This window comes from Acomys minous (assembly GCF_964271855.1).
Source record: "Acomys minous genome assembly, chromosome: 14".
Taxonomy (NCBI): domain Eukaryota; kingdom Metazoa; phylum Chordata; class Mammalia; order Rodentia; family Muridae; genus Acomys; species Acomys minous.
In genome coordinates, this window is record NC_140496.1 from 64,771,185 (window position 1) to 64,842,815 (window position 71,631).

Here is a 71,631-nt window from a genome sequence, read left to right on the forward strand (position 1 = left end):
ATTCGGCCAGAGAATGCACACTGCTGCGTGATTAGTTTTCACATTGAGAAAACTTTCCTTGACAGAGAGGGACTGTTTTGCGTACACCGGCCCCCAAGTCTTTTGATACTGTCAGTAGCAGTTTTCAGTTCATTGATCTTCTTGCCTAGGAGAGGGAGGGAGGGAGGGAGAGAGAGATAGAGAGAGGCGGGGGTGGGGGGAGAGAATGGTTAGATGTTACACCTATTGTCTTCAAGTCTTCCAAGTAGAGTGTCTCAATTTTCAAGTTCCAGTGCCAACAGCTCAGTCCCTTCCTTTCTGGTGTTCTCTGAATCATACACCACAAGAAAGAGACCCTGGCAGCCTCTGGCAACATGATGCTGATGAGTTGGAGTGAAAAATCTGCAACTGGAGCAGCTTTGTCTCCAGGGATAGCTACTGATGTGTGGACTCCCAACATGGCTGCCCTGCCTTCCATGGAGACTGCTCAGCAAGGTGTGTATTACATTTGAGGCTTAGGGAAAATGTCTAACACACCTGCTTGGCAGACTGTTGTAAGGGGCGGGGTCCTAGAATTACAGATTGGTTAGGGACAAAGTAACTTTTGAAACCACCATAAGCATGCAGTCACAACTGTGAGACGTCAGAGTTCTCTTGGGGAACATGGGGACGTCAATGGAGAAGTGACCAATGAGAACGTGTTAGACAGTGACACGTGGTTTGTTGTAGTGACCAGTGAGAACGTGTTAGACAGTGACACATGGTTTGTTGTAGTGACCAATGAGAATGTGTTAGACACTGACACGTGGTTTGTTATAGTGACCAATGAGAACGTGTTAGACACTGACACGTGGTTTGTTGTAGTGACCAATGAGAACGTGTTAGACAGTGCACGTGGTTTGTTGTAGTGACCAATGAGAATGTGTTAGACAGTGACACGTGGTTTGTTGTAGTGACCAATGAGAATGTGTTAGACACTGACACGTGGTTTGTTGTAGTGACCAATGAGAATGTGTTAGACAGTGCACGTGGTTTGTTGTAGTGACCAATGAGAATATGTTAGACACTGACACGTGGTTTGTTGTAGTGACCAATGAGAATGTGTTAGACGGTGACACGTGGTTTGTTGTAGTGACCAATGAGAACGTGTTAGACACTGACACGTGGTTTGTTGTAGTGACCAATGAGAACGTGTTAGACGGTGATGGTTTGTTGTAGTGACCAATGAGAACATGTTAGACGGTGACATGTGGTTTGTTGTAGTGACCAATGAGAACGTGTTAGACGGTGACACGTGGTTTGTTGTAGTGACCAAGGAGAACAAGTTAGACAATGACACGGGGTTTACTGTAGGAAGAGAAGTGACTAAACAAAAACTGAAGAGGAACTAGTGTCTTGGAGGTGGAAAGAGAACCATGGCGGTGTGAAGGCCGGAAACCAGGGGCTAACATTTAAGAAGGAAAGGTTGAGCAACAGTCAGCTGCCCCAGAAAGGCAGAGCTCTGAGAAGTGACTACTGGGGTTGGAAAAAAGGATGTCAGCAGTAGCCCAAAGAGGAACATTAGCTCACTTCTTGGGTTCACTCCCTCCAGTATCACTCTACGGGTCCTCTGTGATCAGGTCCTCTTTTCTTCCCCACTCCCATCACATTCTACAACTGGAAGACTGGTTTCTGACTTGGGCGCATGGTCAATAGCCCATCTGGAGAAAGTCCACTCTATCCACTCTATGTGGACTAGGCCACAGCTCATCTGTCTAGTCTTCAGAACCTAGAACTACGTACTGATATGGGTGAGGTTCCCATCGTGGTAGGGTAGAGATCCAATGGGAGTGTCTGACATTTTCTGTAGTTCTATTCTGTCCTTTGTCAGCTAAGGGATGGTCCCTTATCCTGAGACTGCACTAGTCTCTGTATTCTCTTTTCAAAATATTTTTGTTAAATTAATTTAGTGTGTGTGTGTGTGTGTGTGTGTGTGTGTGTGTGTGTGTGTGTGTGTAGAGGTCAGAGGACAACTTGTAGGAGCTTGTTTTCTCCATCTACCATATGGGTTCTGGAGATTGAACTCATGTTGTCAAGCTTGGCAGCAAGTGTCCTTGCACACTGAGCCATCTCACTGGCCCTGGGTACCCTCCACTACCATCTGCTCTTCTGTATAGAGTTTGCCTCCTGTCTCACCCTCCTACGAGCCTCAGAGCCTAACTTCAAAAGAAGCCACAGTTTCCCTAGTTTTCCACCATTCCAGAAATAAAAAATAACAATATGCCTTATTCACATCTCTTTTAGGAAAACCAACAAAGACCAAAACAAACAACAAGCCCACCTTGGTGGGGACCTGACAAGGGCTGCAGCTGTGCCTAGCTCCTTGTCTGTGTTCCTATCCTCTCGCTGGGAGCCTCATAGCCTTTGGCTTTTGGGTCTTTGGTAAGATCTCCTTCTTTTCTTCATATTAAGCCAACCACGGAGGTCCCTTTCAAGTGTTCCCATCATTTGTGGGTAATCTGTGCCCCGGAGCTCTCAGGCTAGGAGGTCTCCAACCCATATAGCTCCATACTTACTCAAAGAGGGTCCACCAGGGGATACTTTCTCTTGGCGGGACATACCAATCTCTTATAATTGTGTTTGATGAATATCACTTTTTAGATCATAACACTGCCATCCTCAAAAACTTTTGGTGACTTCCTGTACCTGGAAGCTAGGCAAGAAATGATCCTTCATCAGGCTTTATTCCCTCAGTTCAGGTCCTGGAGAAAGTGAGAGTAGGTCTTTTATGTCTGCCCCAAAGTCTCTATGAACTTGGGCGTGCTTCCCTCTCTAAAATCCCCACTCACCACCCCACAGGCCTCTCATCCACAAAGCCTGGCAATCTGGGCAAGGAAGAGAGGGGCTCTGAAGATTTTCCTGTGACCTTAGCCCCTGTGTGACCAGACCCATACCACTCAGAAGCCTTTGTCAACAGCAGCTTCCAAATGCCTGGCCCCAAGCAAAGGGCAGGAGGCTTGAATCCAACGCCACTGCCATTGGCCTCCATGGACCTTGGGCAAGGACATCTCCCTCTAGACTTAACGCTCTCAAAGTGAAAATGATGGAATTAGATCCTATGGCCCATTCTCAGTTGGTCTTTTCTTTTATCTCCTCCAAAACACAAATCTGCTCCAGCCTGATCCATTTTCTTATGCCTTCTCAAGACTCTAGAGAGGAGGGCAAGCCAACTTTCTCCCACTGCTAGCTTTAACCGGTCTGCAATGGTCACGTTGAGGGGCCCACATCCTGAGTTAGTGGGAAAAGGTGCTACAGTCAGTTAGAATGTCTGCTGTGGGAAAGAGACCAGAGTCATGGCATGTGACAAGAGGCATGGCATGTGTGCCTTACAGGGGCTTACACTCTTTTCAGCCTTCCACATTTGACTGAAGCAATTTCCTCTTTCTGAAGTTCTGTCTTTCTTTCTTTCTTTTTTTTTTTTCTTCACTTATCCCAATTCTTCTGAGGTCCAGATTCTTGAAGAAGTTGGAATACGTTTCCAATGCACAAAAACTCCTGCTTCATAACATTGTACTGTTACGGAGGATATTAAAGCCATTCTTGTTACAGGGCGGAGGGCTGGGCAGTACCTGCATGAGCTGATCCATATATCAGTTACTTTCCTTGTTTCTGTTTTTAGAAATCATGACTATAGCTGCCACTGACGAAAAGGTAACTAGACTAAACCTAAACGTGAAAAGTAATCACTCCCGTGCTCCTTTGACACTGACTGGAGGCTGTCTGCTGAGGTTAGATTCATCCTGGCGGGCATGTATCTGCTCTTCCTAATGAAGCAGTAAGGATGGAGCAGTAAGGCCTGAAGTTTTTGTTTTTTGTTTTTTGTTTTCTCACTTGTGGCTGGGATAAAATGCCCTGACAAAAAGCAAGGCTGGAGAAGAAGGGTTTAATTTAGTGTGCAATCCCAGATTACAGTATGCCATTTAAGGGAAGTCAAGGCAGGGACTTGAACCACAGTCAAGAGAGCAGAGTGAAGTGAACATGTGCATACTTCATGCTCAGCTAGCTTTCTCTGCCCTTTTTTTTTTTTTTTGAGACAAGGTTTCTCTGTGTAGCCTTGGCTGTCCTGCACTCACTTTGTAGATCAGGCTGGCCTCGAACTCACAGCGATCCACCTGCCTCTGCCTCTGCCTCCTGAGTGCTGGGATTAAAGGCGTGTGCCACCACGCCTGGCACTTTCTCTACTCTTATGTAGTCCAGGGCCCCAAACCAGGCAATGAGGTCCCTACTTTCAGCCTGAGTGTCCTGGTTGGTTTCCCCCACCCACCCTTTTGTTTTTGTTGTTGTTTTGTTTTATTGTCAATTTGACACACCCTAGAAGAACCTCTAGTTTGAGATTTTCTCAACTGAGAAAACGCCTCAATCAGATTGCCTATAGGCAAGTCTATGGGGGCATTTGCCTGACTAATAAATTGACGTGGGAGGACCCAGATCACCATGGGTGGTGCCACCCCTGGGTGAGTGGTCCAGGGTTGTATAGAAAGCAGCTTGAGCAAGCCGCGGGGAGCAAGCCAGTCATCAGCACTGCTATATGGCTTCTACTTCAGTTCCTGTCTCCCTAAGTGATGGAATGTGACCTGAGAGATATAAGCCCTTTCTTCCCCAAGTCGCTTTTGGTCACTGCATTCTTATCACAGCAGTAGCAACCCTGAGACACTGGGTCTTCCCACATCAATTAAAGCAGTCAAGACAGTCTCCCACAGACACGCCCACGGGCCAACAATCCCTCAAGGAGACTCTTTGCGGAGTGAGTCCCAGCGGGGATTATTTACTTTTCTTGCAGCAGTGACAAAAGTCCTCAAAGAAGCATCTTAAGAGAAGAAGATTTTTATTTTGGCTCTGTAGGGAGGCAGACCATACGGTGGGGAAGACATGGCAACAATAGAGCTAACCGTTACACCACGCCATCTCCTCATGGTGTATCGCAGAGGTAAGTCTGGTATGGCTACTCAGAAGCGGCTGCTGAATGTAAAAGCTTTACTGAACGTAAGAACAGACGAGAGAGTGAGATGCTGCTGGTGCAGATGGATCGTTGGGCCGCCCACACCATACATCTTCAGGCAGGTCAGTTAGGCTTTAGTCAAAGAGAAAGAGAGAGACCCAGAACCGGTTCCTTAGCATCTGGTTTCAAAACAAGGGCGGGGCTTCTGGAGAGAGGAGGTGGGGGAAGTTCCAGCTGTTAGGAAAGTGTGAAGGTTCAGAAGTGAGGACCCAAGAATCTGTTCTAGAAAATGTCACTGGCAGCAGCCCGGATCCTCTCTGCTCCTCCGGCGCAGGCACGAGACTGTCTCTCGTCGCCAGCTCACACTGTCTTTTCCCATCCGTGTGCCATCTTCCCTGAAACCATGCATATTGACGGCCCCTGAGAATTATTAGCCTGTCAAGTTACAGCCTAATGTCGCTGTTGTCCCGGAGCTGATGTCAGCAGTGTGAGTGTCCCAGGGCAGAGTGAATTCCCTGAAAGTAGTGTAAATCCAGGACTGTCCTTGAGATGCCTCAGAGGCTTTGCAGGCTGCTGATTGGCTAAGTGGGGCTGCAGGCTTGTGACCCCTGCTCTCCACTGGACTCTGTGGGGTGGGGGATGGTCTCAGGAAAGGCAGGATGCTTAGCCCATTGAATGACTGTCCCCTCCCTTGCGATTGTGTTTGGTCACCCATGCACTCAGTCTCAGCTGCAGTCTGAACGGCATGCCTCCTGTTTTATAGACATTTTGAAGGCTGACTCTTGATTCCTGTTTCCAGGGTCTGCCTCCTGTGCTCAGCACCAGATTCCTCAAACCTCAGGGGCTTAGGGGAAGCTGGATACAGTGGGGTGACTGCGCTGATTAAGTGGCTGGATGGAGAGAAGGAGGGGGAAATTAATTCTACTTTTTCTTTTCTTTTTGTTTTTTGTTTGTTTGTTTGTTTGTTTGTTTTTGGGGTTTTTTGTTTTTGTTTTTGTTTTTGTTTTTGTTTTTGTTTTTTGAGACAGGGTTTCTGTGTAGCCTTGGCTGTCCTGGACTCATTTGTAGACCAACCAGCCTGGCCTCAAACTCACAGCGATCCACCTGCCTCTGCCTCCCAAGTGCATAAATTAATTCTAGATAAAGAACATCCCAGGAAAGCCCTAGTCGCCTTTCTAAAAGCCAACAACCAATCTCGGGCACCCATTATCTCTTTGGCCTGGTCCTTCCACTACCAGCTCTAGCCTGGGCCATGGAAGCCTCTGGAGAGCATGGTTGGCCCTGTGAACAGAGCCTGAGAGCCTGATCCAAGACCAATGTGAGTGATTTGGCCACCTCCCTGTTTTATAAGTCCTGTTCCTGAGCCGGGTCCTACAAACATCCCCTTGCCTCTCTGTCTCCAGAAGCAAAACATCTGGCCTATCCTCAAGGCCTTCATGAATCTCCTCTTGCACTGAGCAGGGGGCTTGGGGAGCCCCCAACTCTGGGCACAGATGAGGTGGTGCACTGAGTAGCAGTTTGAGAAAAGCGTGAGAGGCCTCTTGTTCTCCTGTAGCTCCGAGCCCATTGGGGTGACCAGAGCACAAGGCTTATTGCGAAACCCTCCGAGGCAATGCTTGCGTGATAAGCACCACATGTGTGGAGCTCAGCCCAGCCCTGTCTGGGTTTGCCTGGGTGGGCTGGGGTCTGGGAGGGACCCACATAAGGAAGAAGAGGAGGGCTGAGCTCGAGGCTTAGTGGTAGAGTGCTTGGCTAGTGTGCACAAGGCCCTAGCTTCAAAGCCAACCCCAGGCGCTCTCTCTCTCTCTCTCTCTCTCTCTCTCTCTCTCTCTCTGTGTGTGTGTGTGTGTGTGTGTGTTAGAGAGAATGAGAGAGAGAAAGAGGAGAGAGAGAGAGAGAGAGAGAGAGAGAGAGAGAGAGAAAGAGAGAGAGAGAGAGAACGAACAACAGAGAGAAAGAGACAGAAAGAGGGAGGGGGTGAAGAACATGGCAAACTAGTTGAGCTGGTCACAGTGATTTTATGCAAGTCATCGACTCTGTCTCTGGGGCTTCTCCGAAGGCCTGAGATTCTAGGCAGACATGACACAGAGGTGTAGCCAGCCCTGTAGGAGTGCTCTGAGCGGTTTCTTGCCTTGTAGCCGAGGCCCAGGCCAGTGAGCCAGGCAGGGGCCTGTAGCATATCTTCTTCCTATGACCTTTGGCTTGGAGAGTGAGACCTGAAAGGCCATGAGCCAGAACTGTATCCCGAAGGCTGGAGACGAGGTGCCTTAAGCCTGGCCTTCGGCTCACCCAGCCACCCCTTTTACTCAGTTCCAAGGCTATAATGACAAAGGAAAGGACTGTAGCTAGGAAAGGGGGGTTGGTGTGGGGGCAAAGAAGCCACATGAGCAGCAGCCAGGACAGACAAAGCTGTGCTGTTTCCCTAGCTTATGGCATTTGTTTGCACACAGCAGTGTTTTCCTGGGACACTGTGCTTGTGTCTTCTAGACTAACAGAGGCTGTCTGTGCCCCAGCCCCCACCTCCTCATCACAGGCTCCATCTCTGGCCTCCACAGGGCTCTATGCCTGCACATGCCCCTTGACCTCCGCACTGGCTCTCCACCCTTGCAGTCTCCTCAGACTTAGCACTAAGACAGCACTAAGAGAAGGCGGCATGACTTGAGAGGGGGGTGTAGGGGGGGGATGCACTGCAGCTTTGGGGACACCCAGCAGTATGGCAGACAGGAAGTATGTGCCTGTCAAAACCTCAGAAACCTGCCTGCCTCTGCCTGGCTCCACGGCTCCATAGCTCCACCTGCATCTCAAATCCGGGCTCTGTCAGCACTGGGTAGTCCAGACAGGCCCAACCTCTCTGAGCCACTCTGAACTTGTTTTGTCTGGACCTGATAGCAATGAAGATCGAAGCATGTGATGGTGTGAGGACGCCTAGCATGGAGAAGTGCTGGGAAGGGAACAGGGCTATGTCCCCAACTCCGCTGCACATCTGGCTAGGAACAGTTCACTAATCTAGTCTCGTTACTAAGTCACTTCTTAGCAGCCTGGTACCAAGCATTGAGCCTCGGGTCTCACTCTAGCTGGACAGAGAGCTACCTTAACCTTCTTTTCCACTCTTCAAAGGGGGTTTGGGACATCTTTGGGTTGGAGCTATAGTCCTCAACCCCTGAAGTCACACTGTGCTTCTGGATGCCACTGCCACTACCACCACCGCCGCCACCACCACCACCGCCACCACACACACACACAAGCACTGCACCCCTACCTCAATTAGACCAGTTTCAAAGTCGTGTGCTTTGCCTACAAGTAGGATTTGGTGGTGTAGAAGGGGAAAGCGATCCTGAGGACTGGGCAGCAGTGGCTCCAGCTTGCTGCCATTGGAGAAGCCAGTTTCAGAGTCGGCAATACTCATACTAAGGCCATTAAAACTGGACAGCTGCTGAGCCTCCTGCGTCTTCTCCCACCTGTCCCTGCTGACTCACGGCTCATCCATCTGCTCAGGGCCTTTGGTCCTGATTACTCCTCTACTCATTTTCAGATATGCACGAATAGGCTGAGAGAAGTCCCAGTACACATAGGGAGACGTGGGGCCTTGGGAAAATCCTGTGGCTTGAGGTAAATTGATGATAGGGGAGGGCAGGGTGTGGAGTGTCGTATGCTGGGGCTATGCAAAATCAAAGTCCAGGCCCAGTTCTAGGAGGCAAAGGAAGCAGAGTCTGGACCCTTGAAGTCAGATGTGCACATCTGTTTCATGGGGTCAAACCCACCCAGGGCATCTGAGCTCCATACTCGTATACGAGTGGCCATAGTCTGTAGTGAGAGTTTCGGTTTCTTTTAAAACCCAGTTATGTTATGTGAATATGTTTTTGTTTTAATCCCAGGCATGGGATACAGGGCTGCTTCAGATTGTCCACAGCCGTTAACTATGATTGCCTCATGCACCAGCAGGGGCTTGATCATCACCAGCTGCAGATAGTTTCATTTTGGGGATTCTGAGAGGGTATAAATGCCAGAGAGGCATGGAGGTACTCTGATGAAGAGAGGGTGGCTGATGTTCCCACCTGCTGCTCCTGGTTGCCGTGGATGCAGTTTGATGAGAAGTTGGCAATATCCTGACTATGATGATTGGGGCTTGCCCCAAGGAGCCCAGTAAGCCTAACCAGAAGGAAGTAGTCTAAAGAGACCTATATCCCCCCTTCCCCCTTCCCTCTAACTTTCTATCTCTCTTCCTTGTGTTGGTGTGTTGAAAAAGATTGGGGCAGAGAAGGGAGGTAGCTTTAAGAACCCAAATAAAGTAGCGCCAACAATGCCAACAACAGTCAGCTTGTTGTCTGCTCTGGCTTGAGGGGAACGATTCCTGCCTCCTGGGGTTGTGAGGACTGAAGGAAATCAGAGTGCAGAGCCACTGCCTGGGGACCTGCCCCATGCGTTGGTAGCTAAGTGTGTATCTGGCTCCCAGCTGAGAAGACCTTGAAGAAGGGGCCATGGAGGAATAGAACAACCATTGTTCATTGCCTCCTCAACCCTGGGCTGCATACCTGCTGAGATCACGCCTTTTCTGTAGAAAACCTGGGGATTTTGCCATTGGGAGAAGTAGATTGCCTAAGCCACTTCCCAGGCTTCTTGTGAGGTTACTTCACTCACACACTGGATCCTTGTGAGATCTGGGAGATACACCAGACAACAATACAGAGACTATATCAGGAATTTCCGTGCTGTGACAAAGCAGGATGAGGGGATGAGGGGATGAGGGGTTTCCATGTTGAGGCAGACAGCAGCAGTAACTGCAGTGGCAAAGGCCAATTGGGTAGGGAAGGGGACACTGGATCAAGTTGACATTGGGGGGCATGTACCTCATGCCAAGGAGACCTGTCCTGAGTGTTAAGGAAGAGAAAATGGCACCAAGAGTGGGAGAGAGGAGGTGGGCGAGTGTCATGGAGAGACGCAGCGGGCAAATTATGAGCTGTCTTCCCAGGTGCTCACAGGCTTTCAAGAAGGAACTAGGGAGCCACAGAGGCCTGGATTCCCCTGGGTTCTATATTGAGAAAGGACTGACAGGCAACGGAAAATACTCTGGGAAGCCTCTATGACAGCTCAGCCCTGCCTAGGAGAGTAACAGCAAGCAGCGAGAAGAGGAAGGGTTCTGGAGATGGAAATGGAGCAGAGTTTTTTTTTTTCTAAGACAGATTTTTCTCTCTGCAACTCTGACTGTCCTGTAACTTGCTCTGTAGACCAGGCTGACCTCAAACTCAGAGATCCATCTGCCGCTGCCTCCCAAGTGCTGGGATTCAAGGCGTGCGGCACCACGGCCCAGCTGAAGCATAGGTTTCTGATGATGATCTCAGAGCTTACACACTGTCTTATTTCCGGTGCCTTTTGAGGAGGCTTAGCCAAGCTCTCTATTCTGGTTTACTGTCCCTCTTTCCACAAGCCTCCGTCTTCCACCTGATGCCTGTCTCCCACCTTCTCTTTCTGCCCCTGGTACGAGGAACCGTACATCTGAAGGCCACCTCTTTGGGACAATAGTTTTGTTTATGGAAATAGCTCTTTTAGCCTTGATGCATGGACAGAATAATGGATGTCGTGGGCTTCAAAGCTTTCAAGTGTTGCTCAAACCTAAGATAAGTGGGAGGCTGTACAATTGGGATCAGGGCCTGTCCAGAGCCAGCAGCATAGCAAAGAAACCCAAACTGGAGGGCCAAAGGGGTGGGTCACATGACCAGTATGTGCAAAGCTCACTTTTACCAGGGACTTGCAATCTGACCGAAGTGGATCCAAGATCTGCACTTTATATACCAGATAACGCTATGATATATATATATATATATATATATATAGAGAGAGAGAGAGAGAGAGAGAGAGAGAGAGAGAGAGAGAGCTCGCCACAGATAGCAGTGCCCCCTGCTGCTTCCCCGGCGCAATGCGCCCCATATGCGCATACGCAATGCGCCCTTGAGCGAGCCCCTTATGCGCATGCCTAAAGGCATAGCGTGAGGTGGCATGATCCGAACGCACCAACCAAGAGCGACAACGTGGCAGTCTCTGATAGGACCAGGCATACTATAAAGGTTCTGTGGGAGCTTTTCCCAGGGTCACTCTGGTAGTCAAAGTTCCTGAATAAACTGCTGCAAGAAGAGTTCCTGGTGTTAGTGTCTTTCCTGCTGGTCGGGGGCGGCATCGACATATATATATATTTTCTCTTCAAAAGGAGCTCCGGCAAAGTTTTATTAAAGGAAAACTTTCCTGGTTTACTTTTCACCAGTCTGTTCTGGCATGCTTCTAATAATATCAGAATCCCCTGGGTCAATGATAGACAGTGTGCATACTCTGTAGTATTTTCCACACGCTGTACCCAGTTCAATATTATTGCCACTGTAGTGATGGACACCAGTTTTAGCCAACATGGCATAGTACTCTATTTCAGATTTCCTCAAAGCTGGGCAGTTGTTAGCGAGGCTAACCAATTTCGCTTTGCCTTGTCTGATCATCTTCAGAGTCTGTTTGTATCCCAGGACATACTTTCCACTTTTCATAACAAGCTGGAGCCTAGAGTTGATCAACTCCAGAGACTTTTTTGTCTTCTTTGCGGCCACCATCTTCCCACCTTAGGTGCGGGACAATCCCCAACCAAGATCAGCTGCCAAGATGGCTGGGGAGCGAGAAAGGAAGCCGCTATGATAGTTTTTAAGATTCATTTTTACTTATGTATATGTATCTATGTGTCTTCTGTGTGAATGGGGTGGGGTGGCGGGGAGAGACAGAGACAGACAGACAGACAGCGAGCATCACATGCACCCTATAGAAGAGAGTGTCAGGTCCCCTGGAACTGGTGGTACAGGAGTTTGTGAACCACTTGATGTAGATGCTCGCAATCAACTTGAGTCCTTTGGAAGAGCAGCGTAACTCCTAACTGTTTGGGCCGTCTCTCCAGCCCTGGCTCTATGATCCATACACTGTCTGTGTTAAACATTGACTCATTGGTCTTTCACTTACCAGGCTGTAAAGGAAGCCGGAATGCTGACTGAAAGCAAGGCGCCCAAAGAGGAAAACATATTTAGCAAAGTCACAGCCAGTTGTTAATAAGAAGGCAATACTAAGGAGGGCACCACAGGGACACACATCAGCAGAACTTGGTTAAGTGGAGGGCCATCACAAAGGGCTTCTCTGAGGAGGTGCATTTGAGCACCTCTAGGCACTTAAGCTATAACTCGTGTTGTGGCTACTTACAAGGCATTGATTAATTCTAAAAATCCCCAGATGCCAAGTGGGTTCCCCAGATGAAGTACCAAGGAAACTGGACAGTGTGGCCTGGAGTTCCTAGGTTACATAGGGCTACAAGTGAGGAGCAGGCAGGCATGAGTGTGGGATGTCCTGAGAGTGAAGCCTAGGCTGCGGCTCTAGAAATCTGAGGGCTGCTCTTTAACCCTCCTGACCCTACCCATCCCCCAGCACCCCCCTGAACACACCGAGCCACTGGGGCAGGACAGCAAGGTTCTGGCAGCTCAGCCACCCGTAGATGCGGAGGGGCAGGGCCCCATGACCTCATCGTCCTGATGTCCTACAGCCCTGCCAGCAGGAGAAAAATATAAACAGGGAAAAGTCCCCCAGTACACTCCACAGGCTTGCTGAGGAAGGCCAGGGGTTTGCAGATTCCTGCAGACAGTGTGCCTGCTCAGGAGGCCTGAATGGGACTCGGAATTCGAAAGTACTTGTTTCTCAGCAGAAAAAATTCCAAAGATTGCTCAACATTCCTTTGACTCCAGGAGCAGAGTTTGGCAGCAGCCTATGAAAGCCTGAAGGAATGGGAGCCTGTGGGTGTGTCTTGCAGTGTGGCCAGCACAGTCCCAGGGTGGGGGGTGGGGTGGAAGTGGGGGGGTGGGATGGAAGTGAGGGGGGAGGTTGGGGGGAGTGGAAGGATAGGCCCTCTGCTGCTTACTCCCTTGAGGATGAGGGAGAAGGTAGAGGTTTGAAGTTCTTGCCCTCCCAATGGGGAAGCTGCCATGTTTCTAAGCCAGGAAGAAACTGGGAACTCAGACTCTCTGGCTCTGTGCAAAGCCCTGTTTTCACAGGAGGGGTGTGAGTACCTCACTCCCTTCTGGCCTTCTGTGGTTGCCAAGGAGATGAGCTCCCTCTGCCCAGGTCTCTACTTAATACTGCCTAACATACCTCCTCAACCAGGAAGCCTACTCCCTGCCTGGGTTGAAATGTACCTGTCAGCACCTCTAGGCACTTAAGCTATAACTCGTGTTGTGGCTGTTTCTAGAAAAGTCTAGCCTCTGTCAGACAAGAAGGGAAAGTAGGGTCCTTTTTGGTCCGTGTCTGAAGAATCTAGCAGGGTCCAGCTGGCAAGAGATCTGACTACCAAGATGTTCACTGTAGCATTGTTTAAAACAGAGGAAAATGGCAAATTATATACACGTTAAAGAACAAGAATATATTAAATAAGTTAGAGTTCACCCCCATGGTCTACATGCCAGAATGCTAAGGAGCTACTGGCAGTTTCATTTTCAAAAGTACTAAAAGACAGAAAATATTCAAATGAGCAAATTCCTACTAACCACTGTTACTGTTTGGGTGTTTGCTTATTTTCTGTGTAGATTTGAAATATAGTAAGATCCTCCAACATGTGATATGTGTGGAGGTAACTATTAAACTGGATTAAGTGTGGGGGTTATATCATGGGAGAAGAGAACACAGCCTTTGGAGTGTAGGTACAAGGCAGTATTATCATAAAAAGTACAATACAGAGACACTGAAACTTTCACAGAGGTTATATGGCTTGAAAACGAAATGTTTCCCAGAGGTTGATCTGGTGACTGCTTTGTCTGTTGTATTCTGGGAGGTTCCAAGCACTGTAGGAGGAGGGCTAACAGGCAAAGGCAGGCTTCTGGGGAAACAGACATGCCTTAGCTTGGTCCCCACTCCAGCCTTCCCTCTTTGCTTTGATTAATTACCTCCCACGCCTACGAGGGCTCCCACCACGACAATGGTGGAGTCTAACCACAAGCTCAGAACCGACAGGACCAAAGACTGTGGGCTGAAGACCACGAAACTGTGAGCTACGACAAATCTTTCCTCTTAAGTTGTTGACATCAGGGGTTTTGGTGCAGATGCGGAGAGTCTGATGACACTTAGAACTCTTTACTAAGGGAGCAGATGTCCCCAAATGACTGCAGAGCTTGTCCCTTCCTAACCTCACCCACTGGGTTCTCAGACCGCGAGAGTCCTGGCTGCTTTGAAAAGGAAGGCAGGGGGATGCGTGCATCTGGCTTTACACACTCAGAATAGTTTGCACATACTTTTTATGAACTTAGATATTGTATGCAGGCCTTTTCTTCTTTAACACTATCTTAAGTAACTCTCCATCCTATTAATCACTTTTTTTTTAGTATAATGGGAACATCATTATTTTTTTCACTTAATTTTTAAAATTTTATTTATTTAATTAATTTATTCAGATTACATCTCAATTGTTATCCCATCCCTTGTATATTCCCATTCCTCCCTCCCTCCCGCTCTATATGGTCATAGGCTATCAAGTCTTACCTTGGTAGCCTGCTATCCTTCCTCTGAGTGTCACCAGGCCTCCTCATCAAGGGGATGTGGTCAAATATGGGGCACCAGAGTTCTTGTGAGAGTCATTCCCAGCTTTTCACTCTTTTGCCACTGTGTTTCCGTGTGGGACACGTTCCCCCATGCAGGCTAGTGTGGAGGCAGAGGGTGATGGCAGGTGTCTTCCAAAGTTGCTTCTCCATATTATTATGAGACAGAGTCTCTCAATGGACCTGAAGCTCCTCCTTTTGGCTAGTCTGGCTCTCCAGGGAACCCCAAGGTATTCCTGTGTCTACTTTCTGGTTCTGGGGTTAACAGGGCATTCACCACCACGCCTGGCTTCTTATATGAGTCTGGGGATTTGAAATCAGGCCCTCATGCCTATACAGCAAGCACTTTTATCCACTGAGCCATTTCTTCAGCTCTAAATATTATTTTAAAGCATGTCATTATTGCAGACATTTTGTACTTTTGGTTGGTTGGTGGTGGTGGTGTGAGGTGGGAGAGGAAGAGGGAGAAAGAGAGAGAAGGGAGAAGGAGAGGGAGTGGGGGCAAGGGGGGAGGGGAGGGGGACGGAGAGGGAGGGGGAAAATTCCTTGACAGCAAAGGAAAGTGCAACTTTATGGGATGCTTAGCTGGGTGCCTCCTTCCCAGGTATCTCAGGTTCTGGAATTTCATAGTGTCCTCATGGGTGCAGATCTTCAGCATACAGAATGAATCAGACTTTTGCTATGTGGTCCACATAGCATCCTCTGGTGGCTACATCCCTAGGCTGGTCTTCTTGTCAATGTATGTATGTATGTATGTATGTATGTATGTATGTATGTATGTATGTATGTATAGATGTATATACCTACCTACCTACCTATCTGCTTATTTATTTGAGACAGAGTTTCACTGTATAGCCTAAGCTGACCTGAAATCCTTGAGCCCCAAGCTTTAGCCTCCTGTATTCTGAGATTCCAAGAGTGTATCACTAGGCCCAGCTTCATAACAGTGTTTTTTAAAAAAACAAAAAACAGTTGTTCTTATCCCTGATTTTCCTTCTCCTTTATCCAGAGAGTGCAATTGCTGTATCCACAGCAAAATGTGTGCGCGTGTGTGTTTTAAGATTATTGAAATATGTTTCCAAATTTATCTCCAGTGAAGTTGTTAAATTTATACCGCGCCGCTAATAAGAGAGTGTGTCCTGCAGCCCTGCAGTCAAGGGCTGGGGAGGCATTTCCTCCATGAAAACCAGTGACCGGGTCTGAACTTCAGCTGTCAGGCAGCGATAGGGTTAGGTGGCTGCATTGACTTGGGAAAATAAATCCCGAGAGGGCATGGCTGGTGATATTTAGGTCCTTTGCTTAGCTGTGTGTTAAGGTGGGGAAGTTTTAGCTCTTAGGAGAAAAGAGGGTTGAGATCAGGAGGCTAGAAACTGGGTTTGGAAATATTGCACATTCAAAGCCAACAAAATCCTGCATAAAACCCAGTGGATAAAAAGTTTAAAAAAAATTTTTTTTCCTCCAAAGAAAACCTGCAAATAGTTAAAGAATAACCAAATGTCAGTTTCAGCATTTCATTCATTCCACCAGAAGGAAATCATAGTATTCAAAATTTTTACAACTGTAAAGAGGAGACTTGGGAGTGAGTTGCATAAAGCCTGCGTGGACGGGGGTGTAGAGGAGTCTTCCCTGCTGACAGCCCGCTCGTCTCGGCTTGTCTTTTTTCCCCTCTATAATTCACATTATTCTGTGGAATTGTCATATGATAGAAAACAGATGTTTTAATAGTTTACGACACACTCACCTCTCCAGTGTCTTAGTTGGGTTTCTATTGCTCCCCATGGCTTACTCAACTTGCTTTCTTACAGCGTCCAGGACCACCAGCCCAGGAGTGCCACCACCCACAGAGAGCTGGGCTCTCTCACGTTAAGCATCAATCAAGAAAATGTACCACAGGTTTTCCCACAGGCCAACCTGGTGGGAGTGCCTTCTAAAACTACCATGGCTTTTGTCTAGTTGATGTAAAACTAGCCAGCACGGCTTCTAAAATTGATTTCTGTACTCAAGGTCAGAAATCTCAGGGAAGGGCTCTGAGTGACCCCTGCCTGAGGGTGACCTGTGAAGGGTGCTCACTGTGTGGGTCAAGTGTGGCTTGTTTTTAGCCAATATTAATATAAAGGCTCTGGGGACAAAACTGAGGAGAGTAGAGCCTGTATGGAAATCATGTGAGTAGAGCTTCATCGTTATTTTTAACCTCTTGGGCTGTATTCTGGGAAAATTCCTCAGTTCTACTTTCCAAAGCATGAATGATTTGTTCAACTGCGTTCTGTCCCGAGCCATTTCCATCCACTCAGCTCCTGCAGTCCGGTCCTCACTTCCGGGGCATCTGTATATTTCTCCTTTTGTTCTCACAGGCTTCTAGATTCCTTTGCTGAGCTCTTGGATGTTTTATAACCACTTTCAAGTTGCTCTACAACGTTCCTTTCATCTGGAGGGAACTGGCTTGCTGCTTTTGTTGGCAAGTTACATTTTCCTGTTTCTTTTCCATAGAGATGTTTGTTTCTTTTGAAGTGAAGTGTGGCGGTGTAATCCTTTTGTCTTTCATGAGGGGAATGGCTTGGAGTGATGGTTGGAGCTCAGGTTCCAGAGCTACAACACCCCACCCCCACCCCGTGTGTGTGTGTGTGTGTGTGTGTGTGTGTGTGTGTGTGTGTGTGTGTGTATGTGTGTGACAGAGTCTCACTACTTAGGCCAGGCTGGCCTGCAATTTGCTAAGTAGCTCTGCCTGGCTTTGAACTTGAGATCTTCCTGCCCATCTCAGCCTCTTGAGTACTGAGATGACAGGTGTGCAGCATCATGCCTATCTCTTGGCAGTTTTCTTCATCTCTTTGAGCCTTGGTTTCCTCATCCAAACACATACTGGATATATTTCTGTTAGGGGAAGAGTACTGACTGAGTGAATGGAAGAAAAGAGTGCATTTTGGTGTGTGTGGAAGTAGAGCTTGCAGCATGCACATGGAGCATGCACATTGGAGGGTCATTTGGTGACAAGTCCATGGCCCGGATGCCTGGGTCTGTTTCTTCCTCTGGGTCAAGTCTTTATATTGACTTCTCATGACTTGACTTCACTAATTATAAGATGATCACAACCACCAACTGCCTCTGACCCACTGGTACAATGTTGGTGAGAGACAGGACAGTCGCCAGGCACGCTAGCCTTTACAACTCATGAGAAGAAAACTGTCATTGGCTCCTGGTTCAACCTTTAGGCACACCCAGCTGGCTTGGGATATTGGTATTTGCCATAGTCTGAGCATTGCAGCATCTCAGGCAGTGACTGAGTCCTCCTGCCAGCCAGAGGGGCCCTTCAGGTGTCTCTTACTGAGATAATTTCCTTCGCCCATATCTATAAGACCTCTCATGAGTTTGACAGTGAAGATTCCCTGACTCAGAGCTGCTCTACCTCAGAAACCAAACCACTGCCTGTTGGCCTAGATACCTTTAAATTACCTCAGGGCAGAGTTTCCCAAATTTGCTTGATAATAGAAATCTCCTGGGGGAAATCTGATAACAATACAGGTTTCCGATCAAACTCTAGACCCACTGACTCTTCAAGGGAGTTGCCTTGGCATCTGCATTTTTTAATGGTGATCTGGGAAAGTTTAGAAAATAACTACCTCCATAGCTGAGCACCACACACATCAGTTTGGCAGGCTTGGGATTTTTTTTTTTAAGAACTAAACCCTTAAATCTTTCACTGTGTGATTGTGGTGGTGATGGGGCGATCTGCTGGCCAGTAACCAACTCCAGAAGTCATTGACCTGAGAGCCATATCTGCAGAGGCCAGTGACAGTAGCTCTAGGGCTTGCACCCATCCTCTGGGGATCAGCAGGAAACAGTGTCAAGGAAAGGCAGGGCTCTGTCCAGGACTGGGACTTTTTTGCTCACATTGGTGGGGTGGGAACAGGATGGGAATTCCCTGATGGAAAGGGAGGCTGCCGCGACATTACGTGCTTGTCTGGTTGCACTCTTTTTCCTAGGTGTCGTTAATCTGAGTTCCAGGATTCGGTGGCATCTTCACGGGTGCAGATTTTCAATGTATGGAGGGAATTGGAATTTTGTTATTCAATAGGAAACATGGCTATAAACAAATGGCAGGACTTAGCCATTTATGGTTGCTGGCTGCTAACAAAAAGGCCTCTCTTAATGCTATATCTGTCCAGAGGATAACGGACTCTTGCTTCTTTGGTCTCTCTCTCCCCCTCATATTTTCATACCAGATCTTCAAAGCACATAATTTAGGATCTGGGGATGCTCGTGGCCAGCCCCTTTTTCCTATCATGACGCAGCCATGTGGGCCTCATCCATTTCTACACTCCAGGACACGCTCCTATTTCTGTCTCAAGACTATATTAGTATGAGGGTAGTGGGCTGGAGAGGCAGATCGGAGATTAGGAGCCCTTGCTGCTCTTACAGAGGACCCAAGTCTAGTTCCCCGCACCCATGGTGGGTGGGCCCCAACTGCCTGTAATTCCAGTTCCAGAGGGTTGGACCCCTCTAGTGTCAACATGCCTCTCTCTCTCTGTCTCTCTGTCTGACTGTCTCTGTCTCTATCTCTGTCTCTGTCTCTCTGTCTCTCTCTCACACACACAAATAAATAAATTAATTAATTAATCTATCTTTCCTTTTATAAACAGTGTATTTGGGGAACAAGGGGTGTGGTTCAGCAGATGGCGTGCTTGCTCATCCGGGTCCATGAAGCCTTCCCTTTCCCTTCCCTTTCATCTTCAGCACTGTATGAACTGCCCATGATGGTGCGCACCTGTAATCCCAGCCCTTGGAATGTGGAAGCAGGAGGATCAAACGTCTAAGGTCATTCTCAGCCACACATGGAATTCCAGGCCAATCTAGGCTCCAGGAAATAGCCAAAAACCAAAGAACAGAAGCCTCTTCGTGGTAAGCGACGGAAACAAAACTGAAATGTCTTTGGCAAAAGATGTCCAGTGAAAGGGTCACAGCCAGAAAAGCCACGTCCCCCACCTCCGTCCTTGCGTCCCTCTGTTCTTCCCACCCAGTTCTTGGCCAGGCTTGGTTCAGAGAGCAGAAATGTGACCCTTCTGGAAGGTGCACTGACTCACCTCTTCCCTGTGCACTGACAGAGCTACAGAAGTGGGGACTTTCTCTCCTCTGGTTGCAGAATTTTAAGTGACAAAGTGATGCTTCTGTTTGGCTCAGCTTGGATCCTTATTCAGCTTTCTTTTGTCCACATGTTTGGAAGAAGCATTTCCTAGGAGGAGATACTTCCTAAGTAGACAAACAATAAATGCACTCTATCCCTAATTAAAACTACACCTTAAAATGGCAATAGATACTGTTGGAATGAAATGGAATAAAAACTCACAACGCTGGTGCACTACCCTCTGTTGCTGTGGTAACGAGTTATCACCAATTTACTGGTTTCAAGCAACAGGAATTTAATGGCTTCCGCTCTGGGGCCAGAAATGCAACAGAGGTCTCATTGCACCCAGGTGCTTTTCTGGAGGCTCCCGGGCAGAATCCACTTCCTTCTCTTCTCCAGCTTTTGAAGCTTCTCCAAAATCCCTTGGCTCCTGGCCCTTCCCTCTCTCTATCTGTAAAACCAGCTACCCAGCTGGAGGAGTTCTCTCACCTCTATCTTAATAGGTCTTTCTGTACTCCCTCTTCTCCTGTGATAGACCACTGTGAGCTCTGTGGGCCCATCTGGACAACCCAGGGTAACCTGCCCGCCTCAGAACCTGCGGATAAGCTAGCTCATCATTTGCCTTCACAGAGGATTTACGTAGTTCTTATATGTTGTTCTGGCTTCTTATCTCACTATTGGTTTCTACAAACTTCCACCATGTTATTGATCATGGTGTGACCCAGTCAAAGGGACAAATCAATGTAGTCACCCAGTGTTGGATTCTAGACTGTAAAACTGTTAGCTAAATAAACTTCTTTCTTTAAAAAAAAAAAAAAGTAGCTGTGAGTATTTTGTTACAGTCACGGAAGATTTACTGACACAATGTCTTTGGGGGGTGGGTAGGAACAGGGAGCAAGTGTTTTCTCTACCACAGTTCATAGGAGCATATTGCATAGAGCCTCTCAAGTTTTGGGGGAGGATGTAAATTTCATGAAGCTTCTAGAAAGCAAATCGGTGGTTTGGGAAATCAGCTGTAAAATGTATTTGTTCAGCCAATATTTCCAATATTCTGTTCTCAAGAAGTGATGCTAAGTGTGTGCCTGTGGATGTGGGTGGGTTTGTGGCAAGCTGCACTGAAACACTCACCCTGCTTTATTCATTACCAACCCCCAAGCTGGAAATAACCTTACTGTCCAGCTGCGGGAAGGCTGAGTAAACCACATCGTACACACATAAGGGAATGCTGATGGTAAAAATCACATTCATGAAACTTTTGTTTTGTTTTGTTTTTCAAGGCGGGGTTTCTCTGTGTAGCCTTGGCTGTCCTACACTCGCTTTTGTAGAGTCCTGGACTCACTTTGTAGACCAGGCTGGCATTGAACTCACAGAGGTCGGCCTGCCTCTGCCTCCCAAGTGCTGGATTAAGGCGTGCGCCACCACCGCCCGGCTTTCATGAAACTTTTTTATGAAATGAAAATATGCATATATCCCAATGTTAAGTATAACTTAATTTTGTTGCGTATAGACACAGAAAATAAAATGGACTTCATGAAAAACAAAACAAAAGGATAGAAAATAATCATAGACTCAGTATGAGTTCAACTATATAAAAATAGATTACAAGAAAAGTGATTAGCCATGGAGGTTAGCTACGACTGCTGGGATTATTTGTGGGTGATTTTTTTTTTTTTTGTCTCTACATACCTTTTGCACAGTTGTAATTATTTTCAAATTGTGTTTGTCATAATCCCGGTATCATGATGCAGCCTCAGCCCAGGTGTGGCCATGCACATTTATCTTTTAGTTACTTTGCTAGGAATTTTTGATCATGGAAAAAGTTCCTCACTCCCTAAACGCATCCCTGGCCGTATGGTCAACTCCTGTTCTAACAGCTCTCTGAGTTCAAGATAAAACCATGAGCGCAATGTCCTCCATCTCTGCTTTCCTTCCTGAATAGATCCATTGTGTGTATCAGGAGAATACATAACGCACACCTTGTAAACGCCTCTCATGTGCCCCAGGAGGGAATGGCACTAGGAAAGGGTTTTTCACTGTTAGACTGAAGGAATTCTTCTAGACTCAAATGGGGGGGGGGGGATGTTGGTATCATAGTGATTGGCACACAAAAAAAGAAACCCTCAGTATATCTATATTAGCTGGGCTTTGTTTTCCTAATTACTGTGACAAAACAAAAATCGACTTAAGTTAGAAGGGTTTATTTTGGATTACAGTTTGCAGGCCCAGTCCACCATGGCGGCAAAGGCATGACTTACGGGAATTCGAGGCAGCTGCTTGCACTGACTCAGGAAGCAGGGAGAGGGGGCGATAGCCCACAGCTGGCTTCCCCCTCTCTCCCCTTCTTATTCAGCTCATGGACCAGTGCCATGCGCCTATGTGGGCCTCCAGGCCCGGCTAAACCTCTCTGGAAAACACCTTCAGAGACACGCCCAGAAATGTCTCACCTAGTTGGTTCCAAATCCGGCCGAGCTGACACCAAAGATTAATTATCACACCAGCTGTACTTATTTTGATATTATCCACAGTTGGTTCCCAAAATGCCTTGGTGAAGGGGAAGGACGTGGTGCTGGCCTGCCTGTGGTCCTTCTGTCTAAGGATGCTGCAGCATCTTCCTTGGAGAACTCAGTGGTCCTTCCTGGAGTCGAGAGAAGAAAGTCAGGGCTTCTAGCACAAGCTTCATCTAGGTCCTAAGAATTCTAGGAATTCCAGGTTGACTTTTGTGTCTGTGTGTTTGCTTTCTTATCTCTGAAACACTAGGTAAACATTTCACTAGGAGAGAGAGCACTTGCCAGAAAGGTGTTAGGGCCTGAAGTTCATGTCAAGTTGGACATGGATTTGTCTTTTTGTTTCTTGATTTATTTTTGGTTTGGGGGGGGGCTTTGTTTGTTTGGCTTGGTTTTGGTTTTTTGAGAGACAGAGTTTCTTTCTTCTTTCTTTCTTTTTTCTTTTCTTTTATTGGTCTTTCAAGACAGGGTTTCTCTGTGTAGCCTTGGCTGTCCTGAACTCACTTTGTAGATCAGGCTGGCCTTGAACTCACAGCAGTCTGCCTGCCTCTGCCTCCTGAATGCTGGCATTAAAGGCATGTGCCACCATGACTGGCCAAGACAGGGTTTCCCTATACAGCTCTGGCTGTCTTGGAGCTTGCTCTGTAGGCCAGTCTGGCCTCAACCCCACCTGCCTCTGCCCATGTGCCATCACCACCCAGGTTGGTAGTGAGGATTTATAACCACAGTGCTCCTGTGGTGAGGTGCGGGAGGTAGACACAGACTCTCTAGAAGCTTGCAAACCATCCAGTCTGTGCACACAGCAACAGACCTGGTTCAAACAGGCTCGAAAATGAGACTGACACCTGAGGTTGTCTTCTGACCTCCATGTACACGGAGAAGCATATGTACATCTGCATTCACACATACAAACATGCACACACATGTATACATGCAGACACACACTCACACACCAGCAGCAGCAGCAGCAGCAGCAGCAGCAGCAGCAGCAGCAGTAGCAGAACTCAGCTATCTGGTTCTGGACCAGCCTTCTTTCTGAGGACTCCTGCCAAAATTCATTTGAGGAATTGTACAAAAGTGCAGAGGCCTAGGGTCTGCTCACCCTGGGAAGATCCCAGAAGGCCGTGTCAGGCAAGTTAAAACATCCCCCTGGAGACACTACAAGCACTCCTCATTCAGAATCACAGTGTCAGATGTCTGGCCAAGGCCCGTCTCCCTCTTGGCTTTCTCCAGATTCTTTTAGCATGCCCGTGTCAGGAACCAAGTGTTCCTGTCTTGCTTTATCATGCGCCGCAGCAGGTTGGCAACCCACCCCGACCCCCTTACTGATAGGAAAATAGTCAGATGCCCTCGAGGCTGCTGGCATCGGCTGGATTTCAGCAACCTCTGCAGCTACTTTAGATCTTGTCCTTCCCTCAGTCTCTCTCTCTCTCTCTCTCTCTCTCTCTCTCTCTCTCTCTCTATCTATCTATCTCTATCTCTATCTCTATCTCTATCTCTATCTCTATCTCTATCTCCATCCCTCCAAATCCTACTTCAGATGGGCCTGCAGGCCAGCTTTGCTCACTTCCTCTGCCTTCCCCTTTGCAATTAGCCACTGGGTTGTGCATAATCTATCTGAGTATGCAGACTATCTCCCTCCATTTTTGAGACCCAATAGATTAAAAAAAGTTTTCTCCTTAGAACCAATTAGGAAAATCTTAAAGAGAGACTATAGTTAAGAGATAATCAGCATAAAGGCCAAGAGCCAGGATTCCAGAGTGAGAGTTGAAATCCTGGCTGAGTGAACCCGGACACGTCATGTTATCTCTGTGCCTCCTTGTTTGTCTGTGAGGATGAGCATCAGCGTACTCTCTCCTTGGGTTCTCAGAGCTAATGGTATACCCAGAACACTGCCTGGGCCAGATCCACGGGCTCAGCCAACTTTGGATTGAAAATATCTGTACGTATGCATGAGGTAAGTACGTATGGCTTCACGTGGGTGTGCGCATGCAGGAGCCTGAGGGAGTGTTGAGTCTCTTCTGTAATTGTCCACCTTATCTTTTGAGCCATGGTTTTGCCTAACTGGCTAGCCAATGCACTCCAGGGATCTGCCTGCCTCTGCCCTCCCTCTCAGTGCTGAGGTTACAGATGTGCATGCTGACACCTGCCTTTTTGGTTTTGATTTGAACTCAGATCCTCGTGCTTTCACGGAGACACTTTCCCCATGGAGCCATCTCTTGGCTCATCATGAATACTTTTTTTTGTTGTTGTTGTAGTGAAGCTACCTTCCACACTGATACACAGACCTTTCTTCTGTTCACTAAGCAATGCAGGAAAACAACTAGACCCAGCACTTATATTGAATTAGGTATCTAGTTAGTTACTTTGTTGTTGCTTTGATAAAATACCCCAGCAAAAGGCAACGTGATGGAGAAGAGCATCACCTGTGCTCACAGATCCGGGTATGCTCCATCCTGGTGCAGCAGCTCACTCAGGCTCAGCTAATGAAGCTGCATCCACAGTAAGAAGCAGAGGATGCTGGTGTTCAGCCAGCTTTCTCCTTTATTCAGTGCAGGACCTGAGCTTAGGGAATGGTGCTGCCCATATTTGAGGTGAGTCTCTCCACCTCAATTAAACTAATCATGATAACGCTCCCCTCGCCAAAGACTTGCTCAGAGATTTGTTTCCATGACAATTGTAGGTCTCGTCAAGTTACAATATTAACAACCACAGGTATCCTAATATGTCACAGGAGCCTTTACATGGGTTATATTCTCTGGGTAACATGATCTCTCCTCTTTAGTATAAAGGACGTGCACATACATGGATTTTTAGCACAGGAGTAGGAACCAACTCCTGCCTGGTACACAGAGCTATGACTATGTGGTAAGTTCCTATGTGCAGTTCCTCATCCTGCAGACGTCACAAAAATGCTTAATTTGCTTTACAAATATGCTTCTAGTGACTAGCGTTCTTTGTAGTTCAGAAAAGACCTGCTGCTTTTGCTGGAGTCAAAAACTGAAAAAAAAAAATGACTAAAAAGGGATAGAAATCTCCAAAACAGAGACAATTTGCTGCCTGAACAGTCACCAAAAAAAAAAAAATTCTCTATAACATTGGAGCATCATCTTCAGCCTTCTGGCCCAGTACATCTGACAGGGCAGGAATTATTGAGAACTTGCTTACCCTGTCTTGTCGTTAACTCTGCCTGCATCTAAGCTTGTTCATTTTAAAGCAGAATTCTGTCTGTGGCCGAAATGAAGACATTTTGCCCAGTGGCTGGTTTGCCACATTTGAAGTCATCTCCATAAGGAGGTTTTTTGATGGTCATCATCTTCTTTGAGGCAGGTTGGGTGTTGCTAGGAGTTAACCTGTCATTAACTTGTCAATGAATCTTTAAAATAATAAAAACGTCTTTAAATGCAATATTCTGTAGGTCTCTGAGGTTTTTGAAAACCTGATCTAACTGTTTTACCTTATCTATCCATAGCATCATATCTATCTGTTAAACCTTGGATTGTATTCTTGTAATATAAATAGACTAGTAGTTGACATAACCATGATTTGATTAACTAATAATTAACTTGTATAACTTATTTATCCTAAACAGCCTGCAATAGCATTTTCAAAGTATTGGAAGTAAACCTTGTATTCTATTTGAATATATATATATATAATGTATGTGAAGAATACTCTTAAACTGTCATTTTTTTTTTTTCACTTTGGAAGCTACTAACCTGCACTTCCTGTTTACTCAGGTAATTAATTTTATTCCTTTTCAAGTCTCCGATGGCTTTTTCAAGCCCAGATAGTTTAGTTTTACAATTAAGCTTAGTTGTTTAGGGGTTAAAATGTTTTTAGGTCTAGATAGATGTCTTAAGTTGATAAAGATGAGACATGATAGATATTGATTCACATTCAGAATTTTAGACTTACACCAAGATAGGAAAGATGTTTTCTTCAAGGCTGCCAAATACAAATAGCCAAAACACTAGGAATGTAACATTCATATAATTCCTGATTATTGTAGTTCTTCTGGCTGTATGTAGTTTAGTGTGTGTCTCTGTGTGTGTGTGTCTGTGTGTGTGTGTGTCTGTGTGTGTGTGTGTGCGTGTGTCTGTGTATGTGTGTCTGTGTGTAATAATATAAATGTATATGTAAAAAAATTTAATTTAATTTAAAAAATCTCCAAAACATGAGATTCTCATTGGACAACCACAGATTCACTAAGGAAACAGTCTTGGCTCCTTCCTCCTCGTTTCCTTCAAATTCTGTCCTAGTAAACACTGGATTTATCAGATCCCTTCCTCCCATTCCTGCAACACCCTCCCCCATTCAGGGTACCTTTGCTTTCCCTCTGAGCAGCTCCTCAGCGTGCTCTCATGTCCTGTCTGGCCCCCTTCAGAATCCAGTGTATTTTCCACTCTCCACACAGTAGGCAGAATCCTACATGTAGGCCAGTGAGATGGCTCAGCAGACAAAGGTATTTGTCACCAAGTGTGATGACGTGAGTTCAGTCCATGTGTCCCACATGACAGAAGTACAGAAACAACTCCCACAGTGTTTCCTAATCACCACACATGTGTTGGTGGTTCGTACATGCCCCACCCACAATAAATCAGTAAGTGTTACTCTTTTGAAATACAAATCTACTTGTATTATCTATCGCCATAGCCTTAAAACTACTCAGCAGACCAACCTCCAACACAGGGGATTCGGGAAACTTTCAGGATAAAATAGAAGTCTTAACATCCCACCAGACCCCGCTGAGTCTGGGCCACACTTGTCTCTCCATCCCCAGCAAGCCCCATCTTTCTCTGTTTGACTCATGGTGCATTCCTTCAGTCCTGCGAGATGACAAACCTTCCCCAGGCCAGAGGGCCTCTGCATGTATTAGTCTCTTTCTGCACCTCTTCTTCTTTCGTCCAATCAAAGAAAGTTAATAGCTTTGTTTTAAAGAGCAGTTTCAGGTTCATACATACAAGGGACAAAGAGTCTGTGCACATCATCTTCTCACCAAACCTCCACCAACACTGAGCGACACTGCAGTTTGGTGCACTCAGTGAGCCTGCACTGACATGCTGCTTACCACCTAAACACCACAACTTAATATAAATCAATGCTAATTGTATTTACACTCTGTAGGTTTAAGCAACTGGGCTAAGGCAGGTACCCCATAGCAGTGGTTCTCAACCTACCTAATGCTTTGACTCTTAATACAGTTCCTCACGTTGTGGTGACCCCTGACCCCCCAGCTATACGATTATTTTTGCTGCTACTTCATAACAGTAAGTTTGCTACTATTATGACTCATGGTGCAAATATCTGATATGCAGATGGTCTTAGGCAACCCCACCAAAGGGCTTGCAACCCACGGCTTGAGAATCCTGGCCCTGTAGCATTATGCAGAATCTCTCATTGTCCTAATGCTTCCTTGTTCTCCACATGTGAACTATTCCTTCTCCTCAGACCCCTGATGAGTACGGATCTTTTTTTTACTACCTCCAAAGTTTTTGTTTTTTTCTAGAATATTCCACCTTTGGAATACTACACTATATAGCTTTCCAGATTGGCCTCTTTCACTTAGCAGTATGCTTTTTAAAATTTCTTCTTATCTCAAAGTAACTCATTCTTTTGTCATCTGAATAATAGTTGATGCATTTGTTTATCTTTTCTCCTATTGAAGGACATCTTGGTTGCTTTCAGGTCTTGGCTATTATAAACACAGCTGCTATAAACATCTGCATGTAGATTTTTGTACGGATGTCAGTTTTCAACTCCCTTGAGCAAATGCCAAGGAGCAAAGCCTGCTGGGTCATTTGGCAAGAGTGTGTTTGGTTTTGTAAGAGACCAAACTGTCTTCCTGAGTGGCTGTGCCATTTTTCATTCTCACCAACAGACAGTCAGTCTCGCTGCTGCACTTCTTCTCGGGCATTTGCCATTGTCGGTGTTTTGGGTTTTAGCCATTTTATTTGGTGTATAACATTTGTGTCTAGGAATAGAACCTTGCATGCTAGGCAAGTTCTCTGTTACTGGACCACAGCCTCACCATTACTGTTTTAATTAGCGATTTCCTAAGCATTTCACATAAACACCCTTTCACTCATATTGGCCATCAGTGCATCTTCTTTGATGTGTGTTCTGTTGACATCCTTTACTCATTTTTTTAAACTGGGTTGCTTTCCTCTCTTTTTATGGCTTCTGTAAATGCTCCATTCATCTCTTAGATCCCAGTTATCTTCCCTCCACCTTTAACTTGATTAAAGAAAAAAAAAAAGCTTTTTATCAGTTCTTAGAGTGATAAATGCATCTGCACGAGGCTGGAACTGTGATCTTATGCATATTCATACACTTATTTGAATAACGACTGTTGTTTGTAAGAGCAGGCAGCACATCCAGCCTTGTTCCTTGGATTAACTGCTGAGGACACTCATGCTGGTCCTACCACAGAGCAGGAACACCGTTCATGGAAGGAAGGTGCCTAATAACCTCACCTAGGGTGAAGCTGGGATGAGGGGGAAGAGGTCCTCTTGTACAAAGCACCTCCAGTATGGGCAGCAGAGCACAAGATTCCAAAACAGTGGGAGGGGCACGGGGCCAAAAGTGATTCCCAAAGCGGTACACCCAAACCCACAAGACCAGTGTTAGGAATACTAATGTGTAAGCTGAGCTGGGACATAAAAGCTTTTTTTTTTTTTTTTTTTTTTTTTTAATTATTTGAAGCAAGAAAACAGTCAGGGGCAGCCAGGCCCCACACATATTGGTGGAGACTGCATTTTTTTTTTTATCAGCTTGTTCTCCCTCAAGAGGAGTAATTCTCCACCCGGAGACAATAAAGGCAATTCCAGAGGGAGGCTGTCAGACCGAAGGTCAGCGTGCCCAGGCCAGGGAGGTATCTGGTCACACTGATTACGTTCTGGCTTCACATGAATCTCGTTAGAACTTGGGAACACGACTGCAGAGCCATTACCCATAATTTCTGAGAAACTTGGGCAAGAGGCCCAATACCCAGGATGTGTGAAATGTTTGTCAGCTTTCAAAAAAGCAAGAATGTGCAAATGGAGTAAATCTAATGACCTCTGACTTCCAAACTTGAAATTAATTAATGCTACGAATCTGGACTACATTTGTGACAGAGTGCCTAGAAAGTGGAATTTAAATTTTTTTTTTCTGCCTCAAGAAGCTTCCATTTGAAAGTGGCCAACAAACAAGATGAAGACAGGCAGTTTCCTTGGAGGAAGTCCATCCCCAGAACAACGGCATGAACAGTCTTCCTCAGCCCAGTGAACGTGGGCAACTGCACCACTATCTTGAGGGTGAAACTTGGCATTTCCTCCCAACGCATAGCTTGATGGAAGCTGCTATCTGTAGTTCTTGGTGTGAGGTGCTGATTGCTGGAAACAACTTCATGAGCAGAATTACCGAGGAGCAAGATGCCTTCTGGGAGAGAAGAAATCAGAACTAATTTTCATGAAGTCTTATCAGATCTGTCCTAGGTTGAGGTAGACATACCTGAATTATGCATGGCTTCGTCCAGAAACCTCTGTGGGCTCTCTTTTTGTGAGAGTTTGGGGTGGACGGCCTGACTGCAGGAATCCTGATGGAGCCATGTTTCAAGATATTTGATCACATTGTAACCCTCAAGATTGTAAACTGATAAAACCTGTTGTTGATTGTGGTATGGCTCAGCCTTCGATCCTAGAGCTCTCTGTTTCCTGTAAATAAATCCCTGTGGTGTGGCTCAGCCCTAGCATACACCTTTAATCTAAGAGCTAAATAAAGTCAACAATAGGTCAAGAGGTGGAATAAGCAGCCAGCTGATAGGGAATAAACAGAAAGGGGGGACATTGAGTTGAGAGTATTTAAGATATCATGGATAAGGAGAAAAGGTTTTTGCCTTTGGGACATGAGCTGGGTATGAAGGTCAGCTGGGTGCTTTCTCTGCCTCTCTGAGCTAGCAGGTTTTCACCCCAATATCTGGCTCCTGAGTCTTCATTGGTAAAAATCAAACGATTAGAATATTTTTGTTTTTAAAACAGCAGAGCCACTTGTCTTAATATGCCAATTGAAGGCGAGTAAAGATGATAAAGAAAGGAAATTTAATTAATGTGCACATTGGGAAGAGGAGCAGATAAAGCTGTTCAGTGACACTTCCCGAAGTCCATTTTCTGGGGACCGACATGAGGGTTAGGTTTGCACTGAGGAAGAATTGCGGCAGTGGGTAAGAGGCTTGCAGAAGGAAGCCGACTTGGTCAAGGTTTGGTCTGGTTGCCTGAGATCTGGTTGTCCAAGGTAGATCCGAAAGGTCTTTATTTTTTTTTAGCTTCTCCTAAGGTGGTTTCCTCTGCTGAGCGCTGCCTCCTCTTCATAGATAATTGTCATCATTTGAGGGGTGGCCTTGAGGCTCAGGCTCACCAATGCTTAGGGCAGGGGAACAGTCCTTTGTCACAGATAGTTATCAATCTTCCCTGTTGTTCCTGGAACCCAAAGTAGTTGTAGACTTAAGACAATGACAGGAGCACATTGTGAGGATACTGAAGTGACCTACTGTTAAAACTAACAGTAATATGGCTTTAAGGTGTGTGTGTGTGTGCAAAATGAAACAATAATATGGCTTTAAAGTATGTGTGAGCAAAAGGAAACAGTAATATGGCTTTAAGGTGTGTGTGTGCAAAATGAAAACAGAAATGCCAGCATTTGCCCCTGCTTTCAGTGGGTCCAAGCAAGGAATTAATGCTTTCTAACCAAGTCTCTAAATACCTATTGTACTCCTAAGAGAGTAGCCAGGCAACTGGGAGGAAGAAATGGGAAATGGCAGCTTGGTCATCCTCTTGCTCCTGTGACTAAGGCTGAACTATCCTCCCAGCCCATCTTCTCCAGGAGCCCAAGCAAGCGCGCAACGCTCTTGCCTCAGACTAACACTGGGGATGCTGACTTCAGCCCTTTGAGGGAGCTAGAGCATTAACATCCACTTAGTAACAGTAGATGAACCCTTTAGGTTCCAACAGAAACACAGCTGGCAGCAATCCGGGAGAGAGATCGGGGTCCTTTGGCGAGAACCAACCATACAAGCAAAGCCAAGCAGAGGGGAGGGTTAGTGCAACTGCTACCCTTTGTAAGAGGAGGAAACTCAAGTCTCAAGAGGAAGACCTGTTGAGCAGAGGCAGAAACATCGATCGTGAGAGGTTACAGGCCAAGGAGTGCCAAGGGCTGCCAGCAACCCAGAGCAAGGCAGGAGCTGAAGACCGATGTGGCTTGAAGCCTCCAGAAAGAAGTTTCCTGCCTACACCCAGCTCCCAGAGCTTCGGGAGACCGTGTTCATGGTTTCTGTTTTCTAATCAAGTTTGTGATATTTTGTAAAGCAGTTCAAGCAACTACTTGGTTTAAGAGATTAATCTGGGAAATTAATTCCGTGGTTCTTATCTGAATCCTAAACTTGTAAGGCAAGTCATACTGGCTAGGTTCACTCCACAGGTGTCTGGTTGCTTGTGATGAGTCAGGAAAATGTTAAACTGGTGGGAGCTTCTGTGGCTCCAGCTGATAAACGTGACTTTGTCTACAGTTAAAGTATGAGGTCTCCAGATAGCTTTACGTCTAGTCAGATTGACAGGCCAGTGCTGGCTTGGGGGAAAGCCATGTGACTCTGTCCTTCACACCAATCTGAATTAGGCATTGGACATTTCCAACCCCCCACCCCACCCCACTCCCGGAATGTACAAATGACACCGAGTGGGTGGAGACAACTAGTCTGTTAGGAATCAACTCCCACATTCAAGGTCATTGGGACAGTTGCCGTGACGAACCGGAAGCCCAAAGATGAAATATTAGGGAGAGGAATGTAAAGTTCAAGTTTTCAGCTACAAAACACTATCATAAGAATGAACTGGGCTTGAGAGCAAGTCACATGGGGAAAGGTTGGGAGCTTTGTCGCCGATGCCAACTCCAATAGTTTGTGGTGACTCAAAAAGGTAACCATGGTAACTGTTGACAAAGACGTGTTAGTAACACAGCTCACTAACCAACTTTCCTACCACAGAAAAAGTTCAGGCCACTGGAGTATTTAATGGGGAAAAAATCATATGATGAGCACTAAGTGACATGCAGGGGGGGTGCAGAATACACTGAGAGAAGTTTTTGGGAAAATGCCTAAGTCATATTAAATATGGAATGCGAGTCTCCAGTTTCCAAACTGTTCTTTCCCAGGAGTGCTTTTCTCACAGAAAGAGAGAAAGAGAGAGAGAGAGAGAGAGAGAGAGAGAGAGAGAGAGAGAGAGAGACAGAGACAGAGACAGAGAGACAGAGAGACAGAGAGACAGAGAGAGACAGAGACAGAGACAGACAGAGACAGAGACAGAGACAGAGAGAGCGCGCACTAAGTATGCACCATCCGGGGAATTGGAGAGACAGAAACGGATCAGTAGGTGCAGTGGCCATGGCCTCTGCTTCAAGGTGAACCAGCTTCAACAGTGCCTGGTGCCTACCCCACCACACAGCACTATGCTTTTACCTCCAAGATATCATATATATATATATATATATATATATATATATATATATATATATATATATATACAAGACAAAATTTATGTATCCATGGTTGTCCTGCAACTTAATATGTAGACCAGGTTGGCCTTAAGCCTTAAACTCACAGAGATCCACCTGCGTCTCCCTCTCGTCGAGTGCTGGGATTAAAGTTGTGTTCTCTCTCCCTCTCTCTCTCTCTCTCTCTCTCTCTCTCTCTCTCTCTCTCTGTGTGTGTGTGTGTGTGTGTGTGTGTGTGTGTGTGTGTGTGTGTGCGCATCTGAGTGTAGGTATCTAGAGAAAAAAGAAGAAAGCTACAGATGCCTTGGAGCTGGAGTCACAGGTGGTGCGATGCCCTAGTAAAGGTGCTGGAAACTAAACTCAGGTCCCCTTCAAGAGCAGAACATGTTCTCAGCTGCTGAGCCATCTCTAGCTCCAATATCTTTCATTCTTTGGGTGTTTCATACGTTTATATCATACATATTGATCATAACCATCCATCACGACCCTCCCCCCAGCTCCTAGCACCACCATTCCATCCCTCTCCCAACTTCACATCTTCCTTTTATTACTTTTATTAGTGACCTCTTGAGTCCAGTCAGCCATTGGCAGCAGCCACTAATGAGGTTGTTCACAACCCAGTGGATGGCCATGGCCACCAGCTCATCCGATAAGGGTGGGCCCTCATTCCCACTGGAATGTTGAGTGGCTTGATCATGTGCAGGGGTTCCCTGGGGAGACCCAGCCCCTGTGAGTTGATGAGTGCAATAGCCATGTCATGTTCATAAGTCAGCATGTCACAGCTCTCCTCCCCCTATGCTGGCTCTTACATTCTCTCCGCCCCCTCTTCCTCAAAGGCCCCTGGTAGTGTTGATGGAGATGTTGATATGGATGATTCAACCGCAGGCAAGCACCTTAGTGTGTTTATACTTGGCAATTTGACCAGCCGTCAACTTCTGGATTAACCACTGCCCGATGCAAAAAGAAGTTTCTTTGCCCAAATTTGAGTGAACTGCAGATCTATAGATATAAGCATACGTGTTTAGAAGGCAGTTTGACAGAGTGAAAATTTAGCAAGAGAACAACATTGCGCGCCACTTCCCGCATGCAGGCCTATGATCTCACACAGCACCCGAAAGACTAGTTTTCAAAAACTTTTCATTGTGCTGGGGCACGGGGCAAGCAGTTTAGTGATAGAATGAATGTTTTGCATGAGTTTGATCCCTAGGAATGAACACACACACTCACAAGAAGTTTTCATTTTAAAATGTTAGATTTAAAAGAATTATATAAACCTTTCCCTTATACCTTTCACTGAGTTTCTCCAAAGGTTAATGTCTTACAAATTGTAGTGCAATGATCAAAACCAGCAACTTGACTTTGAATGCCATTAGCCCATTTATAGGTTGAATTTGAATGGAGTCAGTTGTCCCAGTAATCACACTTTTTTAGTCCAGAATCTAAAACACTTATTTATGTAGCATTTAGCTTTCAGATCTTTTTAGGCTTCTGCAACCTAGGACAGCTCATTTATCTTCTGGAGAAAAACAACAACAACAACAGCAATAAAACAAAAAAACTCTTCAAGACTAAACACAAGAAGCCAGGAAATATCTAGAGCAGTGAGAGTCTGCAAAGGTGGGAAGAGCCACTGTTAGCACAGCCTGGAGAAAAGCCTTAGAGGGACACATTCATTGTATTCAAAGCAACTCCAACATGTTTTTTTTTTAATGTGGAGAAGACTCGTTCTGTGTTTCCCCAATGGTTGGAAGCACAAGAAATAAGTAGATGTTGGTTAGGAAGAGTTCAGCTAGGTACTAGACAGGACACTGGATCAACTGGACGTGACTATCTGTGCCCTTGGCCTTGTGCCATTCTGAATTGGAGTGGGACAAACAGACTTGCGGGGTAAAAGAGAAGCCAGGTAGAGGCAGGTCAGTGGTAGGGCAGCTGTTCAGTATCACATGACTTGACGATTCCCAGCACAGAGCAGAGAGCAGAAGGTTCAGACTCTCTCTTGGAGAAGGTCGGAATGCCAGCAGCTAGGGCAGCAGGCGATTCTTCTAACAGGTTGGTTGCTAAAGTGACTTTTTCTGCCATGTGCTCCTCCCATGGTGTGCTGCCTTGCTGCAGGCTCAAGAATAACATGCCAAATGACCATGGACAGATTGAGACATCTGAACTAGTGAGCCAACTCTACTAAAGTCAATGGTATCTGCTTCCCAAACATACAGCCTATTGTTGTTGCCCTTGGTTACCTCTACCCTCTAGAGGTAGAAGGTAAGGAGGACACCAAGCACTTCAGAAACAGGGTCCAGAGGCCCCTGTGCTAGACCTGACTTGAATGTCCCCTCCCTTCAGACTGGCTTTCAGAAGGTGCCATGCAGGCTTCCAGAGGAAAGCGGCCATGCCACCCACTTATGATGCCTACAAACAACATCAACTAGCAGTGTGGTGAAAAAGCCCTACACAGGCGCAATAGTAGCACACATATCTTGGCAGTAACTAATGACTCAGTGGACTTAAGACCTACTCAACAGGAAGGATGCCGTGCCTGATACTGGACACCTCACTATCTATTAAGGGCTTATGGTTCAGGGTTAATTGGAAGAGAATCTACAGCCGACAATTCACTAAACCAGCATAATCCCTAACAATAATCTATGAACATTTGTTCTTATATCCACAGACAAGCAGTCTCCATCCCTCATCAAGGGAAGTTCTGTTTGCAACGGACAGAGACCACGATAGACAACCAATCAATGTGCAATGTTGTGAGGCCCGTATCCAAGGGATACATCTACAAAGCATTCCCACACCGAAGGCTCAGGAAACGCTGCAGAAGACGGAGGAGGAATGATGGATGGTAAGACCCAGGGGGTCAGGGATTTTGCTATGAGATTGTGTCTTCTAGTAACATCAGAAGCGACACCTACAAAGTCTCACCAACATGACTGCCCATGAACCGAACAAAGAGGGCACCAACCAACACGCCAAAATGATAGGAAAAGCCCATGAGGCCACAACTCTAACAAAGAACTACAGACACTGAGTAAAGCTGGGAGTGGGCAAGATGCTTCTCTCCAGGAAGAACATACCATTTGGCTGTCCAATGCTCTGAAAACATACATATAAGTAACATAATATGAACTCAACAAGTTATATATGGAAATATATATGTATATACAAAACATACATGCATGCAATTACAATTCATTACAAAGAGGCCATAAAGAATAAGAAGAGTGAGCCAGACGTGGTGGCACACACCTTTAATCCCAGCACTCGAGAGGCAGAGGCAGGCAGATTGCTGTGAGTTCGAGGCCAGCCTAGTGTACAAAGTGAGTACAGGATAGCCAAGGCTACACCACAGAGAAACCCTGTCACAAAAACAAAAACAAAACAAAAAACAAAAAAAATTCAAATAAACAACAAAAGCAAAACAAAAAAAGAATAAGAAGAGTGGGGAGGGTTTGGAGAGAGGAAAGGGAAGGGAGAGAGAAAGATGTTGAGATTATAATGCAACCTCAAAAATCAACAAAGACGGGTGGGTAGAAGGGAGAGAAAGATGTTGAGATTACAATGCAACCTCAAAAATCAACAAAGACGGTGGGTAGAAGATCCCCAGAGGCCTGCCATCCATGTGGCACACCCATGGCGGGAGCCACTATGATGTATAAGCATGTGGTGGAGAGATGGAAGAGAAAGAGGAGTGGAACAGTTTGAGTACTAAGAAGAGAGGCAGAACTGGAGAGTGCGAGGGTGGAGAGGGACGGCCTGATGCGAGTAGCCTGCCCTGCCACCTGAGGCCATGGTGAAGTCCCAGCCCATGCTGCCACTGTGAGCCATGTCTGGGCCCATGGCCATGCAGCAGCAGGGGTCCGTGTCCCTGTCTGTACATCATATTACCACCAAAGGTCATGAGGATGTCCCTGGTCTGGGCTGCCGCCTGGGACCATGTTGATATCCAAGGGCTGCTGTGCAGACTGGCCCTGCCCCTCGCTGGGATGGGGCCTGCACCTCACCTGGGAAGCACAAGAGAGAGCTGGCCCTGGTGGCATGGCACTGGTGAGCCAGCCCTGAGGGCATAAGAACAGGAGAGCTGGCCACGACACTCATGTGACCTAAGGTGGAGTGGGCCACAAAGAGATGGAATAGATGCCATCCCCCTTCTCCTTGCTGCCTGTGATAGTGGAGAGAGCTGCCCCCTCCCCACCAGGCATGAGAGTGGGAGAACTGACCCTTACTGGCTGCAGCACTTGGGAGAGTGGGCCCTGAGCCTTGCCCGGGCAGCACAGTAGTGCTGACCCTGGTGCAGGATGGTGGGCAAGCTGCCCTCCAGGACTTGAGAATGGGAGCTATGACCCTGCCCCTTGCTGGCTGCAGCAATGGGTGAGCTATCAGGGGCAGTGCTGGAGAGCTCGCCCTGGTGTGGGCGATGCAGGAGAGCTGGCAGGCTGGCAACTCGGCTACGACCCATGCCCTGATCCCGGGCTTTGAGATGGCTCACCACAACTTCTACCTCATCTATGATCTGCTGGAGCACATGAAGGGACTGGTCCTGCAGATCCAAAACTGCAGAATCTCCACGACAGAGAGCAACAACAGGATGTCCAAGAGGAGTCCCAGTGAGGATCCAGTATTGATGGTGTAGCATAAGCCAGAGGCCTCGAACCACACCAATGACTCATTGCAGTGAACATTTGCAAGCAAAAATATGTGGACAAAAGTGTATGCTGTGGGACACACTGTGACTGACAGTAGCTTCCACAATGAGATAGGGGTTTTTTTGTTTTTAATTTTTGTTTTTTGTTTGCCTTTTTCCCCCAAGGGAAGGTTCCAAGAGCAGAGGGGAGATATGAAGAAACAGAGAGATGAGTGGGATGGGGTGCATGATGTGAAATTCACAAAGAGTCAATAAAAAGTTAATAAAAATAAAAAAGCTAATCATCTTATTATTTTGTTCTAGTAGCAGGGCTGACTAATATATCATCAAGAAAGAAGTAAAAAAAAAAAGTATTTGTGCTTTTGCATATGCACATTCAGATCTCACATGACTTGTAAGGACGTTGTAGGATTAGAATCATATTCAGTGGAATTAAACTAATAAATAGTGAGGATTAGTTAGGAGGAAAAGGATCAATATTCCCATCCCTTTACTTTTCAGAGTCAAATTACAAGATCATCCCGGATGAGCTAGAATGGTGCTACCTGAGGACCACTGGTAAAATCCACCATAGCCAAATCCACGAGGAGAGGGAAGGGATGGGAGGGAGGGAGGAAAGGAAAGAGGGAGATAGATGGAGGGAGGGAGGGAGGGCGGGTGGAAGGGAGAGACGGGGGAAGGGGAAAAGAGAAGGAAGGAACGGATTGTTCATTTTATTATTTTTCATATTTCCATGTTTTTCCTGTGGCACTGGGGATCAAACCTGGAGCACTGCGCACGCTCCACAGCTGTTCTGCCGTGGAGCCACATCTCCACCCTGCAAATTTTTCCTTCTCTTCCTTTCACTTTCTTTCTGTCCTACTCTGTAGCTCTATCTTTTTTTCATTAATAATAATAATAATAATAATAATAATAATAATAATAATAATAATAATAATAATATCTCTCACCAGGTGTCTTCATTAGAGTGACATTGTCTTTAAACTCCGTGTGGCAATCCATGACGCACCACCATGATGCCTAGGGACAACAGGGCAATCTGGAATTTAAACTACTTCCTTAAGATCATCCAACTTTTGGATGATTACCCAAATGCTTCATTTTGGGAGCAGACAATGTGGGCTCCAAGCAGATGCAGCAGATGCACATGTCCCTGCGAGGGAAGGCCGTGGTGTTGATGGGCAAGAACACCATGATGCGAAAGGCCATCAGGGCCCACCTGGAAAACAACCCTGCTCTGGAGAAGCTGCTGCCTCACATCCAGGGGAATGTGGGCTTTGTGTTGACCAAGGAGGACCTCACTGATATTAGGGACATGCTGCTGGCTAATAAGGTACCGGCTTGCTGTTTGTGTTGGTGCCATCGCCCCTGCAAGGTCACTGTGCCAGCTCAGAACACTGGTCTGGGGCCTGAGAAGACTTCATTCTTCCAGGCTTTGGGCATCACCATTAGAATCTCTAGAGGCACCATTGAAATTCTGAGCAATATGCAGCTGATAAAAATCTGTGACAAATTAGGAGCCAGCGAGGCCACACTGCTGAACATACTGACCACCTCGCTCTTCTCCTTTCTCCTTTGGGTTGATCATACAGCAGGTGTTTGACAATGGCAGCATTTATAACCCTGAAGTGCTTGACATCACTGAGCAGACTCTGTACTCTGGCTTCCTAGAGGGTGTCCAAAATGTTGCCAGCGTCTGTCTGCAGATTGGTTATCCGACTCTTGCCTGGGTGCCACACTCTATCATCAATGGGTACAAGAGCTTCCGGCTTTTTCTGTGGAGACGGATCACACCTTCCCTCTTGCTGAGAAGGTCAAGGCCTCCTTGGCTCATCCATCTGCATCTGTGGCTGCTGCTCCTGCTACCACTGCAGCCCCAGCCAAGGCCGAAGCCAACCAAGGAAGAGTCAGAGGAATCAGATGAGGACATGGGATTTGGTCTCTTTGACTAATCACCTCTCAAAACAGCCAATTCAGCCATCTTAACTTGAGAAACACAGAAATAAAGGCATACTTCTCTTAATTAAAAAAAAAATAGTAATACACAGTAGCTCTGAACTCATTATGTAGTCCAGACAGCCCTTGCATTTACACTCTTTCTGCCTCAGCCTATTGAAAACCTGGGAAATAACTATGACTAGCACCTCACCCATATAAAGAGTGTGTGAAGGGGTGACTTTTGTCATCACTCAGCCCAGCTGTCCTAACGAAGCTTTCTGGGCTGAGCTCAACACTGGACCCTGGCAGTATCTTCTCTTGGAAAACCACCAAGGTCCACACAGAGATGTGCGGTGCAGTACCATGGCTTCAGAGAGCTGGAAGGCATGACCTGAGGTCACCAGCAATGACCACACAGGACCCAAAGTTCCAGGAATCGCTCTGTCCCTCACTGGCCACCTGGCTTGGTTGAGGTCCCTGAGTATAATTTGCTTTCTCAGCAGGCCTTTCCAGAGGTTTAAAGGCTAAAATGAGTAGACATGGGACAAGGGTTTCTATAAATGGGGAGAGCCTGCTCAGGTGGCCAGCCAGCCAGCGTTTTCAAGGGCCTCAGGTGGCCAGCCAAGCGTCACCTCCTACTCACCGGCTCTTTGTTCTTAAGTAGGAGAAATTGTTGACAGAACTATATCAGTCATCAATTATTTTGTCTTGTATATACAATGGTATTCTTTGATTTTTTTTTTTTAACCTAATGTTTCTGAGTTTAAAATTACAAAACAGGATCTGGTGTGGTGGCTAAAACCCTATAATCCCAGCACTCATGAGGCTGAGGCAGAAGGATCACTGCAAGTTTAAAGTCAACCTGGGCTAAGATATAGTGTGTGACCTTGTCTCAAAAACCAAAACAGAAACAGCAACAATGAAAAACCATAAAACGGGTAAGAAAATGCACCTCATAGGATGGCTATAAAATTTAAATGAGGGAAAGTCATGTGTCACCAAAAAGCACAAGAAATCAATTTTTGCCTGTTTTCCTCAGATCTTTGGTGACTGCATGCAGGGGAGGTATTCAACACAGCTGGGACTACAGCTTAAGTTTACTGAGAACTTAGTTTTAATAAGGCACCATGTTGTGGTCCTTTTCGCTGGTGACGGTTGGTTGATTAACTCACTCCTTACAGAAGCTCTCTGGTGTGTGTGTGAATACTGTCACTATTTTTAAGAGAGAGAGAGACAGAGACAGAGACAGAGACAGAGAGACAGAGACAGAGAGACAGAGAGAGACAGAAAGAGAGACACAGAGAGAGAGGCAGACAGAGAGACAGAGAGAGAGACAAAGAGACAGAGACAGAGAGAGACACACACACACACACACACAGAGAGAGAGAGAGAGAGAGAGAGAGAGAGAGAGAGAGAGAGAGAGAGAGAAAGAGAGAGAGCGCAAAGACTAGAAGTGCACAAGCACACATAGCTGGGAAACACCAGAGTCAATGTTGCAACTCACACACTCCACCCACCTCCCCTCCCCTACCTCCCACCCCTGGCCCCCACCCCCACCCCAAGGCCCGGCTCCTAAGTGCTCTGCACTACAGAATCATTACCTCTATGGAAACAGGCCCAACCCCCGCCCCCACTCAGCCTGAAAGTGAGCAATAGTAATGAAATGTCGGTTGCCTTTAGCTAGGGCAAAACTGTGGCCAGATGGGGCTCAGCTCCATCTGCTTTTCAAATTAGAGGCAATTTGATCTCTTCATTTAATATCACTAAGTGGACACATGCAAGAAAGAGTTGTGTGTGACCAGATTAACATAATAGGGTGTGTCATAGATGGGTTTGGCTTAATACAAAGTTTTAGGCTGAATATGTCAGAGGAGCAAAGATCCTTTTAAGAGCACAGGGCTTGGAAGCTAACATTTCACCACTAAGAGTCACAGTGAAAAGGAAGAATTTTCTAAGTCAAAGGAGCTTAGAAATGATAGGATGACTGTTAAAATTTAAATGAGGTATTAAATGTGACCCCCCCAAATGATAAGTGTGGAATAGAGGAGGCAGCTGGTACCCAAGTGGAAGGTGGAAGCACTGAGTTGCATGGAAATGGGGGTTGCCATGGAAACCTACCATGTTGGGTGATGTGGTTCAGAAACACAAGGGAAGGGAAAGTCCAGGCCAAGGATGTAGATGGCAGGATTTTAGCTGGAGAGCAGACAGGACGCATCCAGGTTGTCACTCAAACTGGGGCGAGCTACATCGCCATTCTGCTTCAACCAATGGCCAATGTCGGGTTGCAGAGATGAAGTCACAGCTGTCTCAGGAAGTTCATGAGTCCCCTGGGACAGATTGACAGGCATGTGATTGCTATGCTGCATAATGATTATTTTTAGAGACTTGACTGGAGCGTGGGTTGAAGGAGCAAAGAGGAAGCTGGTCCAGTCCCAAGAAGATACAGTGTACAACTTGGAGAAGAGCATGGCGTTTTCCAGGCTGATGGACAGAACAAGCTTCATTGCAGGATGCTGAATCAGAGCTGGGTAGGTGCAGCTGGGTAGTGTGATGTTGGCATGGCTGGACTGGAGGACCTCAGTGATGGGAACCTGTGATGGAGGAAGCAGGGCAGCACATGGGTCCAGTGAAGGGTTTAGTTTATCCTGAAGGCTCTACTTGCCTCTGCTGGCTTGCAAAGATCTCCTGAGTGGGTCGTGTGCTCCAGGGCAGTGGTTTTTGGTACAGTCTTCTCAGCCTCTGAGGGTCATAGGTTCCAAGCCCCCCAGTGAATAAATATTATAGGTCAACCACATCTCTTACACTGAATGAGATAGAATTTGCATTTCACATATGTACGTCCTCCCAGATACTTTCAGTCCTCTCTCAACTACCCATAATGCCCATTTCAGTGTAAATGCTATGTAGATAATTGTTACACTGTATTGTTTAGGGAGCAAAGACAAGAATAAAAGTATGCATGTGTTCAGCATAGATGCATTTTTTCTTTATTTTTTCTCTTATTCACAATTGGTTAAATCTATGGGTATAGAACCTACACAGTTGTTACCATATTTGTCAAAATCCAGATAACAACCCATTAGCAGGTAACAAAGCCAATTTTGTTTCTGAAGACTAGATTCTTTGAAAGTGATAAAAGTTTCACATCCTCAGTAACTAAATATACTTGAGCATTGCCTCGGTGGTCTTGGGGATCTGCTCTGTGTCTTTTTTCAATCTGCCATAAACCGATCCTTTTGTAAAACAAGATAAAACAGCAACAGTGAGCCAGAGGAAAGGATCATGGCCTTTAGGTGTTACAGTAGTGTCAAAGTTCCTCAAGTATTCTTTGTTTTCTAACAAGTTTATTGGGAGATAATTCATGTACTCACCCATCTAGTATGTATGAGTCAATGATTCTTAGAATACATATTCATGCATACGTTATACTACAGTCAATTCTAGAACACTTCTATGCCTCCTCAAACAAACTTTCCATCCACTCTCCGTTATCTTCCCTCTCCCTCCAGGCCCCATCCCCCAAGCCCGAGGCAGTCGCTAACCTATTTTCACTTTCTAGAGAATTGTCAGTTCTGGGCACTTCACAGAACTGGAATAGTTCAATTTGTGGCCTTTTGTGAGAGAATTTTCTTTAAACATAATTTTTTTTTCAGGTAAATTCTTTTTAGCACTTGAAAGAAATTCCAGTGAGTCCCAAGTAAAGGGGCCATTTCCAAAGCTCTCAATGGAACTGCTCAGAATTATCTTAAAGCTCAGTAAGAGAAAGCGTAGTGAGTTATTGCCATCCTAAGGGTGGGTAAGACAAGTCCATCATTCCACTTGGTACCCACACCACCAAATTCCTGGCATACCCCAGCCCCAAGTCATAAGGGGTGGATTGGAGGTCTCTATAGCCTGGAAACAGCTACTGAAATCGTAAAATCAAAATAGCACGGGATGCACAGGGTTTCCCTAAGTCTCCCCTCTTCCCGAAGAGCTCAGACAGAGGCATATGTAGTGAGGGCCCTGCGCCTCCTCCAGAGGTCTCTGGGCAGTGCGAGCACAGTGCTGGCCCTTTTCACCGACGTCCGATATCCTCAGTGCATTTGAACTGCCAGCTACCCTCCCACAGGGATGCAGGAGAAAAAGACCCTTACACATATTTCCTTGAATTCCTAGTGCACATGGGGATTTCCTGTGGGATGGAACTCTACAATGCACAACCTGAATCCCCTCAAGATTCCCTTCACACACGACTCTTCCTCAGTCTCTGCCTCAGTGGTGTCCTTGGTAACAGCAACCTGCGCTCCTGCTGCAGCCAAGACACTGGCAGGGGGTGGGGGAGGGGGGCACACCATATGCCAACTGCCTGCCTTGCTCCCAAGTAGTCCTGAGAGACTGTCTCCCCTCCGGTCCTCTCCCTGCCCCCTCCCACCCACTCACTCCCACCCCTGTCTTACAAATGAAGACTGGCTGCCAGGCTTGTGGACAGCTCCCAAGGTTCTCAGAAACTGCACGGCAGCGGCAAGGCCTTGCCACCCTGGACCTACTTTCTGTCCTTTCATGAGTGGAAAGATCTTCGTTCAGGACAGGTAGGCCCAGAGAAGCTTCTCTTTATCAGAAGGAAGACAAGGAAAGAATCAGACAGAAATGACAAGTGCTTCCCAGTCTCTCTTCTGTTGGGGACTGTGACAGGCCCATGCCTGGCTTTTTTTTTTTTTTCCTTTTAAAAAAATTAATATAAATGAAGTACAGAGCATGCAAGGCAAAGAGCACTGTCTGTAGGCCAGGCCAGTCTGTGGACATTCATCACACATTCAGGCCCTGCAGGCAGCTATCAGGAAACGGACACTACAAGCGTTGCTTTGCTGCTGTGTGGAAACGGCACAGGCACCTGGCATGCAGGAAAGAAGGCAGAGGAGATGAGGATGAGAGCAAAGGATGGAGAAGGGAGGACCTGGCATGCGCATCCATAAGGCTGCAGAGGCAAGTCCTGGATGGAGAAGGGAAGCTGAGTCTGACTCCTGGGGTGGGGGGTGTGATGAAGCAAGTTCCTGAGTGGAGGAGGCAGGGCTGAAGGGAACTCTCAAACATCCGCTCAGCACAGAGCTCCATTGACGAAGGGGCAGAGGAAACTCTTGAATGGACTGCAGAAGAGACGATGCCCATACTGTGAGCAAGGTCCAGCAGGGGACCAGGAAGGAGTCAGCAAACATGTCTTGTGGGCTTTTGGTTCAGCGTTATGTTCCTCATGAGGAACTGGAGAAACGTGGGCTCCCAGGAGCCCCATTCTCCTAGAGCTCGCCTTGAGTACCAGCACCCACTGACTGTTATAGGAAAATAAAAAAATAAAAACAACCAGGTTCAGCCATGAGAAGGCTCATGGTTGGCTAGCCACTTGCACTAAGGCAGGGGAATATTCTCATCGGTGCATATGAAGACAACAGCCCAAAATATGCACCTGTCCATAGAAGGGTCATGATGACCCGTTTAGTTTCTCCAAGGTAATGACACTTGTTTCCAGTGGCTAAGCAGGGGTACCCACTGATTCTATGATTTTCTTTATCTAAGCAGGGACTCAGAAGGTTGCAGATGTACATTGATCTTTCTAATCCTTGGATCGCTGGCCCCCTCTTCTTGAATACCCCAGGGTCTCCTCTACCTCCATGGCTCACTGGCCCACAGGCCACTTAGTGCCACCCATGTGGTCCACTCTCTGCAGCTCTGTTGGCATCATTTTCAAAGCTCCCCGCCTTGGAGCATGGGTCAGTTCCTCGTTTGTTTTGCTGACCAGTATCCCACCGTGTAGATATACCACGTTCTGTTTCTCTGAATGATGGACATGTGATTTGCTTTCTCTTGTTGGCTCTTCTGAGTAATGCTCCTAGGAATACTCACATACTGGGTTTGGGGGTGAAAATAAAGACTCATTTCTCTCGGGTGGACACTTGGGAGTGGAACCAATGGGTCATATGATAGCTATGTTTATCTTTTTGAGGAACTGCTAGGCTAGTTTCCACAGACTCTGCACCGCTACGTTCCATCAGCAGGGCAGACTTTCTAATTCCTCTGTGTTCTTGTCAACACTTGTTATTGTCAGTGTTTTTTCCTGTAGTGTGGTTTGGGTTTCTGTTTCCATGGTGATTAAGTGATTCGTGTGCTTGCACTCCCACTCTTCATTTCTGCTCTTCTTGCTTCCCTGACTGGTAGTAGCTGGTTTAGCTACCATCATTTGAGTAGCTGGAAAGTATGACTGTGTCACATAGAGGAAGGTGGAGAGTCAGTCGTTGGTATGGTATGTTAGCCAACTTCCTGCCACTGTAGCGAATACTAGAGATAAGTAACTTATAAAGAGAAGGGGCTCATTTGGCCTTTGACAAACATGGAAATAGAAAGTAGGATGCTGATAATTTAGAGATGGAAGGGTGTCGGGGAGGAAAATGAATATTCACTCCCAGTAGGTAGAAAGTTTGTTTTAGGAAGGATAGAATGTTCCGGAAGTCACTGTGGTGATGGCTACATGACCCTGTGAATATACTGATTAACAGTTTGAAAAAAATCTCTAGTCTGTTGCTGATCGGGCCCCATTGCCTTTGGGCTTATGGTGAGGCAGCATACCACAAAGCAAGTGTGGTAATGTGAGACCACTTGCCAGGAAAAAATAAAAGAGAGAGAGGGGTGCATCCTTCTGCTGTCTCCGGTCTGTCTGTTGTACGGGTCAGAATCTGTGCCTGTCTGAATATGTCTTGCAAATCTATCTGTCCCTGTGTCTGTCTGAGTTTGTCTCCATTGAAGGGCTTTGCTCTGTGTTTACTGAACAACACAGAAATCATTGCAGGGAAGGAGTGGGAGATTGGGTAGAAATCGTTAACAGTTTTACAGGGGATTAAGTCAGTGGCTCCAACTGATCCCAGCTGACCCAGACAACTATCAATTAATCAAACAAACAAACACTATCACGAAACAGCCAAATGCTGCATCCAACATTTATGGGTGATACTTGTTGTCTACAGTTGCTTCTCAACCTATATGTTGCTTTTAACAAATAACTATCATAGCGCGCATGCACACAGAAACACACGCACATTGCTCTCTGGGTCCCAGGGGAGAGTGCATAGTTTTAAGGTTGCAGCCATGCATTAGATTAGGTTGTAAATGTTCATCACATCGGAAATCCCAGGCAAGTAGGACTGGTGTTACACTGTTCTCTTGAAGGCAGGCTAAACAAACAGGAACTCAAGTGACTTCAAGTTGTATTCCTTGCATTGGTTGTGAGATCCAGCAAAAACAGGTCAGTCTTTTTGATTGTCAGAACAATCTGCATAATAACACATCTTCACAGGACTGGAGAGATGGCTCAGGGGTTAGGAGCACTGACTGCTCTTCCAAAGGTCCCGAGTTCAATTCCCAGCCACCATATGGTGGCTCACAACCATCTATAATGAGATCTGGTGCCCTCTTCTGGCCTGCAGATGTACATGCAGGCAGAACATTGTATAAATAATAAATAAATCTCTTTTTAAAATACATCTCCACAGAAGGACCCTGGGGTCCTAAAACTCCCTTGGAGGTCACCTTCCAACGGCATGAAGACTTCTCACTAGGACTTACCTCTCCAAGTTTCTGCTGTAGCCCGAGCTAGAAGCCTGAACACAGGGACCTGTGAGAAACAACAGTCTGGATCTAGACGTCAGCAGCTGGATGGGCGTGTTTATGTGTCCTGGGCTGTGACAAAACTTACATGTGTATTCCTAACACTGCAAGCATCTGGCCTAAAGCTCTCCTAGCATGCATCCTCAATCAGAATAGAACAAGCCATCCTTGAAGAGAGATATTGTCTTCCCAGACAAGCACACCTATGGTATAAGCCAATCTCGTAGCAAAGGACCACTGGCTAAAGAAGCCCTAAGAAAAATTGCCTGGGAGCTCCAAAAATGAACCTAATGTTTTAAAAAACTCCTCCATCCCAAGCCAATTTGAGTAATGCAATAGATTATTTGGGACTCAGTAAAATTATCATCATCATCATCATCATCATCATCATCTTTAAAATGTTTCCATTATATTGGTTTTTTTGTTTTGTTTTGTTTTTTGAGACAGGATTTCTCTGTGTAGCCTTGGCTGTCCTGATTCACTCTGTAGACCAGGTTGGCCTCGAACTCACAGCGATCTGCTTGCCTCTGCCTCCCGAGTGCTGGGATTATTTTAAAATTTGTAATCTGATAAACATTTTTAAAAATATGACTTTATTTACTGCAAATAGGGTTATCTAAAATAGTCAGTTTGAGCTAGGTGGGGTGGCACGCACCTGTAATCCCAGCACTCAGGGAGGCAGAGGCAGGTGGATCTCTGTGAGTTTGAGGCCAACCTGGTCTGCAAAATGAGTCCAGGACAGCCAAGGCTACACAGAGAAACGCTGTCTCAAAAAACCAAAAATATATAAACAAGTAAAATAGTCAGCTTAAGGCTGGGATGATGGTTAAGGGGTTAGGAGTACCTGCTGCTCTGACACAGGACCCAGTTTTTACTTCCAGAACTCATGTGGTAGTCCACAACCATTCCCAGTTTCAGGCAATCTGATGGCCTCTTCTGACACCTTCAAGACATGGGGAAAACATGGTACACAAGTGTACAAGCAAGCAAAGCACTTATTAAAAATAAAATAGATGGGGGGGAGGGAGAGGGAGAATATATGGCAGGACACACCTGCAACCCCAATATTTGGGAGGCCAAGGCAGGAAAATTGCAAGTTTGGGGCTGTGTAGTAATGCCTTGTCTTTTTTTTTTTTTTTTTTTTTTTTTTTTTTGGTTTTCGAGACAAGGTTTCTCTGTGTAGCCTTTGCTGTCCTGAATGCCCTGTCTTAAAAGCAAACTGATGCTGGGTACCGTGGCACAGATGTTAATGCCAAAACTCTGGAGGCAGAGGCGGGTGGATGTCTGTGAGTCTGAGGCTACTCTGGTCTACAGACTGAGCCATGACTACTATCCAGACCTTTCTTCAAACAAACAAAACAAAAATAAAACAAAAAAGCAAAATGATGAGACATGCCCAAAGGCAAGCTATTCCTGGATCTACTCTTGGTGAGCATGTATGTGCACACTTTTGAACGTGCTCATTTTTTTTTTTTGTACGTGCGTGCACACACATGGAGATGTGTGCTGGCTCTCACAGTAGAAAGCTCCACTGTGCCTCTTTTAGAGCTGCATGGTCTCTGTGCTGCCAAGAGGGTACTGGGCGTTCAGGGAAAGCAGAGAACTGTGCCTTCCAGGCCTTTCCAGCTGTGTCCCATTCGTCTGTCTGCTGGTCTGCAGAGACCAGCTCACACAGTTGTAGCGAGAGGGCTTAAGTGTCCTGTCGATCCCAAGAAGCCCCTCCCTTAGGAGTCGGCCTCCGCCCAAGGCTCAGCCACAATCTCTAAAGACAGGACTTTCTGCCTTTAAATTTTCTCTGGAGCTTCAGGGCTGGGCTTGAGGCTCCTCACATGCGTCTTTTACCAGATCATTCTGTTTTCTAGCCTCATGGAAGGCAGTCCAGGGGCCAGCTGTGGGATGTTAGGTATTTTTCTGGAAAAGCAGTAGGGACTTTTCATGCCCAGGAAGACGCCCTTGCTAGTTAAAGCCTCATCCCTTGGCTCAAGGCTTTGTTCTCTCATAAAACACACATTCCTGAAACCATACGAATAGTTTTATAATTGAATAACTTTACCATTTCCTAAGAACTTCCACATCCAGAAAAACCATCCAACTTTAGCAAAATTGGGGGGTTGAGGTTATGATTTCTGTTTTACTGATGAACATTTTCAGACAGTTTCCTGTCACTATGAGAAGCACCTGAGACTGACTTAGAAGGAAAAAGAAACAGTTTTGGTTTCAGACCATGGTGATTTTGCACTACTGCCTTTGGACCTGTGATAAGAAAACACATTATGGTAAAAACACACAGCAGAGGAAAGCTGCTTACCTTGTGGTAGCCAGGAAGCAAAGAAAGGACCAAGACCCAACGGCTCTGTCAAGAGTACACGCACAGTGAGCTAACTTCCTTCCACCAGGTCTCATTGGCACCATCACATCATCTGGGGAACCAAACCTTTAACTCATGAGCCTCGGAAGGACTTTTAAGGAGGCCAGAGTCTCATCCATCAGGCCACTAATTTTCAAGACTCTTTTTCACATAACCTTCTTCCCGTCTGCTAAGTGACCAGGCAGGACCAGGATCTAGAGCTTGCATATGAGAGGTTCTTTCCTGAGCATCTCAGGTCCCTGCCGCATCATCTTCATCTCAGCGTAAACCACCACCAACCCTATTCCAGAAAGGAAAGAAAAGAGCATTGCAGGAGACTGCCTACAAGGGACAGGGACACCACACAGGGATGTGTGGCTGTGATGGCAGGCTGAATGATTCAGTACAGGAATGGAGGAAACCAGAGCGAGGCGGCCCTAGTCCTGGACTAGCCAGTCGGCCCTGCCTGAGGTCTCCGGACTCTCTGATCCCGTGATGCAGCAGCAGGCTCTGTTTCTGATAAGCCATCAATAGAATGGGAGTAGTAAGGGTGCCTACCCCTGAAGTGGTGGAGAGGATTCAGAATGATGATGCCCATTAAGATATTCAACAGCGTGGGGCTGGAGAGGTGACTCAGCAGTTAGGGAGACATGACTCAGCAGTTAGGGAGAGGTGACTCAGCAGTTAGGGAGACATGACTCAGCAGTTAGGGAGACGTGACTCAGCAGTTAAGGAGAGGTGACTCAGCAGTGAAGAGCCCAGAGAGCACTTATAAAAGGACCAAGCTCAGTTCCCAGCACCCACATCAGGTAGCTCACAACTGCCTGTAACTTCAGTTCCAGGGGACCCAACACTCTCTTCTGGACTTAGCGAACCCATGCACTCACATGTACACATACCAGTGCATACACGCATGCATGCATGCACGCACACACACACATGCATCCTCACATGCCTATCACATAATTCACACACACACACACACACACACACACACACACACACACACCTATCACATAATTAAACAGAAAAAAAAAAGATGTTCTGTAGCACTTTTGGATCATGTACAATCTCAGTAAATGTTGCGCTGGCTCCTTAGGCTGTTCTCTCCATCACTCACATAACTCATGTCTCCTACTGTATGTCTCACTCCATCTTTGTTTCTCACCCAGTCCTGCTCTGGCCAAGCTTCTGTCCTTGAAGAGGCCCCTGGGGCTTCCATGTGAATCAGAGACAGCTAGGACAAGAGAGGATCCAGGCTGCATTTGAGTCCCTACCGCCTCTGTGCCCACAAGCCCAGCCTCAGGGACCAAATCCAAACTCTTGCTTCTCCGTTTCCTCCACTTTGGCCCAAATGATAGGTGCTGAGGTTCAGCTTTAGTCCTCTCAGATGCAGCAAAGGCTCTTAGCCACGGAAGGCCCTGGTCTGGGTCCCAGCAACCCCTGCTGCAGACAGACCCAGAATGGAGGCGTTCTACAGCTGCTCAGTCTGATGGAGATTCGGTGTATTCCTGCTAGTGGGCTGGTGTCAGTTGTCCTTAAAGGTCCTGACTCTCTCCCTAGCCCCATGCCCCAGAATCCTCCAACCCCGTTAGCATCCCACGCCATCCACTTTTCTGTTATTTTTGAGGAGACGCCTTACTCCACTCCCCATCCACACTTAGACTATAGTGACAGTGTTCCACCTTGGAGAAGTGTGATGCAAAACAAAGACCCCGAGCTTTGGAGCCAAGAGACTGTGTGTGTGTGTGTGTGTGTGTGTGTGTGTGTGTGTGTGTGTGTGTGTGTGTGTTCTAGGCCAGCGTTCAATCTGCCAAGAGAGCTCCTCAAGCCTGGAAACCTCAATTTCCTCCCATCAAAGTGGGGTTGATAACACTTATTCTATAAGGTTATGGTAGGGATTAAGAAAGATTACTTATGGGGCTTCCTAACACTCTGGCACGCGTTCAATGCTCTTGATAAATGTTTCCGCCACTTCTCCAGGACAGAAAAGTCACGGGCCAGAATTTAATCAATCAGGCAATAAGTGGCCTCCTTTTCTCGGTACGCTATCCATGCTCTAAAATTGACTAGGGGAATAAGAGGTGCTGTCTCAGCCCCAGAGACATTCCCAAATGGTGAGGAAAACACAGAACATGTGCTCCACTGGCAACCCAAGATCACCCTGGTGCTATCAGCATCACCCTGGGACCCAGCAGACACTGGCAGGTCTCTGCTGCTGCTCTTCGCCTGGAGATCCCAGCTGCAAGAAGTCTCTTTGAATATTTTATGATTTTTTTAAAATGACTTTTGTTCTCTGAGGATTTTCTACAGTGTATTTTGATCGTATTCATGCCTCAAGACCCAACTCCTTCCAGATCCACACCCCTCTTCCCTACAAACCCAATTTTGAGTCCTCTTCAAAAAACAGAACAAAAACAAAACAAAAACCAGGTGTAATCTGAGCTACTTCTATGCGCCTCTCCGCTGTAGTGTGGCCAACCTCCCAGGGGCCAAATATTTAAAAATAATAGGACTTCTCCTCTCTCATCAGCTGTCAGCTGTCAATAATTCTTCAGTTAGGGGAGGGACTTCCACACAAAAGTGTAAGTCAACGGCTGTCTGGTGAAGGCAGAGCCGACTCTGTAAAACACACTGCTGTGCACAAAACATGTTCCTAGAAAGGAAGAGACAGGTTTGAGGGTTATTGTAGCGTTCCCTTCCTCGTGATTCCTCAATAGGATCTAGGACCCTTAGTGGCATAAAGGTCAGAAATGGATAACGACCCTCTAAAAGGCTTCGCTAGACTCAGGGTAGGTAGAGCACGGCAGCCTGGGAACACAGGTTACAAGGAGGCACCTGCTGGAATGCCAGCATCTCTGGCGTCTGCGGTGGTCAGGTCTTTTTCCTCCTAACATTAGTGGTTTGTGAGGAAGAACTGCTGGCGTGCAGCGCAGCTGTTGATGGCAGAGCAGCTACCGCACGCAGGCATGACAGCCAGACTGCTCGGTCTGGGCCCCGGCCTCCCAGCAGCCCCGGCCTTGGCTTTCTTGCTGCAAAACGAAGACAGTGAGAGTGGGGTGAGGGAGCTGGGGAGCACACGCGGAGCGCTTAGGACAGAGCTGGCAAGAGCTCCATCCTACATAAGTGTCGATTCTTATTCCGCAGCCAACTAAAAAAAGTCATGAGCTATATTTGCCTTTCAGTGAATTCTCCCGGGCTTGCTAGGTATGCGATTGTATCATCGGTGAATAACAAGGGATTTGGCAGTTCTTCTTCCCGTAATTCCACTTCCTATTTTTACTTCCTGCCATATCCCATTGGCTATACGATAGGCCCTTGGGCACTCGATGGGACGCTAATAGCCAAACCGTTTTTCTAGCAGCTTTGGGAAGGATGGATTGGAGAGAAAAAGGTGGCTGAGAAGCCATCATGTGGTGTGAACGGTGCCCTACCTGTCTGTGGGGGAAGAGTCTAGAAAACAGAAAGGAGGGGCTCCAGGGGAGACACCACGAAGTCAGAAGAGAATGCATGTGGCAGTGACAATCACAGAGAGATGCCAGGCGCATGAGCACCGAGCCAAAATCACGAAGGAGAAAAAGACAGGCAAATCAATGCAGGGGTTAGTTTGCAAACAATAGTCACTTGCAAATCCTTTATCAACTAACATAATTTGATTATTTCCAAAGTTTTTTTTTTTTAACCACCGCTCAGTGCTTATATGACATTCTTAGAGTTCATGAAGCAGCCTCCTGCATTTGGTCTTATTTAGTCCTTACCCGGTCTCCATGGAGATGTTCCTCAAATCTCAGATGTAGGAAACTGTAACATAAAAGTTGAGAGCGTGGGGACCCAGACCACCAGGCTTGAAAGCTAGCCATGGTACCTGTTCTGTGGCCATTGGCAAGAGCTATCATCTCTCTGGGCTGGGGTTCTCTGGGGGCTCTGACAGATTATGTTTTGGGTCTGTTTTCTTCAGCCACACCTCTGGGACACGTGCAGAAAAGGGAAAACAAGAAATAAACAGAAGACAGAGGTCACTCGAAGCCTACAGTGGGTGGGGTGACAGAGTTCTCAGGCAGCCGTGGGCCCACAGGGAGCCCATGGCTCTGAAGGAACATTCTGAAAGGGTGTCTGTGCGGTGAGGAAGAGATGTCATGGTGAACATACATATAGGGCGAACTCCAAAACAGGCCTGGAAGTGGCAAGGCTGAGAGCAGCCCTTTGGCTGCAGTGGAAAAAAAAAATCCCAACCAGAGGCAAGAATTCCATTCAACAAATATTTATGGTGCCTACTCAGTGGGGAGAGTCACTGGTCCAGTTCTGTCATGGTGCTACGGTGCTACTAACCAAGGGAACTTGGGGCCAGTGCCACAGGCAAGAAAGACCTGCAGGAGCCTGGCTGCATACCAAGGACATGGTCTCATGTAGAGGGATAGACCCCTGGGAGCCAGAGTCCGGCAGAAAATGGACCCAACCCTCTAGCAAAAAAGAAAAAAATAAAATAATGGCTGAGTCACTGACCACTGGGGACATGCCCAGACAGAGCCCAGTGACTCCGAAAACTAAGGAGAACAAAATCTGCTCCAATGACTGTAGCATGGGGCAAGCTGGTCTAAAAAGAAATAGAACCATAACGCTTTTCTCCTCACTCCTACTATCCTTTTTTTTTTCCTTCTGTCCTTCCTTCCTTCCTTCCGTCCTTCCTTCTGTCCTTCCTTTGTGTGTGTGTGGCAGGGAGGTTGAGGGAGCGGCCAGCAGGATTTCTCTGTGTAGCCCTAGCTGTCCTGGAACTCACTCTGTAGACCAGGCTGTCCTCGAACTCACAGAGATCCGCCTGCCTCTGCTTCCCGAGTGCTGGGGTTAAAGGTGTGCGCTACCACACTTTAAATATCTACTCTGCTTTCTGAGCAGTGCCAGTGCTGAAGAGGAAGGCGTGGGGAGGCTGACTGCCCCCCTGACTCTAATCTATCTCTCCCTTCCCCCCCCCCCAACCCCCCGCATCCTTATGGTCTGACTGTGTCGCTAACTGCTCCTGGCCTTACTCACCTGCTACTCACTGTCCCGCTTGCCCACTGGTCCCTGCCCCACTGTGAGCAGGCTAACCCTCCTCTCCCACCCCTCCACACCTAGCCAGCAGATTCAGTTCAGTCACTGCCTCTCTGCCTCTGACTTTCTCCAAACAAGTTCCAAGTCCCTCCGGTCAGTGGTACCTAGTTTCAAATGAAAAAAAAAAAAAAGCCCAAGGACCGAATAGAAAATTGTCAACGCATCAACACCATCCAGTGCCTGAGAACTAACATGGCTGGGTGACAGGGGCCACACGGGGGCCTCTCCTCAGGAAATAGCGCTTCGAAAGGTCAAAGCTGAGGGTGCCTGGGTGCTAAGGCTGCTTGCCAAAGTGTTACCCAGCGATGCCTCCTGCTTGTAAAGCTACTTACAGTTTACAAAACACTGTCACACGGTGTTCTCACAGAAACTCCAGGACCATGATCACCCCATTACACAGATGAAGAAACTGAGGTATGGGGTGGTTAAGTACCAAGCCCCACTCAGTAGCCTCTATGTAGTAGGAGCCAGATATGAGCCCAGGCCTGCATGAATCAGGCTTTCGCTCCCCACATGAGACCAAGGTCCCTACTCACTCTTTGCCCAGAGGGCTGGTGAAGCCTGTGTGTCACAGGCTGCGCCACATTTGCAGGGCTATCTCTCCTGTCTGCTTCCTTCAGTTGCCCTGGCCCTGCAAGGTCACCTGGCCTCTGCCTGGAACATTCGTTCCCAATCTCTCCCATTCCTTCCTCAAGAGAGACAGCCTTCTCTGTGCTGTCCTTCCTTTCAGAAATGAGCAAGGCCCAACCCTCACCGGGCCCCACATGTGCAGGCTAAGACACCTGCTGGATGCTGTTAAACATTTATGAATTAGCACTGCCCTCACCTTCAGATTCCCCCAGCACTGCGTTCAACTGTTTGTGAGGGAAGGAAGAAACGAGTGGGTAAAGTCTGAAGTGTCAGAACCCAGTCTTTAGGAAGGAGTTTGCCTCAGGAGAGCGCCCTGTCATCTCGACCCCAGAGAAGCTGCAGCCAGGAGAGTGAGTTCATTGGCATCTGAGCCCATCAAGGGCCACACATCCCCCTCATTTTGGCAGCTCCGGGCGGAGATTACTCAGCGACACTTCAGCTCCACCCACTCTTTGGGAAGGGACAGCTCATAGAACAACCATTCCTGCCAGCCTCCCAGCCTTTCCTCCTCTGTCTGGAATTTCCCTAGAGGCACCTGCTCTCTCACCACTGTCCCCATATCAGTGTCCCCCAGGGAGCCCGCCCTCACGTTTCCTGCAGACCTCCCATAAACCTCAGCTAGGGATGAGGGTGCAACATGCCTGACCTAGTGATGTACACCGTGCTGGGGCCTGGGTAGGATAAGGACCGTACTGTCAATAGCTCCCTCTCTCTAGAACTGAGCTCAGTGCCCCCCGGCTTTCCCTTCACACATGCTCCTGGAATAGAGCCAAAGGATTCCCCCAAAGAAGGCTCCTTTGACCTGGGATCTGGACCTGAGGGACTTTCAGAGCTGTCTTCTGAGGAGCCTCAGCTAGCCCTTACCTGCACATTTGACCCCCTCTCCAATGGTCCTTCCTTTGAAGAAGCCCTGGTCTTTAGCAGAAGGGCCACTGGCGTTGGCCAATCACTGACATTTCTCTGAGGATGCAATGGCAGTGAAGGAGTCTTCTAGAGTGTGCAGGCTACAGGAGGCCTCTGGCTTCAGGGAAGGGCATTAGTACCAAGAGGGCTTTAGAATCTTCAAGCAAAGATGACTGGAAGCCAACGGCCCATTCACCTCAGAGAGAAGAGAAACACGGGCTTTCATATCCTAGTCCCTCCATGATCTCCTAGTGCCTCTGAGTCACCCCTGGGTACCAAGGTTTGAAATTAGAGGGTGCAGGCTACAGGGGACTGGGAATGAGGCTATGGGCCCTGGTGATGCTAACCTGCATCTCACTGTGGAGGAGCAGCTCCCAGTGCCGCTCCTCTGGGTGTAAGTTGATGCAGGAAGCAAAGCTGGCTGAGGCTTCTCCCCTGCAGCATCCCAATCGCTGGAGCAGCACCCCGCCAGCTCCCTCACACCCTGCCTTTCCCTGAATCCCAATCCCAGGAAGCAGTGCTGGCACGGGCCACAGACCACTGACTCATCAGTGGCGGCGGAGGCCTCTGTAACCGCACTTGCACCAGCCACATGTGTGTGTCCCTTGAGTCCTGCTCGCTTCCCCAGCCAGCAGGCCTCACTCCAGCTGCGGGAGGATGACTACTATGTCCAGGCCAGAACCTCTGCCCCACAGGACACAGCTGCTCAGGGTGCTCCTCACAAAATTCCTCCACCATGCCGTGGGCACTGGGTGCACCAACTGGTACCTCACAGCTGCTCTCTCTGCACTAATCCTGAAGTACAGTCACAGTTGTCAGCCCCACTTCAAGAAAGGGTCTTGTTTTGTGGTCCTGGCTGGACTAGAACTTCATCAATCTTCCTGCCTTATCCTATGTATATATACCACCATGCTCAGGTTGCTCACACTTTCACTGGTCGCCTTTGCCTTGGTATGTTCTGTATGTAGTCTATATTCAGATGGTTGGGATATGATCCATCCTTTCCTACTTTTTTCTGCTCTGTTCCCCAGAATGCTCATCGGGACCTGAGTGCCCTTGCCCCATTCTATACATAGTCCCTAATACATTACACTCACTCCTCCCTTAGGATGTTCTCTCTAGGCCCTCCCTGACTTTGTGGCAAGTCACATTATTTCCCAGGATTCCTCAAAGGGCAATCCACTCTTGGGAAGATGGGACACCTGCAGCCCAGCATGATTTCAGGAGTCTAGAAGGTCTTGCACTGTAAGATCCCGACCAGCCACTGGGTCAGCCACTGGGTCAGCCACTGAGCCAGCCACTGGGTCAGCCACTGGGTCAGCCACTGGGCTAGCCACTGGGCCAACCACTGGGCCAGCCACTGAGCCAGCCACTGGGTCAGCCACTGGGCTAGCCACTGGGCCAACCACTGGGCCAGCCACTGAGCCAGCCACTGGGTCAGCCACTGGGCTAGCCACTGGGCCAACCACTGAGCCAGCCACTGGGCCAGCCACTGGGCCAACCACTGGGCCAGCCACTGGACCAGCCACTGGGCCAGCCACTGGGTCAACCCCTGGGCCAGCCACTAGGTCAGCCACTGGGCCAGCCACTGGGTCAGCCACTGGGTCAGCCACTGGGCTAGCCACTAGGCTAGCCACTGGGTCAATCACTGGGCCAGCCACTGGGTCAACCACTGGGCCAGCCACTGGGCCAGCCACTGGGTCAGCCACTGGGTCAGCCACAGGGCCAGCCATTGGGCCAGCCACTGGGTCAGCCACTGGGCCAGCCACTGGGCCAACCACTGGGTCAACCACTGGGTCAGCCACTGGGTCAACCACTGAGCCAGCCACTGGGTCAGCTACTGGGCCAACCACTGGGCCAGCCACTGGACCAGCCACTGGGCCAGCCACTGGACCAGCCACTGGGCCAGCCACTGGGTCAGCCACTGGGCCAGCCACTGGGTCAGCCACTGGGCCAGCCACTGGGTCAGCCACTGGGCCAGCCACTGGGTCAACCACTGGGTCAGCCACTGGGCCAGCCACTGGGTCAGCCACTGGGCTAGCCACTGGGCCAGCCACTGGGTCAACCACTGGGCCAGCCACTGGGTCAGCCACTGGGCCAGCCACTGGGTCAACCACTGGGTCAGCCACTGGGTCAGCCACTGGGTCAGCCACTGGACCAGCCACTGGGTCAGCCACTGGGCCAGCCACTGGGTCAGCCACTGGGCCAGCCACTGGGTCAGCCACTGGGCCAGCCACTGGGCCAGCCACTGGGTCAACCACTGGGCCAGCCACTGGGTCAGCCACTGGGCCAGCCACTGGGTCAGCCACTGGGCCAGCTACTGGGTCAGGGGCCAGCCACTGGGCCAGCCACTGGGTCAGGGGCCAGCCACTGGGCCAGCCACTGGGTCAGCCACTGGGTCAGCCATTGGAGGCCTGAGTATGAAGTGGTAGAGAGAAGTCTGTAGAAGTCTTGGGGCCAGGAGGTTGAGTGACTATAGCACATGCATGTCCTTGGGTTTTGGCTTTCCCTCTGCCCCAGGAAAAGAGCGGGAAGTATTCTGATTTAGCTGCAGTTTTTACCAACCCCTCCTTCCTCAACCACTCCCTCCCTCTCTGGAGTCACAAAGTAGAAGGCTCCTGGAGATTAGCCTGGTAAGGAGACCAATTCTGGGCCTTCCTCCAGGATGCGCTGACCATCTCAGTCTTCTCCCTATCCCTCTTTCAAGAGCAGTAAGGAGGCTCAGGCCAAAAGCAGAGGCCAAATCCCCTGGGTGCCCACGGATGAGGCTTATGCCTATGTTCTTGAAGGAGCCCTGTAATTAAGAGGCTAAAAGTAGCCTAATAGTCCCTACGGTCAAAAAATGAGAAAAATCACCCAAATGAAAAGAGGGTTCTTTGTCTGTACTTGGCTCCGGACTTGGATGAGGCCTTCTCCCAGAATGTTGGTCTTCACATCTGTAGACCAGCCTAACAGTGATGCTCCCAGAGTGCTCAGCACACAGCTAGGGAAAGAAGTATTCAGTGAAAGTCACTTCCTCCTCCTCAGGCTGTCTCCTCAGACCACAGCCATCAAGGCTATGTGGCAAGATGACGTCACACATACCCTAGGATTGTGGTAGAAATCAGTAGGTTCCTAGGCTGGGGATCTCCTAGCCCCACTCAGCCTCTATGCTCACCATCAGCCACAAAGTAGAGAAAAGACGGCCCGCTATGGTCAACCTGAGAGTGCTCCCCACTGCCCAGACACCCAGGCTCCTGACCCTTGACCTCTGCCTTCCTGCCCCTCGTGATCCTCGGTGTCCAGAATTTGGTGTCTTTCTCTTCTGAGTCTTCTCATCTGTTTCATTTCCTTTTGTCTTGTAAGGCTGCTTGCTGCTCACAAGGTGGCCTGGGGCGACCAAGGCTAAGTGACTCAGTGTCCCTATGTTCTGAACTTACTTGCAAAGGCCAGAATGTTCCCTGACAGTTTGGGCTCCCCAAACCCATAGTCTAAGCAGGCACAGTGGGGAAGAATTTCTCTTCAGACTGACCTTTGGGTCACTGCCCCTCTTCCACTGCCAAGCTCTCACGGGCCTTGCTGCAGAGAAAGACAGAATAGATTTTAGGGAAAAACAAGGTTTAACCCACAACGGTCCTATGGCTGAAGCTTGCTCAACACACAAAACTGGATTACTAGCCCATTACTGTCCCACAGCAATGAGGGTCTGTGAATGGACGTAGGTATAATAACCATCACCTGAGGTTCAGAACAGACCTAAGGAGAGAGCAGAGCCAGGCATCGGGGGACACGGAGCCCAGGCAGAGGTCACAGGGAGAGGACAACATGAGGAGCCTTTGCCCAAAAGGCAGACAAGAGTAGATACTATCCTTTTATGATGCCTCAGGCTTGCTGGGCTGCTGGTCAGGGTATACCCAGCTCTTGGCCTTCTGCACAGGCACATAAGTCTCACTCGCTGCCTCTCTCTACTTTGATCCTCTCTGGTGAAAAAGAGGTTTGGGGGGGACACCAGGACAGAAGAGTGACAAGAGCAGCCCCAGGCAGGGCTGAATCTGAGCTTCTCATGTCTGGGGACAGGCAAGATGGGTGTAGATCATTCTTTGCCTCCCCATGGGGTCTCTAGTCAGGTTTGGTGAGACCTAAGTAGGGCTGGGGCTGGAAGCTGAAGCCATCTTGGCCCTTGGTCCCTAACTGTGGCCCCCAATCCCCACTTCAGATAACCAGCATAGCGCAGAAAGGACAAAGGCTAGGGAGCCCTACGGGCTGGGTTCAAATCCCAGCTCAGCTCCCCGGCAGCCCTGTGCTTTTGAGGAAGTTCTTGAGCTCTGCGCCTCAGACATCCGGTAAAATGAAGGCGGTAGCCAGGTGCAGTGGCTCACTCTTGTGTACTTAGCACCCAGGAGACTGACGCAGGAGGATCACGAGTTTGAGACCAGCCTGGGCTATAAAGTGCCTTAACTCAAATATCAAAGAGTAAGGGGCACAATTGTATCCACCCTATGATTGCTATAAGTTCATATGTTCATATGTATGTTCATATACAGAGGGTACGTAGGGCAGTTCTTGACATAAGATATGTGTATATATAATAATTATTTTATTATATAATATACAATAATTATTGTATAATTATACAATATATATTAATGATTTTATTACCCAAGAGACTATGACTGTCAGAGCAGACAAAAACTTCACTTCCTTGAGGGAGGTCTGTGGGAGATGGCATGCCTGCTGTACAAGGAGGGACTGTCATTCTCCACACAGTCAGCTTACCAAGGGGGCTATATCAGGTAGCAATAACCATTAATAGCTATTTCCCCAACAGCCAGGCACAAACCAACAGAGCCTGAGGGAGAGAGAAATTCTACTACTGCTGGAGAGGCAAATTTGACTTCGAGGCACATTCCATTTTTAGAACCCGGAAAGCTATTCGGGGTGGAGGAGTGGTGCTCTCTGCTCTTTTTTTTTTTTTTTTTTTTTTTTTTTTTTTTTTTTTAATAGCCTCCAGCATTCTAACAGTCTCCGCATGCATGCATGCCCCATTGCAGGGAAATCAGGGCACAGTGGGAAGCCTCATCAGACTCCCGGTTGCTAGGCAACGTTCTCCCCTTCCCCAGCTGGGGCAAGAAGAGAGCCAGGGTAGGCGCCATGCCTCTACCCACCCAGGTGCCAGAGCTCATTAGCCGGTTCAGAGCCCTTCTCAGGAAGTATCCAGGGAAAGGGACTCTGATTTCGTCTGAGCCTGACAATGTGGGACCCAAAAGCCATCAAAGCCCTTCTGTACAGCTGCAGGCATGCTTTCTGTTTTCTGTTTTCTTTTGAAACAAGACAGTGTCTCTCAATGCATCCTTGGCTGTCCTGGAAAACTCTACGTAGACCAGGTTAGCGTCGAACTCAGAGAGATGCACTTGCCTCTATCTCCCAAGTGTTGAGATTAAAGATGCGTGCTCCCACACCAGGCTTTTGCAGGCATGCTTTCTAAAGGGCATAAGTGCAGGCTGAAATTTAGCTGTTTACAGGGAGGTCGGGGATGCCTACTGGTCCCTGAACCTCGCAAGTTACCGCATCCCTTCTGTGTAAGGTCTCCATCTGCCGTCCTCCTGCAGCCCTGCTGTGATAATTCAAATATCTCTGCCCATCATAGATCCTTAACTTAGTTACATCTGCTACATGGGGGACAAGATATGGGGAGAACATATCTTTGGGAATCATTGTTCAACTGCTTCCTAGCCACTGGCTTCATTGTCGCTCTCTCCTCCTCCTCCTCCTCCTCTTTTTCTTCATAAGATTTATTTTTATTTTATCTATGTGTGTGGTGTGGCAGACTTTTCCCAAAGAGATGCAGCACACACCACTACTCCCGCAGATAGGGAACCTACCACAACAGACCGAAGTACAGACACCACTTAAGTCCAATTTGGTGAACCAATTAGTTTTTGGGGGGTTAAACCTTTTTTTTTTTTTAAAGTTAATTTATTTTTTATGTGCATTGATATTTTACTTAGATGTATTTCTATGTCAAGGTCTTAGATCCCCTGGAACTGGAGTCATAAAAAGTAGTGAGCTGCCCTGTGGGTGCTGGGAATTGAACCCGAGTCCTCTGGAAGAGCAGCCAGTGCTCTTAACAGCTGTGTCATCTCTCCACAGCCCCAGGTTAAACTTTTTGTTTTGTTTTGTTTTGTTTTGTTTTTTGAGACAGGGTCTCTCTGTGTTAGCCTTGGCTGTCATGGACTCACTTTGTAGACCAGATTGGCCTCGAACTCACAACGATTCACCTGCCTCTGCCTCCCGAGTGCTGGGATTAAATGCATGTGCCACCACGCCCAACCAGGTTAAACTTTGAATGAATTTGGGAAAGGAGTTACTTATAGAAGCAGAAATGACTCAAAGACAGCAGGCAGCTCAACAGGTGGAGGAGTGTCATTTCCAGATGGCTCTGTTGGACTAAGCCCCTTCCAGGACCTTAGCTGGGTTCTGCTGCTTTTCAGGCTGCTTGCTTGGTCTCTTTTTCTTCCAGGCAGCTAGGCTTGTCCGATTTTTTTTTTTTTTTTAATTTTTGGGTTTTTTTCCTAGCATGATTTGTCTTAAAGTGAAGTGGAAGAATCTTTATTTGTTCCTCTTTGGAGAGAGGGGCCTCGTGAATCTAGACAGTTTCAGGGACTTTCTGAAGCTGTTTCCAGTTGCTTACCTTCTACCTTAAGGAGCCAGCTCCTGGGCAGGGCAGGATGTTTCCTTCTAGGAGGAAACTGCTACACAACAATGTGTTTTCCAGAAAGTATACTGTGGACCATAAGTGTGACTGCTGCATGCAGAGGTCAGAAAGGGACCTAAAACCTCTAGAACTGGAGTTAAAGTTGGATGTGAGCCACCTTGTGGGTGCTGGGAACCAAGCCTAGGTTCTCACAAGAGCAAGAATGCTCTTCCTAGAGGTCCTGAGTTCAATTCCCTGCAACCACGTAGTGGCTCACAACCATTCATAATGTGATCTGATACCCTCTGCTGGCACTATATACATAATAGTAAACAAATAAATTTTTTTTTTTTGGTTTTTCGAGACAGGGTCTCTCTGTGTAGCCTTGGCTGTCCTGGACTCACTTTGTAGACCAGGCTGGCCTTGAACTCACAGTGATCCACCTGCCTCTGCCTCCCGAGTGCTGGGATTAAAGGCGTGCACCACCACGCCCGGCTAATAAATCTTTTTAAAAAGAGTACTAAAGAAAAATATTTTTAAAATTTTAAATCAGTAAATAAATGGAGGAGGTAGAAGCTATAAATCCTTTAGAACTCTCTAGCGCTAGGAAAAAAAAATTGGTTGTATAAAGAAAACTTCCTTCTAGATCTTGTTCTGTGGAGACAGAAGCATAGTTTTGTGTGTGTGCGTGTGTGCTTGCCTGTGTGGGCACATGAGGACACAGTAGGTTCACACAAAGAAAATTTTGTGTTTCTACCTAATTTTTAGAGACAGTTTGTCTCACTGAACCTGGACCCTACCATTGTGGCTGAACTAGCTGGCCAGTGAGCCCCCAGAACCCACCTGTCTCTGTCTCCCAGAACTGAGGGCGAAGGAGCATACTGTTGTGCCTTGGTTTGTTGTTGTTCCGTTGGTTTGTTTTTATTGTTTTTAACATGGAAGCTGGGGTCTGCATCTGATTCTGCAGGCCCAGAATCAGAATTCTAAACAAATAAAAGTGGACAGATAGGAAACTTAAAGAATCTGAGACAGGAAAGGAGCCTCACGCTCCAGAGTCTTGTTGAAGTCTCTGCATGGCTGAGAGGCAAAATTCTCAGCACAATTAGCATTGGCTGTGAAGAATGCCTCCGGGGAGACAGTATTTCTTTTACATAGAGTTGTTTTTGTTTTGTTTTCAAATAATAACGTTAAGCTAGCAAGGAACCATGCTTCAGACCAGTGGCCTTCAGTGTGGCCTTACTCCTCGAGGATATACTTTCTAGGAATCTCACAAAAGACACTGTTAAGTGTTTACAGTAAAAACACCCTAACTCCCCATGCTCCTGTGATCTGGGCTTTAACCTTATCAACAGTAATCCTGGCCAGTGCTCTCCAGGAACCGCACTGTGCTCTCAGATCAATTGCTTAGCAACCCTTGGAGATAATTACTTCAAAACTCACCAAAACTGATATAAGGCTAAGGTAAAGACAGCAAACTACCATGTACTTAGTGTACTCAGGTGTATCTTTTTCTTTCCCTGGGTGCCTCTCCTTTCTATGAAGGTTTAAAGTTCCTTTAATAACCCCCAACTGTGTTTCACACTGGCTGGCCCTCCCCTAAAGTTCCTTTTTAGGTGATCAAGTCAAGGACCCAGCCTTAGAGATAACTTTGGGGTAGTTTGGGGCTAGTTTTCTTGCCAGTATGTAAGGACATTTTCTTTCTTTATTTTTTATTTTTTGGTTTATTGTATGTATGTATGTATGTATGTATGTATGTATGTATTTTGAGACAGGTCTGGCCTGGAACTTGCCCTATGTCGAGTAGGCTAGCCTCAAACTTACAGCAATCCTCCTGCCTCTGCTTTTGTGGTGCTAGGAGTGCTGGGATTCCAGATGTGCCCTTTCTGTGTCCAGTCTCCATTTTTGTTTTGTTTTGTTTTAAGGCTTCAGAGAATCCTCCACACGGATAGACCACAATTGATTCCTCCGGTGATGGATTCCAACTGAGACTACTGTGGTGAGATAATGTAGTCCGTCTGGTTTGTTCACAGGAGCCTTGAAGAGCTGAGGCATTCGTCTGTCTCCTCCTCACACCCTCCCTCATCTACTCTAAAGCAACCAAGCCTTGTATGAAGGAAGTCCGGGCTTTCCCAGCTCCTCGGAACTGACAGAACTTTGTTCTTCGTGGCCGAGCCTCCTAGAGACAAGGAACCCGATTGTCTGCCAGAGGGAAGGATTCTGTATTTGCAGAGACGCTTCCATGGCAAGCACAGAAACATTGCTCCCAAGCCAGTTCAGATATCAGAGAGCGTGCATCGCCTCCTGCATCACAAAAGCCTGGGGACTGCGTGGAATTTGAGTGTAACTTGATCCAAAGATTCTCTTGGCTCATTCTTCATTCTTATTAAAAATAGCTAAAGTAGTCAGAGTCATACGTCTAGCTGCACGCGCTATAAGGAAACTCCACCAAACTCCAGAGATGCGTCAGGAAAGCACAGGCTTAGATTACATGCCCACATCTACACCAACAGTTGCCAAGGAAGACAGAACGGCCTGAAGGACTGAGTTCATGTCAACCCCAATTTGGACTTGAGGAGTATATAGATGGCTTTCCCAACGTTAGTGGTATTTCCAAAGAATCCTGACTGGTTGGGGAAGGAAAGGTAGGGACCTATGAGAGGGTGGAAGGGTATGTGGGCTTAAGGAGGATCAAGGTAAAAGCTCTGGACCATGAAACCCCATGCCTGGGATGCTATAGAACCCCAGGGAGGTAGAGAGAGCCCAACACAACTGTTAGCAATCAGGCACCTCCATGACCAGCTCTAGGGACCTACAGATAGCAGCCCACATCATCACTAGCCGCCACAGGCGAGCCACATGCCCTCGCTGTGCATGCACTACCTCACCTTATAAGAGGACCTGTTCTCTTCCCCATCCCCACCCCCACAGTCTTTCCCTCCACCCTCACCCAGAGACTGGCTCTGTGTCCCCTCCCTTAATAAACCCCCCATGTGAGATCTGTCCTGCGGTGCGACTTTATAGTTTCTGCTGCGTAGTTCCACCGCCGAAATCCCAACAACAACCCCATGCCGCCCCAAAGCACTATGAATATTGAGATATGATAGTGTGTCCTTATTCTTAAAAAAAAAAATGTTAGAAATAGAATCACTGGGTCAAACAGCTTACATATTTCCAATTTTATTTTCTTTTTTAAAAATATATTTTATTAATTTATTCTTATTACATCTCAATGGTTATCCCATCCGTTGTATCCTCCCATTCCTCCCTCCCTCCCATTTTCCCCTTACTCCTCTTCCCTATGACTGTGACTGAAGGGGACTTCCTCCCCTGTATATGCTCATGGGGTATCAAGTCTCTTCTTGGTCCTATTTCCAATTTTAAAGAGATAGTGCTAATTGTAACCTTTGGAAATGTCTAGTATCTTGTAAATAGTCTTCATCTTTTTCAGACTTGCTGCTCTTACAGATCTGACCTGGCTTTTTGAAATTACAAGGGCTAGTTATCTCCTCTTATATTTATAAGACAATCATAAATCTAGGAATCACTTGCCCTGGATTTTTGTTCAGCTCTGTATTGGTTTGTTTATTTTTTATTTCTTTCCTTTTTCTTGGAGACTTGTGCAAGCTCTTTGTAGCTCATGGATACAAACCCTTTGTTTCATCTGTTATGGACATTTTCCACAGCTTGCCTTTGTGTTTTAATTTTGTAGAGAGAGCATGTTTGTTTCCTAAACTGAGCTAATTTTTAAAAAATATTTCTGATTATTATTATTTGTTTTTTTAATTATTTATTATATACACAATGTTCTGCCTCCATATACACCTGCACATCAGAAGAGGATACCAGATCTCATTATAGATGGTTGTGAGCCACCATGTGGTTGCTGGGAATTGAACTCAGGACCCCTGGAAAAGCGGACAGTGCTCTTAACAGCTGAGCCATCTCTCCAGCCCCCCAAACTGGGCTAATTTTATATACTTAAAAAATATGTCAGGCTTTCACTGGTTTCTACTTAGAAAGGTCTTGTTGTCTCTGCTCTAAATTAAAAAACAATATGAGCCAGTTGGTCATGGCGCATGCCTTTAATCCCAGCACTTGGGAGGCAGAGGCAGTCAGATCTCTGAGTTTGAGGCCAGCCTGGTCTACAGAGTGAGTTCCAAGAGAGCAAGGTTACACAGAGAAACCTTGTCTAAAAAAAGCAACAACAATAACAACAGCAACAATAGTGTACATAATGTCCCCTGTTTTATTTTATATGTTCTGTGGTGGTTTTTTTTTTCTATTTTAACGCCTTCTCTATTTGGGAGTTACTGTAATACAATTGGAGGCAGAGATGACTGACTAGTGGGTAGGACAGAAGAACTTCGTGAATTGTAGGACCTCCGCGGCTTTCTTAAAGAGATGTCTTTTGTTTGCATCTTCCTTCCAAGAAGCAACTAGAGGGATGAGAAAGGAAGCTAGAGTCTCTTTAATCTCAGAGAGAGGTAGAAAATGGAACCCAGTGGGAGCAGGGCGCAGCCTTCTGATGCTGGCACCCCAGAGAAAGAGACAGGCTGAGCCCTGCAGCGAAGAAGACAGGGTGGTGGGAAATGTTACTTCCGTCTTAGGAAGAATCCTGACAAGGAAGTGGTGGAGTCCATGCAAAGGATGGGACACCAGGCAGCGTTGTTTTCCCCACCTAACAGGGTGCCGGCTTCTTTAGTGTACATGTGTTCGTTTCACAAGGGCTTTTGAGCAAAGCTACTGTGAGCCCTGGAAAGGACCGCCATATCCTCACCCGGTGATAACTGAAGCCAGACCGGACCCGGAGACAGGAGAAACTGCCCTGCTGCAGAAGGCAGAAAGTCGTCATCCTAAAAAGCATCTCTTTCAGACATCTAATCTAACATCTTCAGATCTGAAGAAGTGATTCTGGCCTCTAGCGAAGTGGATGTAGCTTGAACAATAACGAGGCCCCACAGCAGGGGCTGGATGTGGAGGGTCCACTAAGTGAATGGCCCTAGCAGCTTCAGCGCACAGCAGAGTGAATAGACCCGATCCTACACGTCCATAGTCTAGAGCTATCAGCAGGCATAGGCTTGCACCTTGGTGTGGTGGGCACTCCAAGAGGCTATGTGAGTGCATGTGACAGGGGGCTGGGATATAGGACTGCTTTTATGTCAAGCTGGGGACCACGTAGGACAGGCCTTTCCATTCCTAGGACTTTGCCAAGAGCAGAGGCCTGGAGACTACATGTTGGTTGAGAAATGGCCCCTGCTGTGGCTCCCTCTTGCCCCTGGATGGGTAACCGCCAGTGAACAGCGCCCCCACTCTCAGAAGCCCCAACAAATGACAGGCCCTGTGGTCACCCACCGCCTGGCATTCCTGACCCCATTCCTGCTGACTCACAGAAGTCTGATTGATTTCAGCTTCTGGCGCTAGGTCAGCAGGGGCCAGAGGGGATGCGGGGTGGAGAGGGCGTCCAGCAGAACAGAATCCAGCACTATCAGGAGAGAGAAGCACCTTCCTTTTCCTGCTGCTTTGAAGGGGTCATCAGGAAGTGGAGTTCCTGGAGGCCAGAGAGGACCTTCTCCCTCCCTGACTCAGCCAGGTCCTCACCACCTCCCACTCTGAGAACCAGATTTTCCCAGTCCCTGCTCCCAGCAGTTCCTTTAACTGATAACACCAGCCTTAACATTTACCTATGCTCTCCGGCTGTGACAGTCTAGTGTGACTGCTGTTGACTGTGTGTTACCGTGCGCTGACGAGGGTGGCTGAGTGTGATCGTGGCTGGGTACTGTGGTGCCAGTCCATGTGTGACTCAGAACCACTGTGTAATTGTGTGCAGCTGGGTCTTGTTATGCACAGAAGAGACGGTTGATTGCGTTTGCACATGGTTACATCGTACTGTGTGATTTGCGTGATTGTACGCTGCAGCCCATGGGTGCTTGCCTGTGGTTACATGTGTTCCAAGTTCCAAGTGGCCGTGTGTGGCTGAGTACAGTATGTGATGGGTGTATCCATACATAGCTGTGCGTGGGTGGGTAGGGCTTCGTGTGAGCCTTCTTATATCTATGTGTGTCCCAAGGCCTAGGCCCAAAGAAGAGATTAGGGGTCTGCAGCCTGTATGCTGTGGTGGTGGAGAGATGGTGTCGGGCGGGGGGGAGCAGGGGGTATGTTCTCTTCTTTTCTAAGTCCTACCCCTGAGGAGGTCAAAGGCTTCCACTTGTGAAAGGCATCAGGACTGACTGCATGATGCACTTCCCCTGGGTCACTGACCATTTTTAGAGTGTTTTCTTGGAAGTCAGGTTGAGCTTCCGAGTAATGCCAGCCCAACTCTCACAGCAGCTGACCCCGGCCTCACAATGTCTCAATATAGATATCACCCAGGCCCGGGCTGCTTCTCAGCCCTGCAGGGACACATGGCCCTCGTCTCTCAGCCTGGCCACCTCTAGGCATCCTTCCTATACCTCCTCCGGCTGCAGAAGAAACATCGCGACCTTCCAACCCTGAAGACAGGCTTTCCAGTAGATGACCGCTAACTCTTTCAGGGATGACAAAAACCTCCCCAGCCAGGGATACACACTGCTTCCCATGTTTGTGTGTTTATATTCTTGACTGTCAGGCTGCCTCATTGGGATCTTTGTCCTCTGCGTTTCTACCTCAGAGCTTCCAGGCCTGTTCCCTCCCTCTGTACAGGTGAGCCACAGCCTCAGCTCCTTATCACCCCCACCAGTCCTTCCTGTAGCTAAGGGATCCTGAGTCTCTCTGAGGAGACTCACAGGACCGTGACCCCGCACAGCCATGACAGGATGTATCCATTTGATTCATGTTCTGTAGGTCTCAGCTGCCTAGGCATGCAAGCCCTACAACTGCTTCTGTCCTTGATGGGAAAGAATCCTTGTGACCACTTCTACTGATGCTGGACAAATTGAGAGCATAGGGTCAGGAGTCAGAGTGCTCGGTATGAAGGGCTGGACTGGAGCCAGGCCAGGCCTGCCCTGCCAACACCAGTGAACTCACAGATGGGCGGAGGGCTCCTGGACAAGGAGCTCCTACCCTAACAGCAGCCCAACTCACTATCCCAAAGCTGGATGAGTAGGGAAGGCTCATTTCCTCCCCCGGGCCTCAGTCTAGCCATCTCAAAGACCGAAAGAAGATGTTGAGAGTGAAATACATAGAGAACTCAATGGCTTCCACCGGCAACCTGATGCCAAGGTTGACTCCAAGTCCAAGGTCTTTCCCAGCCCAGACAGTCTACATCTCTGAGAGAGTCACTCTTTTTCTTCCCTCTTCAGAAGAGTCCACGGTGACCCTACTTAGAAGGGATGGAGAAAGAGGTGGGCAAGAAAAAAGTTGAAGAAAACCTGTGGGGGGGTGGTGGTGAGGGTAAACATGGCCACCAGGGCTATAGTGCCTCCCATGGCAAATCTTGGACACTGGTGCGTACCAAGACTTTTGCCATTGCTCCTAGCTCAGCTCTGTTGTCTAAGCTACCCTTTCCTCCCAGCCCATCCCTACTCCCCACTGCCCTCCAATACCTCAGGTCCCCCAGGGCTGCAGTTCTGTCCTTAGTCAAACCACCTGGTAAGTATTATCGTTAAAACATGCATAGACTATCTGAACTGCACCAGCAGCCTTCCTGTGGGAAGGCTAACAGAAAGGCTGGAAAAAGCCTCAAGACACCAGTAGCCAAAGCTTCTAAAAGCTGTCAGTTACAATAGCAAGAATGTCTATTGATCACCCTGGTCAGTGCCACATGACAAATTCCACTGATGTTGATGTCAAAAAATCTAGTAGAAATAACACATCGGTTGGGAGAAGTGAGTGAGTGTAGTGGGTCCTAGGACCAACTGTCGGCCAACATTTCAATATGGGCCAAAGAAAGAGAGCTGCTCCTCATTGCCTGGTGTGCCGTTTCTGGAGTCTTTCCTGGGTGCTATGTGCAAGGGCATTCTTCTACCTCACACCTCAGCCCCTTAAGAGCCATTTGGGTCAAAAGTCAGCTGTCCAAGAGACAGATTTAAGGTGGCTCCAATTATCCTGCATTCTCACATTAGTGCCTTTTGGTGACCACTCCCCTTCAGTGTGGCAAGACCCACGTCTCACTTCCAGCCAAAAGAATAAGGGAAAGGTGGGAGATGTCCACGCCATTTCTGCGTTATAGGAATCAAAGACCCAGTCTTGATAGCAGCCAGAGATCTACTCTGAAGAAGTGTCAGTGACGCAAGAGAAGCTTATAGAGACATCTTCCTGGCCAGGAGCCTCTGGGAGCTGGGGACAGCTGTTGGCTAGCGGAGAGACTAGCTGCAGTTCTGTAGCCACAAGGAATGCTCCTGAGCCTGGGTGTGGGCCCGTCTGCATTTGAACCTGGATCATGCCGTGATTATGTCTAGCTGAGGTCATCCCACCAAGCTACCTCTAGACTCTTGGCCCGTAGAAACTGTGTGACAAGTATATGTTCACCTAAGTCCCTGAGTGTGTGAGCATCATCATAAAACAAAAGAACATGGGTATAAGCATGGCACCTGTCTCTTAGACAGGAACCCTGAAGGGCAGAGACTTTGGCAAGAGTCCCACTGTTACTTTGAGGCTCAGCAGGGGCCAGAACCTGCCCTAGACTATATATATCAATGTCCTCGACAGCCAAATTGGCCATTGTTTTTCGGTAGCAACCTGAATGATCATTGACTGAAATACCATCTTTCCAACTAGTGTTTCTTGAGTACCGTCAATATACCCAGTCCCGGACCCAACTCAGGAGAAATAACAGTATGCTGCACAGACACACACCTGTGCCTAGAGTGTGGCCAACAAGCAGGATGTTTATATGATGAAGGTTATAAAATAAAAATGGATGGGATGAAACAGAAGCACGTGTAGCACCCAGCCTTGGCCCAGGGCCAGGGCCAGGCCCAGTGCCCCCGAGTAAGGTAGGCATGATCGGGAGCCAGCCCCTTTGCCTTTGGTGTGAGTGAATAGGTGAGTAAGCTTTACTAGCCAAAGGTCCCCCCAGAGAGGAGGAGTCTCCCTGCAATGTGATAACACCCTGCTTCCGAGTGTTAGCTTCTAAGATGCCTGCTGCAAGGATCCACGGCC

General features: G+C 47.5%; 1 protein-coding gene and 1 pseudogene across 2 annotated transcripts; one reads left to right on the top strand and one right to left on the bottom strand.

Moving 5' to 3' along the window:
• The first annotated feature begins 300 nt into the window (after positions 1 to 300).
• On the top strand, positions 301 to 42,248 carry LOC311582906 (large ribosomal subunit protein uL10-like; annotated as a pseudogene). The gene is made up of 7 exons (XR_014783563.1): positions 301 to 474; positions 2,263 to 2,400; positions 3,638 to 3,669; positions 4,799 to 4,945; positions 35,366 to 35,542; positions 38,296 to 40,218; positions 41,662 to 42,248. The product of XR_014783563.1 is annotated as a large ribosomal subunit protein uL10-like (transcript).
• LOC311582908 (large ribosomal subunit protein eL30-like) lies at positions 11,145 to 11,614 on the bottom strand. The gene has a single exon (XM_084756212.1). It carries the CDS (start codon positions 11,545 to 11,547, stop codon positions 11,200 to 11,202), a length of 348 nt encoding a protein of 115 aa, XP_084612338.1. The 5' UTR covers positions 11,548 to 11,614; the 3' UTR covers positions 11,145 to 11,199.
• Positions 42,249 to 71,631: the final 29,383 nt, after the last annotated feature.

Bases quoted from the DNA above. Each gene is read 5' to 3' on its own strand.
- LOC311582908 (XM_084756212.1), bottom strand. From the start codon at position 11,547: ATGGTGGCCGCAAAGAAGACAAAAAAGTCTCTGGAGTTGATCAACTCT.